At 39.2% G+C, this 72,089-nt stretch overlaps 5 protein-coding genes and 1 pseudogene across 5 annotated transcripts; 5 read left to right on the plus strand and 1 right to left on the minus strand.

Moving 5' to 3' along the window:
• The first annotated feature begins 507 nt into the window (after positions 1 to 507).
• On the plus strand, positions 508 to 2,408 carry LOC125170741 (olfactory receptor 8S1-like). Its single transcript, XM_047867453.1, has 2 exons — positions 508 to 551; positions 1,457 to 2,408. The coding sequence occupies exon 2, from the start codon at positions 1,473 to 1,475 to the stop codon at positions 2,406 to 2,408; it is 936 nt and encodes a 311-aa protein (XP_047723409.1). The 5' UTR covers positions 508 to 551; positions 1,457 to 1,472.
• A 4,057-nt stretch (positions 2,409 to 6,465) lies between these two features.
• Positions 6,466 to 7,404, plus strand: LOC125170707 (olfactory receptor 8S1-like). Its single transcript, XM_047867392.1, has one exon. It carries the CDS (start codon positions 6,466 to 6,468, stop codon positions 7,402 to 7,404), a length of 939 nt encoding a protein of 312 aa, XP_047723348.1.
• A 14,944-nt stretch (positions 7,405 to 22,348) lies between these two features.
• On the minus strand, positions 22,349 to 32,144 carry LOC125170604 (olfactory receptor 8S1-like; annotated as a pseudogene).
• Positions 32,145 to 41,550: 9,406 nt separating this feature from the next.
• On the plus strand, positions 41,551 to 42,486 carry LOC125170740 (olfactory receptor 8S1-like). Its single transcript, XM_047867452.1, has one exon. The coding sequence runs from the start codon at positions 41,551 to 41,553 to the stop codon at positions 42,484 to 42,486; it is 936 nt and encodes a 311-aa protein (XP_047723408.1).
• Positions 42,487 to 54,364: 11,878 nt separating this feature from the next.
• LOC125170701 (olfactory receptor 8S1-like) lies at positions 54,365 to 55,291 on the plus strand. The gene has a single exon (XM_047867382.1). It carries the CDS (start codon positions 54,365 to 54,367, stop codon positions 55,289 to 55,291), a length of 927 nt encoding a protein of 308 aa, XP_047723338.1.
• Positions 55,292 to 67,751: 12,460 nt separating this feature from the next.
• LOC125170718 (olfactory receptor 8S1-like) lies at positions 67,752 to 68,672 on the plus strand. Its single transcript, XM_047867418.1, has one exon. It carries the CDS (start codon positions 67,752 to 67,754, stop codon positions 68,670 to 68,672), a length of 921 nt encoding a protein of 306 aa, XP_047723374.1.
• The last annotated feature ends 3,417 nt before the right edge of the window (positions 68,673 to 72,089 follow it).

Consider the following 72,089-nt stretch of genomic DNA (forward strand, 5'->3'; position numbering starts at 1 on the left):
TGCTGGTTGCTACTCCTTTTTTTTTTTTAACGAACACAAACATTTTTATTTACCTTTTCCAAACACAGTTCTCCTAACTGCAAGAGTCAGAAAGTTTTACTAACTTCAGACTTCTTTAATTTGGCGCTGTATGAAAATGTCTTAACATACATATGCTTTAGAATTCTTATGGAATTCTTTACTATCTACCTATGCATCTATCTCTCTATATACCTACCTAACAGCATCTGTCTCTGTATCTACTTAACAAAAGCAAATGTAATTGTAACAGACCAAAATGGCTTACATTAGGAGTCTAGTATTAAGGTTGAAGTCTTTCATTATTTTGTTTGTTTGTTTTTTATTGTTCCACCAACAACTGTTAAGGACTCTCAGTCAGGTGTTACCACATGTGGTCTTTCTTCTGGCCTGAGTTTCTCTTCCTCTTAGGGTACTGAGTTCTGCTGAAACTTTGCATCTCGCTTCTTAAAGCAGAGGTTGGCCTGGTGTTGCCTGTTTCTTCTTGAGCTACTTACTCCTTTTGAAAACAGTCACATACCCTCCCTTTCTGAGTGAAATTGCCCTCACGATCGTAAAATGGTTTAATGTTGGAAGGGAATCATTCCAAAGTGATTTCAAAATGTCACTGTTAAGCCACCTTAGTGATCTCTACATTATTTTCTACGCCTCCTTTAGGAAACAACAAGTGCGGTGGATGTTGCAGCAAAAACTTAATTCCTGATAAGTATCACCTTTAAGGGTGATTTACTATCTGACTTCTGCCTACCGTTGTAAACCATGGCAATAATAGTGATAGAATAATACCTGGGCTTTTTGTGTAGACATTTTTCTAAATACTTCATATACATTTATCATTGCAAAAACCTTATAAGGTTGGAACTGGTATTGCCTCATTTTACAGACAAGAAAACTGAGGTACAGAACAGTGAAGTCACGTGTACAAGGCCTCACAGTTAGCGGTGGAGCTGGGATGAACCCAGGCTGATGCTTACCCGTGAGTGACTAAAGATGCTGCTCATTCACACTCCAGGGGACAGCTCTTAAGAACTATTCACTTTCCTAATTCTTTACCTTTGGGCACACTTTTCTCTCAATTTACATGTCTCTTTAGAGGAAGCTTACATTTCCTTAAAATCTTGGCTCAAATACCTCAACATTAACTCATTACTGAATCTTCCACAACTCATTTCTACAGCTGCCATCGCACCATCACCATGGTTTCTAATTGCCTGTCTTTGCAAATGTATCTCCCTGAAGCACGATCTTTAAAATGAGAGAAACTATGCCTTGCTCCCCATTACATTGAAAGTGACCGACATAAAACTAGTGGCCTAGTGTAGAAGCTGAACATTTATTTGCCAATTAATAGTGATAATAAGAGAGAATCAATGCAATGCAAAATCTGATTGAAGGATAGAGGAAACTTCACTGCCATGATTTTTCATATAATTTTTAGGGAACGGGCTTTGTAAATGGCCTTGGGGAACCGCAGCACCATCACTGAATTCTTCCTCCTCGGGCTGTCTGTCGACCCCCACATCCAGGCTCTGTTTTTTGTGCTGTTCCTGAATATTTACCTTCTGACCATCATGGGGAACCTGCTGCTGCTGCTGGTGATCAGGGCTGACTCTCACCTCCACACACCCATGTACTTTTTCCTCAGTCATCTCTCTTTCCTGGACTTTTGTTTATCTTCAGCTACTGTGCCCAGGATGTTGAAAGACCTCCTATCGGAGATAAAAACTATCTCAGTAAGGGGCTGCCTGGCTCAAGGCTTCTTTGTGTTTATCACCGCAGGGACTGAAGCTTTTCTGCTCTCAGTGATGGCCTATGACCGCTATGCTGCCATCTGCCACCCTCTGCTCTATGGACAGATGATGAGAAAACAGCTGTGTGTGCAACTTGTATTGGGCTCATGGGGCTTGAGTTTTTTGAATGCACTTATTAACATCCTCCTTGCTGCCAACTTGGACTTCTGTGAGAGCCATACCATCAACCACTACAGCTGTGAGGTGCCCTCTCTCTTTCCTCTGTCCTGCTCTGATGTTTCTACCAACCTCCTAGTGCTGCTCTGCTCCACCCTGCTTCATGGACTTGGGACCTTCTTCCCAATCATCTCATCCTATGGCTGCATTGTCTCCACCATCCTGCACATCAGCTCCACCTCAGGCAGAAGCAAGGCCTTCTCCACCTGCTCCTCCCACCTCATGGCAGTGATCTTCTTTTATGCATCAGGTTTTCTCCGCTATCTCGTGCCAACCTCAGGATCCCCCCTTGAGTTGATCTTCTCTGTGCAATATGGTATGATCACCCCCATGCTGAATCCTCTCATCTATAGCCTGAAGAACAAGGAGGTGAAGGCAGCTGTGAGAAGGACACTGGGAACATATTTGCCATGTTCCAGGTGAAAAAGAAAAGCTAGTAGATAATACAAAAATCAGAATAATATACCAGCCATACGTTGTGTGAGTTGACTTTAATAAAAACTTTCTAGGTCTATACTATGTCAGACGTCATGAGATAAGTAAGCAGTGCATAAGAAATGAAAACAAAAATATTAGAAAGGTATTAACTTTAGTCTAAATAGAAAGAAACAATGGATTAAATAACTATCTCAATTCAGAAAATGAGGTCATGAAAGTGTTGATTCATTCTTCTCAGTACTCCTCAAATATTTACTTTGATCTTATTAGTAAAATATGTGTGTCTTTAATAATAATTAGTAACTGGGTTTAAGAAAAGTCAATGAAAGGCATACTTTACTCTTAAGTGAAGGTTCTGGATGGTTGAGTAAAACCAGAAGTAGACTTCAACTATGTGGCAGGAGAATAATGAAGTTCAACTGAGTGGCCCTTGGAGAGGAACTAAAGATGCTGAAGAAAGTAAGTTCATATACTGGGGCAGAGGACAGACTCAAATAAACCCTCAAAATCCCTGTTGTTTCTTGCTATAATCTTTCCATAGAAGCCTTTTTTTTTTTAATTTTTTTTTTAACGTTTATTTATTTTTGAGACAGAGAGAGACAGAGCATGAACAGGGGAGGGGCAGAGAGAGAGGGAGACACAGAATCTGAAACGGGCTCCAGGCTCTGAGCTGTCAGCACAGAGCCTGACGCGGGGCTCGAACTCACGGGGCTGTGAGATCATGACCTGAGCCGAAGTCAGCCGCTTAACCGACTGAGACACCCAGGCGCCCCATAGAAGCCTTAAATATGCATATTCTTATATGTATAATTTCTGAGATACATGTGTGAATAAATGTTCTGATCATAACAATAATTAAAAACAAAATACTTAAAAACAAATATAGATTAACAAAAAAAGGAAACATTCTTTTAAAAAAGGTGTTCTTGATTATTCCATATATCCTTGAATTGTGTTTCCTTTGCTCATTTATTTGATAAGTAACAGTGGGGGGAGGAGGGAATATTATGCTAGAACAGTCTAGTTTGACTGAAAACCTAATAGTTTATTGTAAATAAATAAATGGAAATTTTGATTTGGGTAACAGACTATTCATACTAAAGGCTATAATTAAGTTTTACACAAATGCTTCCCTAAATACTCCCAAATGGGAGTATTCAAACTGTAGCAGGGCCCTGTATAGGATTCTAAATGCATTCTAAAGCAAATGGATTTGGATGGAGTTTAGGCAAACAACTGTGCATGTGAACTTTTTTAGTCTTTTTACCTTTTTGATCAACAAATCACTTTTACACACCAAATTTGACTGGGCTTGATTTTGCCTAAGAAGTCCCAAAGAGAAGAAGACCTGAGAGTGTCATTTGAAAACTACTCTTTTCCTGCTTGGGGAGCCAGGCAAATACCCCTCTGGCCACTCTTTCTACTTTCGACTCCCACTAGACTCAGAAGAATTTAGAATTAATGATTAAAGGTCATTGCATCACCTAGATGTTCCAAAGGCCACACCTAAGAGATCCCCACTCATCCTTATAAAATCAGTGTTGACAAAAGCCTTTTACTACTAAATGTGACTTCAGGTTATGACCATAGAGTTATAAACGCTGTCGCCCCGGTGAGGAATCAAAACCAACCAGTTGTCTACACATGGCTGCTCTGTGAACTCATTAAACCCAAACAATGCTTTGTGTAACTGAGACATGATGTTAGAAACAAGAAAAACTAAGAGTATGTGAGATTCTTTGAAAGAAGGAACTTCCCTTGGCTATATAAATTTATTGTTAGAATTCAGTAAAGCATTTCATCATCCATAGGATTTTATAAATTTTATCATGACACCAGACAGAAGCCACTTTCTCCAGGCCATCTTCCTTCTCACTAAATGAATCTAAATAAAAGTCCTGCAGCCAAGTTGAAGAGCAAATTACCTTATCGAACAGGATATACAGGTAATATGTGTTTGGGGTACGGGAAGGATTTTGAGGCTGGGTTTTTGGCTAAGGAGTTAACAAGTAAGGAATCACAATTTTCCCTTGGCTGAGCTCTGCACTTACTGGGAATGGTCAGGACAAGGAACTGGCTGGGCCACCCCCTACTAAATCCTATGGGTAACCCAAGGTCAGACTTCAGGGTAGAAGGTCAAAGCCAGAAGTCATTGGTAAATACTGATATTTATGCAAATAGAGAATTGTTGTAATTCAGACATAAAGCCTTCGAGAAACACAGCAAGGGACATGAGCACATCTGGCCATGAAGGGGAAATTCGGAGTATGAAGAGTGAGGACAATGTCTCAGGATGAAAGTCACAACAGACGAATATAAAGGATTTGATGTTCTACTCCTGTTTTAAAACAGGCCCCTGAGTACGAACCGAGAAAAGTTAGTGGGTGGAGCCTTCCTTCTGCAGGCAGAGAGTAGCAACAGTGGGTGTTTCCAACAGAAGCTAGTCCTACAGAACGCATCCCCCATTTTTTTTTCCTGTACTTCCTGGGAGAGAGGTCCAGAATGCATAGCACTGGGCAGAGTCCTCTCTCCCAGCTGCTGCTCTGGCCAGGATACCCATTCAAGTATTCCCTGGCATGAAACCCTTTCAAGCTTTCCTCTCTTTTTTTTTTTTTTCAACGTTTTTTATTTATTTTGGGGACAGAGAGAGACAGAGCATGAATGGGGGAGGGGCAGAGAGAGAGGGAGACACAGAATCGGAAACAGGCTCCAGGCTCTGAGCCATCAGCCCAGAGCCCGACGCGGGGCTTGAACTCACGGACTGCGAGATCGTGACCTGGCTGAAGTCGGACGCTTAACCGACTGCGCCACCCAGGCGCCCCTCAAGCTTTCCTCTCTTAATTTTCTCGAGATCCAGCCTGTTTTGGGATACACACCCATCCTAGTAATGCTGGTAAGGTGGGCCCTGAGGTCTACACAGAATCCCAAACACTTTATCTCCCCCTTGTCATCATCTCTGCAGTCCTGCAGCTATGCCTATTGGCAATTACATGCCCTCCTTTCTGAGTGAAGGCACCGCAGAAATTGCCAAGTGGAGACAGGCTCAACACCAAAATAATTCTAAACTTCTAACTTGCCTTCCAGTGGAGGTGATGAGCAGAGGAGGGAAGCTGCTGGTAATGGTTTCAATGTGATTTCTTGTACTTCTCTTGATAAAGGCATGTAAAGTAGTAACGATGACTGTAGCATCCGCAGCAACAACTTTGGTCTTTGGTAGTGCTTTACCAATGTAAGTATATAGGTGACTTTTGCCTAGACTTAAAATCCCAAATAATGGGAAGAAGAAGGAGGAGGAGGAGAAGTAGAAGCAGCAGCAGCAGCACAGAATAGATGCTTTTGAAGAGCTTTGTATATAATTTCATATTTAATGGAATTAAATTATTATTTTCATATAATTTCATATCCTGAAAACCCTCTGTGGTACTGTTATTATCTTCTCTTAATATGCAAGGATATTGAAGTAAGAGCGTTATATATCTTGTACATAAAATCATAGCTAATTAGTGGTGGACCTGGGATTCGATCTTAGTTTAATGCAGGAGCCCACATGTTTAGCCACTGCTCTGTGATGCTCACTTATTCCCTGGGCATCAACTTTTCAGCACTACCCATGTTTTAACTACCCGTGAACTCAGCTGATTTTTCAGTCTTGAGCCTTTGACTGTATTTTTTAGGCAAACTAAATATATGTGAGAAACACACTCATCATACACTTTCTTAAAAGTGTTGTCAAATTCGCTCAGAGAACTATCATTATTGACCCTCACTAAATCAGTTTGAGCTCCCATTTCATTAATTGTAGCATTCATTGTTTTCATGTCCATGTTCTTCCATGGAGAATACTAAGAACAAGGACCATACCTTAATCATCTTTTTGTTCTAAGTGGCTGCACGAAACCCAGGTTATAACAGAAAACAAAACTGTTCACTGGGCAATAGTGATACGAAAAGAGAAGCAATGCAATTAGAAAATTCCTTGGGGGATAATAGACCTTTGGCTCCTGTGGTGTTTTGTATTATTTCTAGGGAAAGGCCTTTGTAAATGGACTTGGGGAACTACAGCACCATCACGGAGTTTATCCTCCTCGGGCTCTCCGCCAATCCCCACGTCCAGGCTGCACTCTTTGTGCTCTTCCTGGGGATTTACCTGCTGACCATCATGGGGAACCTGATGCTGCTGCTGGTGATCAGGATTGATTTTCACCTGCACACACCCATGTACTTCTTCCTGAGTCACCTCTCTTTTGTTGATATCTGCTTCTCTTCGGTCACTGTGCCCAAGATGCTGGAGAACCTTCTGTCTCAAAAGAAAACAATATCAGTAGAGGGCTGCCTTGCTCAAGTCTTCTTTGTGTTTGTTGCTGCAGGAACTGAAGCCTGTCTGCTTTCTGCAATGGCCTATGACCGCTATGCTGCCATCTGCCACCCTCTGCTATATGGACAGATCATGAGTAAACAGCTGTATATGCAGCTTGTGTGGGGCTCGTGGGGACTGGGCTTTCTGGATGCACTCATCAACATCTTCCTAGCTGTGAAGATGGTCTTCTGCAAGGCCCAAATCATCCCCCACTACAGCTGTGAAATGCCCTCTCTCCTCTCACTGTCCTGTTCCGATATGTCCAGCAACCTCATTGCCTTGCTCTGCTCCACTCTTCTACATGGACTCGGAACCTTCCTTTTGGTCTTCTTATCCTACACCCGTATAATCGCCACCATCCTGAGCATCAGCTCCACCTTAGGCAGAAGTAAGGCCTTTTCCACCTGCTCCTCCCACCTCATCGCAGTGACCCTTTACTATGGCTCAGGTTTGCTCCGCCACCTAATGCCAAATTCAGGTGCGCCCCTTGAGCTGATCTTTTCTGTGCAGTATACTGTAGTCACTCCCATGCTGAATCCTCTCATCTATAGCCTGAAGAACAAGGAGGTGAAGGCAGCTCTGGCAAGAACTTTGGAAAAGTATTTGCAACATATCAGGTGCTGAAATGAAAACAGAGCATGGTGGAGAACTGGAACATACCTGCATACAAAAGGATATTAAGTGAGTTTACAATAGTAAGCTGCACTCCTAAGTGCTTACAATGTCAGATGCCGCAACCTAAATTAGAAGTGCATGTGACAATGACACAAAGTAATTATAGGAAGGATGGTTCAATTTCTTTTCAAGGCAAACAAATTATTAAATAATAAGAAAGTTTTGTGATGAACATATTGGTTCACTGTCTCATTCTAAAACATTTCACCTTAGGCTTTCATTTGGAAAAGTCATTAGTTTCATTGATCTGTCATTATTTTTTTTAATGTTTATTTATTTTTTGAGACAGAGAGAGACAGAGCATGAATGGGGGAGGGGCAGAGAGAGAGGGAGACACAGAATCGGAAACAGGCTCCAGGCTCCAAGCCATCAGCCCAGAGCCTGACGCGGGGCTCGAACTCCCGGACCGTGAGATCGTGACCTGAGCTGAAGTTGGACGCTCAACTGACTGAGCCACCCAGGCGCCCCACCTGTCATTATTTTTTATTGAGTTTTGGGCATACACATCTGAGAAGAGTGTAGGGCCCTGGATCTATAAAAGAGAAAAGTCATAGATAAGGGTAAACGGTGAGAAAGATAAAGACTTCCAACTGGGTGACCACAGGAGACACACATGAAAAGATGAAAGTTCTGCAGAAGAATAATAACCATATTGAGGCAGAGCTCAGACTCTTAAAATTTCCAAGAACTTTTATGTATGTGTGAAGTGATGGCCAGATCTCCAGTGAGAGAGGCTGCAAGGAGGCTCTATGTCTCTAGGAACCTCACTTCTCACCTAGCCTTCACTCAGACTTGTATTTTCTATAATAAGCTGACCTTATCTGTGTTCTTTTGCTTGTAGAGTACAGACTATGAGCTTTAGACAAATAATCTGGTTTTGATCTCATCACAAGTGAATTCTGAAATTGTCCTTGCCTGTCATCTTTCGGCTGTCAAACAATTGGTTACTGTTTAGGGACCAGTGGTTTGCTGGATTTAAGGTACTGCATCACCTCCAACTAATTCATTTTTATCTATAAAATATAAACCCAGGGGCGCCTGTGTGGCTCAGTCAGTTAAGCGTCCAACTCTTGATTTCAGCTCAGGTCATGATGTCACAATTGTGAGATTGAGCCCCACGTCAGGCTCTCTTGTTGGACGTGGAGCCTGCCTAAGAATATCTCTCTCCCACTCTCTCTCTCTCTGCCCCTCCCTAACTTGCACATACACGTGTGTGTGTGTGTGCTCTCTAAATAAATAAATAAGTAAATGAATAAATAAACAAACAAACCCATTCTCACATTGCTTCTCATTTGTTTAAAATTTTTTTAGGGTTTACTTATTTTTGAGAGAGAGAGAGAGACAGAGTGCAAGTGGGGGAAGGGGCAGGGAGAGGGAGACACAGAATCTGAAGCAGGCTTCAGGCTCTGAGCTGTCAGCACAGAGTCCAACACGGGGCTCAAGCTCACGAACCACGAAATCATGACCTGAGCTAAAGTCAAGAGTCTGACTCTGAACCGACTGAGCTACCCCGGCACCCCTGCTTCTGATTTGTTTAATCTGTATTTTACTAGTCTCTAATTCATTGTAGTTGAGAAAAAAGGGGAAAAGTAAGTACAAACTATTGAATTCACTTAATATTAGCTTACATTTTTCTCAAGCTACTTTCATAAACTCACTTTGTCCCAGTTGTCAGTTATACAGGCTTTTCATCCTCATCTAGCCATTGATAACTCACAGTAAGGGCCTCTTCTCATCTGATACTCCAGAAAACTCCAAATACATTATCTCGCTCCACAAACAACAGAATATTCGAGGCCTTCTTTGGATTCTCTGACCTAAGGTGAAGCATCAGTGAACCCTCCAAGGTCAAGCTTTCTATGGTGAAGGGAAGTTTACGGCACTGCACCTGAGAAGAAGGCTGGTTATAGTCAGTGCGCAAACGTCACAGAATGATAGTAATTGTCACAGAAAGATACCAAGAGACTCAGCCAAATTCCCTTTAGAATAAATAAAAGACATGAAATCATAACTGCGTGAAGACATCCCTTCAAATCTAAAGGCTCAGCAGTTGCTCCTTTGGAGGGGCAATGACCTTGAACTTTGATGCCCAGAGTGCTACACCATTGCTTACTATACTGCCTGATCAGCCACAGGATCCTCTTTAGGCCTCAGAGAAGCTCTTCTTACCATTCCCTCAAGGGTTTTTGTATTTCCGGCCTGCAGAAATTCGGGAGATTCTGCCTGCGTTTTGGCCTTCCCAAGAGGCATAAATAACTAGTAATGATCCTATTATACACCTGAGTGCTTAGTGTTAAAAGGTTGAATTTATGGGAAAATTTTCAATATTAATTTCCCAGGAACACCATTTCCTAAGCATGCCTGAAGTTTCTTCCTCTAAGACAGGTGACAAAAAAGGCAGCAAATATGCCAGAGAGGGAGCCTTGCAGTGTGACAGTTCATGAGAAGTTTGTCAATTTTACCATGATTGCATCATGTTCTTTGCTTTTACTTAACACCTTTGCAATCTATTCTATTACTTTTATCACTTTATCTTTATAAAAAATATCACACTTACTAAAAAATGTATAAACATATAGGTACCAGTTAAAGAATGATTATGAAATGAAAACATACATACCCACTACTCAGCTTAAGAAATTATTCATTCTAGGGGCTCCTGGGTGGCTCAGTCGATTGAGTGTCCAACTCTTGATTTAGGCTCAGGTCGAGATCTCATGGTTGTTAGATGGAACCCTGCATCAGGCTCCATGCTGGAAGTGGAGCCTGCTTAAGATTCCCTCTCTCTTCCTCCATCCCTCCCCAGCACGTGTGTGTGTGTGTGTGTGTGTGTGTGTGTGTGCTCTCTCTCTCTCAAAAACTACAATTTTTTTAAAGAAATTATTCATTTTACTACCTCTCCTTCACTCCCCAAAACTGACTACTCCTCTGAATTTTTTAATCATTTCCTTTGGTTTTCTTTATATAATTTACTTTTGCCTGTTTCTGAACTTTATGTAAATAGAATTAGGATATATGTATTGTTGTGACTTGCTTCTTTTCATCCATAGGAAGTTATCACCAGAGCCCTGGTTTGGGGACTCTGCTGTGATGTGTCTAAAATTGCTAACATATGCTGCTGCTTACCTCAGTAAGGGATTCTATACCCTTTGGCCTAAGATGGGAGTTTTCAGATTTGGTCCCTAACTAATACTTTTCTCAGGTTATAGGTTTAGAGACCAAATGCACCTTCTGACAAGGCATACACTGGAATGTAGAACTGAAATGATGACATAGGTAATTCAGCAATAAATTTCAATAAACTAGAAAAATTCACTGCCTATTTTATTCTGATATTGCAGCAGAATCAGTAACTCTAGAGACAGAAAGCAGATTGGTAGGTGCCTGAGAATGTAAAGGAGGGAAGAATGGAGAGTTACTTCTTAATGTGTACGGGGTTTTCTTTTGAGCTGATGAAAGTGTTTTGGCTCCAGATAGCGGTGGTGGGTACACAGCATTGTGAATGTACTAAATGGCACTGAATTGTGTACTTTATGTATTTTTTAAGTTGTTATTTAAATTCCAGGGAGTTAACATATAGTGTAATACTAGTTTCAGGTGTACAAATAGTGATTCAACACTTCCATACATCACCCTCCACCCGTGCCCCCTTCCACCTCCCTTCTGGTAACCATCAGTTTGTTCTCTATAGTTAAGATCTGTTTCTTGGTTTGCCTCTCTCTCTTTCTCTTTTTTTTTTTTTGTCTCTTTGCTCATTTATCTCTTAAATTCCATATATGAGTAAAATCATATGGTATATGTCTTCCTCTGGCTGACTTATTTCTCTTAACATTATACTCTCTAGCTCCATCCATATCATTGCAAATGGCAAGATTTCATTCTTTCGTATGGGTAATATCCATTGTATATGTTTATCACATCTTCTTTATCCATTCATCATGTGATGGACATTTGGGCTCTTTCCATAATTTGGCTATTGTAGATAATGCTGCTGTAAACATCTGGGGAGTATGTACCCCTTTGAATTAGTATTTTTATTATCTTTTTTAAAAAAAATATCTATTGCACCTAGGTGGCTCAGTCCGTTGAGCTTCCGACTTCGGCTCAGGTCATGATATCATAGTTCGTGGGTTCAAGCCCCACGTCAGGCTCTGTGCTGACAGCTCAGAGCCTGGAGCCTGCTTCAGATTCTGTGTCTCCCTCTCTCTCTCTCTGCCCCTCCCCTGCTCATGCTCTGTTTCTCTCTCTCTCTCTCTCTCTCCTCTCTTTCAAAAATAAATAAACATTAAAAAAATTAATAAATAAAATAAAAATATTTATTTACTTTTGAGAAAGAGCATGAGCAGGAGAGGAGCGGAGAGAGAAAAGGACAGAGGATCCAACGTGGGCTCCACACTGACAGCAGCAGCCTGATGTGGGACTCAAACTCACGAACCACGAGATCATGACCTAAGCCAAGCTGAATACTCAACATACTGAGACACTCAGGCACCTCAGTAGTTTTATATTCTTTGGGCAAATACCTAGTAGTTTAATTGCTGGGTCATAGAGTATTTCTATTTTTAAAGTTTTGAGGAAACTGCATACTGTTTCCAGAGTGGCTACACCAGTTTGCATTCCAACCAACAGCATAGGAGGGTCCCCCTTTCTCCACATCCTTGCTAACACCTGATACTTCTTGTGTTGTTGATTTGGGCCATTCTGACAGGTATGAGGTAATATTGTGATTTTGACTCATATTTCCCTGATGATCAGTGATGTTGCGTATCTTTTCATGTGCCTGTTGGCCATCCATATGTCTTTGAAAAATGTCTATTTGTGTATTCTGCCCATTTTTAACTGGATTATTCATTTTTGAGGTGCTGAGTTTGATAAATTCTTTATAGATTTTGGATACGTATCCTTTATCAGGTATGCTGTTTGCAATTATCTTCTCCCATTCCAAAGGTTGCCTTTTAGTTTCATTGATTGCTTCCTTCACTGTGCAATAGCTTTTTATCTCCAAACCAATCAGTGATACACCACATTAATAAAAGAAAAGAACCATATGATTTTTCAATAGATACAGAAAAAGCATTTGACAAAGTACAATATACATTCATGATTTTAAAAACCCTCAACAAAATAGGGTTAGAGGGAACATACCTCAACATAATAAAAGCCATATATGAAAAACTCACAGCAAATACCATCCTCAACAGGGAAAAACCAAGAGCTTTTCCTCTATAGTCAGGAACAAGATAGGGATGTCTACTCTCACCACTGTTACTTAACATAACACTGGAAGTCCTAACCACAGCAATCAGACAACAAAAAGAAATAAATACACCCAAATTGGCAAAGAAGAAGGGAAAATTTCACTATTTGCAGATGACATGATACTCTATATAGAAAACCTGAAAGGGGCGCCTGGGTGGCGCAGTCGGTTAAGCATCCAACTTCAGCCAGGTCACGATCTCGCAGTCCGGGAGTTCGAGCTCCGCGTCAGGCTCTGGGCTGATGGCTCAGAGCCTGGAGCCTGTTTCCAATTCTGTGTCTCCCTCTCTCTCTGCCCCTCCCCTGTTCATGCTCTGTCTCTCTCTGACCCAAAAATAAATAAACGTTGGGAAAAAAAATTTTTTTTTAAAAAGAAAACCTGAAAGACTCCACCAAAAAAATACTAGAACTGATACACAAATACAGTAAAGTCGCAGATACAAAATCAATGTACAGAAATGTGTTGCATTTCTATACACCAATAATGAAGCAGCAGAAAGAGAAATTAAGAAATCTATCCCATTTACAATTGCACCAACAACAATACGATACCTAGGAATAAACCTAAACAAAGTGGTGAAAGACCTATACTCTGAAAACTGTAAAACAGTGATGACAGAAATTGAAGATGACACAAAGAAATGGAAAGACATTCCATGCTTATGGATCAGAAGAACAAATATTGTTAAAATATCCAAAGCAATCTACACATTTAATGCAATCCCTATCAAAATACTAACAGCATTTTTCACAGAGTTAGAATCCTAAAATTTGTATGGAACCACAAAAGACCCCAAATAGCCAAAGCAACCTTGAAAAAGGGAAGCATAGCTACATGCATCAAAGCTCAGGACTTCAAGCTATACTACAAAGCTGTAGTGATCAAAACAGTATGGGGCTGGCATAAAAATAGACACAGAGATCAATGGAATAGAACATAAAACCCAGAAATGAACCCACAGCTATATGGTCATTTAAGGTTTGACAAAGAAGGAAAGAATATCCCCTGGGAAAAAAGACAGTCTACTCAACAAATGATGTTGGGAAAACTGGACAGCAACATCCAGAAGAATGAAACCGGACCACTTTCTTACACCATACACACAAAAAAATTCAAAATGGATTAAAGACCTAAATATGAGACAGAAAACCATTAAAATCCTAAAGGAGAACATAGGCAGTAACCTCTTTGACATGGACCATAGCAACTTCTTACTAGATATGTCTCCTGAAGCAGGGGAAACAAAAGCAAAAATTAACTATTGAGACTTAGTCAGAATTGTGTGCTTTAAAATGGTTAATTTTATGGTACATGGATTTTATCTCAAAGAAAAATATTAGTATCTTTATTCTCACAGCTGTTATAGATATCCTGAGACATAAGATTGTAATGAACAATCCTCAATTCTTATTCAGAAAATTTATTTGGAATAAGCACTTTATTTCAAATATTTCTTTTAGGAAAGGATGTAGCAATTTCAGAATAAACTTAAGTAATAATAGTCTTCATACACATTATTCTAAACCACTGTTTTCATTTTTGACAATTTAAATTCCATTTGCCCACAGTGTCCATAATCCTGTATTCCATTATTTTCACTTTTCAATGTAATATAAACACACTATTATAGTCTTTATAATTTTAATAACCACCTAAAATTTACATACAATCCTATAAATTATTAAACACTTTTCTAAAGTTATATGTAACATATCTAACATATATAATTATATGTACATAGCTTTAGAAGAATGTATATATGTATATATCTGTAATCTATACATATGGCAAAAATTGATAGCTCTAAAATGAGAAATTATAGTTGAAGACCAGTAATGAATATGACAAGTAGATAGATAATGAGTAGGAATAGAGTTGAAAAAAATAAGCAAATAAATTGTAGATAGCACAAGCCCAACTTTCTCACTATCAGAGAAAGTACAAATAATCAAGGAGAAAAGGGTGTACATAACCCTGTGGGTGGCACTGATTTGAGTCTGAGATCATCAGTATGAGATCATATTTATGTTAATATATGTATAGATGGATCCAGAAAAGATATATAGATACATGCGCATACCTGAGTTAGAATGCATATATTCATTTCCTAGCTATATCCATGGAAGGGCCTAGAAGCAGTGACCCCTCAATAGCAATGAGAACACACAGCACACAGATCTTGGTGGGGTTTTTTTTCTTTCCTAGTTTTTATTTAAATTCTAGTCAGTTAACATACATTGTAATATTAGTTTCAGGTGTAGAATTTAGAGCACCAAGTACTATATGTAAGTGTTGAATCAGATCCTGGTGTTTAAATACCATTTTCTAACAAAAGGAACCAAGGCTCCTTGATTCTAGAGCTGGGACAAGAAAACACAAGATGAACCTAGCACATTTTGTTGTTCCAGAAGTGAAGTCATGTTTAAAAAAAAAAAAAATGGCCTGCTTCATATTCTGTGTCCCCCTCTCTCTCTGCCCCTCTCCTGCTTGTGCTCTGTCTCTCAAAAATAACAAATAAACATTTTTTAAAAATTTTTTAAATGATCACAATCTGTCAAATTACACAAGAGCCAATCTGAAAGAACTCCCAATACCCACATGTGAAACTATTTAAGCAAAAAATAAACAGCAATACTCTCGGACTATACCCCAAAGAATAAAATACATATCCATGAATCTATTCCTCTGTAAATAAATGATTGAGTAAATAAATAACTTACAGATAAGGGACAAATATTTACAGAATTCCAAATAATGTATGGAAATAGTGTTACGTCCAGGAGGTGATGATGTAATTCTCCTTCTCTTTAGTGTGGTCTGGACTTAGTGACTCACTTCCAAATAACAAAGTACAGAAAGGGAAAAATAATAACTTTACAATGGACAAGAGTCGCAGATACCATTTTAATCAAGTAAACAAGCATAACATCATCAGTGATAAATCATACACTCCCTGATATGACGTGATGTAAAGGGTATTTCACCTCTGTGATTTTCTTCCCAAAGCCATTACCTCAGTCTAATCACAAGAAAACTATGGACAAATCAAAATTGAGGGATGTTCTATAAAATACCTGAGCAGTACTCTTGAAAATTATCAAAGCCGTGGTAAACAAGGAAAGACTAAGAAACTCTCATAATTGAAGAAGACTAAAGAGATGATGGCTAAGTGCACATGGTATCTTGGATTGTATTCTGGAACAGTAAAAGAACATTTGTGGCGAAAACTGGTGAAATCTAAACAAAATTGGTAATTTAGGTCACAGTATTGTTCTCATATTAATTTTTTGAGAAATGTACCATGGTTATGTAAGATGTCAACATTAGAGAAAGCTGGGTAGAAGCTGGGAAAGAAGGGCATACAAAAACACTCTGTGCTATCATTTTAACCTTTTCTTAACTTAAAATTATTCCCAAAAAAGTTGGAAAAATGAATCAGTATTTTACCACTTAACAAACTAAATAAGATAATTATGTTATAGATGCTGAAAACCCCTTGATAAAATTCAACATTGATTCCTGATTTAGAAAACAAAACAAAACTCTCAGGAAACAAGCCATAGAATTATTTGTAACAAACCTACCACAAATATAATACTTTACTGTGAAACATTGAAATCTTTTCCCCTAAGAACAAGACTAGAATTATACTATTGCTAGTTCCATTCAACATTGCACTGTCATTTATATTTAGTTCAATAGGGCAGGGAAAAAATCAGAGCATAAAAATGGAAAAAAAAGAGTCACGTTTTTAACCTACAAGTGACATTATTGAGTATGTAGAAAATCCAAAGAAACCTACAAACAGTTAGAACTACTTAGCAATTTACCAAGGTCCAGGAATTCAAAGGTAATATGCAAAATGCATTTGAGGAGGGAAGTCTGAAAAAATGGTGGAGTAAGTTCCTCCTAAAATTCTTTCCTCCATAAAGGTAAAGAGGACAGGCAAAAATGGCCAGAATCAACTTTTTCTAAACTCTGGAAATTAACGAAAGGTTTGCAACAATTCTTGAAACATTTAATGAAGAAAAGTGGCTGAATCTTGGTAACAGCAGAGACCTTTGTGGTGCTTTGATTTGTTTGCCCAACTCCCATCCCACCCTCCCCAGCTCTGCAATAGATGTGAAAAACAACATCCCTCAATCATGGTAAAAACCAACAGACTAGAGGAGCAGGGGAGGGGCAGGAATGGAGCCCCTTCAAAAACCCCCACACATACACCCATTCCCAGAGAACAGTCATTACACTTTACCTGTCTGGTGATTCCCTGGAAGATGTCACTCGCAAGTCTGTCACTATATGCATATCACCTCACGCCTGTTAATATGGCTGCTATCAAAAAGACAAAAAATAGGGGTGCCTGGGTAGCTCGGTCGTTAAGCGTCCGACTTTGGCTCAGGTCATGATCTCATGGTCCGTGAGTTCGAGCCCCGCATCCGGCTCTGTGCTGACAGCTCAGAGCCTGGAGCCTGTTTCAGGTTCTGTGTCTCCCTCTCTCTGCCCCTCCCCTGTTCATGCTCTGTCTCTCTCTGTCTCAAAAATAAATAAACGTTAAAAAAAAAAAAGACAAAAAATAACCAGTGTTGGTGAGGATGTGGAGAAAAGGGAACCCTTGTACACTGTTAGTGAGAATGTAAATGGGCTTAGCCATTCTGAAAACAATATGCAGTTTCTTCAAAATATTAAAAATGAACTAGCATGTGGGAATGCAAGCTGGTGCAGCCACTCTGGAAAAACAGCATGGAGGTTCCTCAAAAAACTAAAAATAGAACTACCCTACGACCCAGCAATTGCACTACTAGGCATTTATACACGGGATATAGGTGTGCTGTTTTGAAGGGACACATGCACCCCCATGTTTATAGCAGCACTATCAACAATAGCCAAATTATGGAAAGAGCCCAAATGTCCACTGATGGATGAATGATAAAGAAAATGTGGTATACACACACACATACACACACACACACACACACACACACACAATGGAGTTTTACTCGGCAATCAAAAAGAATGAAATCTTGCCATTTGCAACTACGTGGATGGAACTGGACGGTATTATGCTAAGTTAAATTAGTCAGAGAAAGACAAATATCATATGACTTCACTCATATGAGGACTTTAAGAGACAAAACAGATGAACATAAGGGAAGGGAAACAAAAATAATATAAAAACAGGGAGGGGGACAATGCATAAGAGGCTCATAAATATGGAGAACAGAGGGTTAGTGGAGGGGTTGTGGGAGGGGGGATGGGCTAAATGGGTAAGGGGCATTAAGGAATCTACTCCTGAAATCATTGTTGCACTATATGCTAACTTATTTGGATGTAAATTTTTAAAAATAAAATTAGGGGCGCCTGGGTGGCGCAGTTGGTTAAGCGTCTGACTTCAGCCAGGTCACGATCTCGCGGTCCGTGAGTTCGAGCCCCACGTCGGGCTCTGGGCTGATGGCTCAGAGCCTGGAGCCTGTTTCCGATTCTGTGTCTCCCTCTCTCTCTGCCCCTCCCCCGTTCATGCTCTGTCTCTCTCTGTCCCAAAAATAAATAAACGTTGAAAAAAAAAATTTAAAAAAAAAAATTTAAAAATAAAATTTAAAAAAAAGAAAAAAAATGAACTAGCATGGGGTACCTGGGTAGCTCAGTCAGTTAAGCATCTGACTCAATTTTGGCTCAGGTCATGATCTCACAGTCATGAGATCAAGTCCCCCCGACCAGCTGTGTGCTGACAGCACAGAGCCTGCTTGGGATTCTCCCTCTCTCTCTCTCTCTCTCTCTCTCTCTCTCTCTGTCTCTCTCTGCTTCTCCCCTGCTCACGCACATGCACACACATACTCTCTCTCAAAATAAATAATAATAAACATTTTAAAAAATGACTACCATACAATGCTGGAACCCCACTTCTGGTTATGTATCCAAAGTAAATGAACTCAGGATATCAAAGAGATAATCTGCACTTCCATGCCCATTGCAGCATTATTCACAATAGCCTAGATATGGAAATAAACTAAGTGTTCATCTACCAATTAATGGATAGAGAAGATATGATATATATGAAAAATGGAATATCATTCAACCATGAGAAAGAAGGAAATCCTTCTATTTTCAACAACCTGGATGGAGCTGGAGGGCGTTGTGCTAGATGAACAATGTCTGAGAGAAAAAGAAAAATATGGTATGGTATCATTTGTTTGTGGAATATAATCAACAAAAGCAAAAACCTCTTTCATAGAAATGGAGAATTAGAATGGTGGTTGGTTGCCAGAAGGGAAATGGGAGTTGTAGATCAAAGCGTATGAAAACTTTAAGTTGTAGGACAAATAAGTTCTGAGGACCTAATGTACAGCATGGTGACTATAGTTAGTAATATGGAATTGTATGCATGAAAACACTTAAAGCTGATCTTAAGCATTCTGTACACACACACACACACACAAAGTGATAACTGCATGAGGTGATGAATATGTTAAGATAATTTTGATAGTCATTTCACAATGTACACATATATCAAATCATCACATTATATACTTTAAATATATCCAATTTTATTTGTTTCTTATACCTCAATAAAACGGGAAAAAACAAAAACCAACAAATCTATTTGATTTACTATTGGAGTGATTTAATATGTCTCATTTAAATTGAATAGTATCAAAAATCTTAATGGTGTTCATAAACTTTGGGCAGGGTTCAGGTTCTTGAAATAACCACTAATAGGGAAAACTTCATGCTAAAATTGTTTAATGTAGTATTGAACATTTCATTGGACCTATCCTAGATCTAATTTGGAATAATTATTAGCATAAAGAAATTGGTATCATAGTAAAAGGCTGAAGACATGTTAATGACAGTAGGATTATTATATCAAATTTGATTGTGTGCTTAATGGAACTGGATGATAATTAAATATGGAGATTTTTTTATTAGAAGTCATGGAGTACCTGGGTGGCTCAGTCAGTTAAGCGTCTGACTCTTGGTTTCGGCTCAGGTCCTGATCTCATGGTTCCTAGTTCTACCCCATTGGGCCGGCACTGATTCCCTCTCTCTCCCTCTCCCTCTCTCAAAAGTAAACTTTAAAAAAATAAAAATAAAATAAGAAGTCATGAGAAAATGTTCGTGATATAATTTTAGGTATAATTATGGTATGTTAATAAATGCATCTAAGAATCCATTATAAAAAGATTTTCTGTGGACAAATTTAGAGGGAAATAATTTGAACTATTTCTGTGTTGCTAGCTTTATTTAGATGGTCGTCTTTTTTTTTAATTTTTAACGTTTATTTATTATTGAAAGACAGACTGAGACAGAGCATGAACATGGGAGGGACAGAGAGTAGAAGACACAGAATTTGAAGCAGGCTCCAGGCTCTGAGCTGTCAGCACAGAGCCCAATACGACGCGGGACTGGAACCCACCAACTGTGAGATCACGACCTGAGCCAAGTTGGATGCTTAACCAACTGAGCCACCAAGGCACCCCAATGGTTGTTCTTTTTAAATAATGTATTATTTAAATGCATTTTACAAATTTAAAAGTTAGTGTTATTTATATAATATTTAACAATCTTTGATTATAAAAAAAATTATAATAATGAAGTGCAACAAAAATTTTAAATGCTCTGGCATCTCCATCACACATTTTTATTCTTAATTTAAATTAATGGGAAAAATGTTACTAACATATGGGAACAAGATTTGAGTAGGCACCATTTTGTTTCATAAAACCATATAAAGTATGGATGAAAATAGCAAAAGAAAGACAAGAATCCTCAAAAAGGAAATGAATCACAAATGAGTGTTGCATAGTTTATAAAACTTGTTAAAACATGCCAATAAAAGGAAGAGATAAATTGGCCAAAATGCCCCTAAAGAATCATAACTGGAAAATAGATTGAAAATGAAATAAAATGTTGCAAGAGGCCTAAACATGTTTATCTTATATGAAATTCTTGAGTTTTACAATTAAAGATCTTAAGAAAATATTTTAAAAGAAGAATTGATACTGGCAAAAATAATCAACCATGATTAAGATTGATTTTAAAAATAATAATAATAATTATGGCTTTTAGCCAAATATCCTGTAGAAGAAAAGTCAAAAGAGTTTTGCAGAAGGTAGTTTGAAGGTGCTGGGTAGGCACAGAGCCACCAAGAGTTAGGAGATGTGCAGAATAAAAGGAAGAAGAGGAAAGCAGTCCCATACTGAACCTGAACTACAGGTGTCCCAGAACTCATCCGGGATCTTCATAAATGACAGAAAATACCATGGACCATGTGCAGGACCGTATTTCTGTGTTTTGTGTCATGATTTTGTGCATAATAAAGCTGAAGGCAAACGTTCCAGTTGAATAGAGGATATGTCCTATATTCTGCATGTTGAGGTAATCCTGAAGAAAGTAATTGATTGACCACTGAGAAACACTGATATCAAGAATGATTCAACTCCAATAATCACACTACTGGGTATTTACCCAAGAATATGAAAACACTAATTCTAAAGGATATATGCACCCTGTGTTTACTGCAGCATTATTTACAATGGCCAAATTATGGAAGCAACCCAAGTGCCTAGATGTGGTATATATATATACAATGGAATATTATTCAGCCATAAAAAAGAATTAAATCTTGCCATTTGCAACAACATGCGTGGAGCTAGAGAATATAATGCTCAGTGAAATAAGTCAAAGACAGACAAATACCATATAATTCACTCATATGTGGAATTTAAGAAACAAAACAAACGAACAAAGGAAAAAGAGACAAACCAAAAAGCAGACTCTTAACTATAGAGAACAAACAGATGTACCAGAGGGGAGGTGGGCGGAGCGATGGGTGAAACAAGTGAAAGGGGTTAAGAGTACACTTATCATGATGACCACTGAGTAATATATGGAACTGTTGAATCACTATGTTGTACACATGAACCTAATATAACACTGCATATTAACTACACTAGAATTAAAATAAAATTTAAGAAAACATATACTATTTTGCTTCTGTGTAGCACAGTGCAGTAGGGTAATATGTTCATTAGGCAAATTTGCTAATCATGTTTCAATTTTCTATATCATTACTGTTTTTTTCTATTCTGTCAATTAAGTTATTTAACATTTTATTTCTTCCTTTCTGTGGATGATTTGTTATCATTCCATTCTTTTCCAATCATTTGTTTAGAAGTTTTACAGTCTTTTTCTCTAATTTTGGTGGCCACCCTAGAAATTACAGTTCATTGGATTATCAAAACCTAATATTAATTGATAATTTTACTTTCATTTTGTCACTTAAACTATCTTAGACCACTTTTAATTCAATACCTCCCAATGTAAATGTTATTTTTTCTACTAATTTTAATGACATTCCTGTACAAACATATAAGGCCCTATAAGATATTGTTGTTGTTTTAGTGTCAATATTCTTTTAGATTTACCCACGTGTACAATGTCTTATCTTCATTCCTTTCTGCATTTTGAAAATTACATCTGCGATTTTAACCTTACTGCCTGTAGAACACTTTTAAAGATCTCCTTTAATGAAGTTCTGGTGGCAGATGTTCTTATTTTTTGTTTGAAATGACTTTAAATCTGCCTTGCATAGCACAGCTATTTTATTGAGTGTAAAATATTAGGATGATAATCATTTTCTTAGAGCACATTGAAGATATTGTTCCACCGCCCTTTGGCTTCCATTTTTGCAGTTGGAGAAATTAACTGTTGCTCTTTTGAAGACAATAACGCCACTGAAGGGAAAAAGGATATTGGCTAAAAATGCATGAGATTCCCAAAGTAGACAAAATAGGAAAACGGATAGGCAATAAGGCAAACTGTGGAAAGACCTGAAACAAGTCTTATATGTAATTCTAAAATTAGATGAGTGTCTATTTTCAATTAATGTCTCACTTGATTATTATATAAAATTATTTTAAGTCAATCTCCTTTAGAAAAAAGAATCTAGATGAATTTGGAGCATATCCTAGTTCTGGAAGAGATCAGTGCACAAGTGGGAACAGAGACACCATGAGATGGGATGGGTATAAAAAGGGAAGAAAAGTCCACCAAATGAAGACTGTTCCTTGAAGTTCCTTCGAAATTTCTGAGGATTCCAGATATTGGGGAAGAAGCCACAGCCCCCACATCATATCTTGTATCAGCACAGAGTAAGAGGATCCTACCTTCCCTTAAACTCCTGTGTTCACTGGTGTAGTAAATCCCTCAGACCACCTGAGGGAGCCAGTACATCTATAGACCTGAGTTTTCTATTTACTGTTTTCCCAAGGGTAGTTCCCCCTTCCCCTTTCTTCTGACCCATATTGAAGCCTTCTTTAAATTCTCCTTCTTATTCCCATTTTCCCTTCCATCCTCTCTTCTCACTCCTGATTTTATCCATACTAGTTTCTGTTTCTTGCTTGAGGAGAGTCACGTTTACAAGTTTATCTATTTCACCAATTTATTTTCAGATGACGCCCAACCCCATTTTTGTCCTATGTACTCGGTTTTCCATTACTTTGACTAGATGCTTGCAGAGTCATTTCCCAGATTTCCAGGCTGGTGGCTTCTTATTAGGCTCAGCCAACTGGAAGTGTAAATGTAAACTAAAAGAAGCAGCTAATCTGATTCTGGGGGAGGCAAGGCAGTATCCCAGCATTTTGGTGATGACCTGCCACCTGGCCTCAGCACCTCCTCAGCATCCCAACAATGGTGCCCCAGGGACACAGCGGGGCTGATGGCCACCCCAGAAAGAGTGGATTCTCTCCCAGTTGCCACCAGGTAAAGGTGTTGGGAGATGTACAGAGTATGGAAAATGTCTGCATCTGACTTCACCCTAATTGGATGCTCCCTCTCCCAGTCATTCTAGGAGCCTCTCCAGTCCATACTCATCCCCAAACAGACTCCCAACTCCTGAGTTTCAATTTTATGTCACTACCAGAAGTACTGGGTCTTTTATTTCTAGCAAAGCTTGCCCCTACATCTCAAACCACTGTGGATTTAAATAAGAATTCAGGTCACAGACATTTTTATCAGTAGTAAATCTACTGAGAATGTTCCACAGATGAAGAAAGAACAAGTATGTACCAATTTTCTTGATTGAAATAATTATCTGATCCATTGTACTGTCCATGAACAAATTAAATATGAGCTAAAGTAAGCAAATAGCTCTTGGCCTTTTCTTAAGCCTCCTAAAGCAAAGAGGCTTGTTCAAGATATTTTGTTATGGCTGACATTAGGAAAGAAAAATTTTCTTAATGCTTGTTATCCAGCCATCTAGATGCAATTCTGCCCTATTTCCCAGTCATCTTCTGACTCTGTTCTCTGAGCTGTTACAAACCTTTTTGAAACATTCTTTTCAGAGCTGCTTTTACTTCCCTGTTCTTTAGGCTGTAAAGAAAGGAATTCACTAGGGGAGTGACCACACTGTACTGCATAGAGAAAACCACCTCCAGTGGGCAACCAGAGGTTAGCACAAGACAGTAAGGAAAACCTAAACCATAAGAGAAGATCGTTGAGGTAAGGTGGGAGGAGCAGGTGGAGAAGGCCTTGCTTCTGCCTGAGGTGGAGCTGATGCTCTGGATGGTGTCAATAATGCAGGAGTAAGAGAAGAGGATCAGGAGGATGGTCAAAAGGGTATGAATGATGGCAGAACATACCAGGACTGCAAAGTTGGCAGAGATATGAGAGCAGGACAGAGGGAATAAAGAAGGCAGCTCGCAGCTCAAGTAAGGCATAACATGAGCATCCCAAATCTCAGTCTCCATGAGACCCATACCAGACCCCCACACAATTTTTACTTATCAGCTGACCAGAGAACAGTGGGTGGCAGATGGCAGGCAGCATAGTGGTCATAGGTCATCACAAAGAGCAGAAAGGCTTTGATCCCTGAGTGCAACACACACACACACACACACACACACACACACACACACACCCTGAGTCAGCTCTACTGAGATTGGTTTCCTCTGAAACAGGAGATTCTCCAGCATTTTGGGCATGGTGACAAAGGAGTTACAAAGATCTAGGGAAGAGAGGTGACTGAGAAAGAAGTACTTTCTTTCTTGGGGGCAGGGAGGGGAGGGTCACAAGGAGCATCACCAGGGTCCCCATGTAAGTCAGAAGGTAAATCACCAAGAATTCACAAACAGCAGCACCTGGATATGGGGTTCAGCAGACAGTCCCAAGAGGATGGGCTCAGTAGTGGGGTGTGGTTTCCTACTGCCGTGATAGAAGATACTCCCATGGAATAAACACAGAAACATGACATATTCACCTACCCTTTGTGCCGTCTCTTCTTCAGAGTTTGTATCTCATCCTCTGTATATATCTCTCTCTCTCCTCAGCCTGCTTGTCTTTTTCAGAGATTTCTTATCTACTCACCCTCCCCTCCCTAGAACCTTTCCATCATCCAGTGCCTCATGAACAACTTCTGAACCCTGAATCAGCACATCTATGTTCTTTCCATATGTGACTCTTCTGACCCAATGGCTCTGAAGAAATTCACATAATTTTTCTTACTAGCCCATATAAATTTTCTTACTCCTTTAATTGCCATTTGTTCTGAAGCCTGGATCATGTGAGAAATTGGTTCTTTCTCAAAAGAGCCAAGATGGTGGAACAGCATGGAAGTTTTTTGTGTGTCTTGCATCCATGACATACAGCCAGACCAACACTAAACCGTCCTACACACCTAGAAAACTGACTGGAGGATTAACACAACAATCTTCACAACCTGAACCACAGAATTCAGCAGGTACGTGGCACAGAGAGGTGAAGTTGGGGTGAGAGAAGTCGGTGGTGGGCAGGGAGCCACTTTTGCAGGCAGAGAGAGGATGGAGATGGGGGGTGGGGGGGATAGGGGGGAGGATACTGGAAAAGCACCCCTCCCCAAAAGCAGCTGGAGAGAAAGTGGAAAATTGGAAACAGCCACAGGGACTAAACTAAAAAGGGAGAAAGGAGAAAGGAGAGGGTTTAAATTTCATTAAGACTGTAAACAAGGGAAGCACAAAGTCTGCAACTCTGCAGCTCAATACCTGGAGGTGCTCTGGTGGGAAGGGCGAATCCCCAGGAACAGAGTGAGGTCCAGGAGGTTCTCAGGCCACACGGAGAAAAGAGGTTCCATTGCTGGAAGGACATTTGGTAGATACTGTTGAAGCCACCTGGTCCCAGCAGATCCCAGAAAATGGCCACATTTGCTGGTGCTGGAACAAGGTCATTAAGGCTGAAGTCTGGTGCCAGATGTGTGTTGTGATTTTCCATAATCCCTGAAAAGCTGCTGCTACACTCTCTTGCGAACTTTTTCTGGGGCAGGCTGGCACCTGGCTGCAGTCTCAGGGCTCCAGCAGCAGCAGGTTCCAGCAAGCGTTCCTGGGTGCAGCCAACATTTGGCCATTGTTCAGCCATTGCTGGGTGAGACCCTCCCGCAGAGGGGCAGACCAGGTCAAACCTGCAGTCCTTCAGAAATAAGGGGCCAGGGAAAATAGCCGCATCTGAGACAAAACTCAGGAGAGAGGTACTGCCTGGGGCTTCACAGTGAAGAAGCAGGGAGTGGATGAAAGCTGAAGACAGAGGACCGGTGCACGATTGCTGATAGGGAGAACAGAGTTCCGATACTAGAGACTGGATAGCTGGGTGACACCATTTTCACCACTCCCACACATGCGAACATGCACCTACGAGCACCACAACAATCCACCCCAATAAGCTAGCAGCGCCATCTAGTGGAGAACGGAGTCGTTACACTGAGCCCCGCCTAACTGGGCCAACCTTCCTCTTCAAGACCACAAGTCTCACTGCCTACTTAGTTTATGGACTATAAAGTGCTACATAGTCTGACTTCTAGGGGAAAACGAAGTAATTTCAGTCCTATTTCCATCTGTTAGCAGGTGCATCCATTCAATTTTCTTTCCTTTTTTCTTTTTTCTCTTTTTCATTTCTTTTCTTTTTCTTTAATGCAGAAAGAGAAAAACTTCATTTTTACTTTCAATTTTTATTAAAAATATTTTTCTTTAATTTTCCTACTATGTTCTTTACTTTTGTGTAAATTCTTTCAAATTCTATCTTACTTCCATCATTTTATTTTAGTCTACTTCAGTGTATTCACTTTTTCAAATTTTCAAATGATTTCTTTTTTTATTTTTTCTCTTTTTCATTTCTTTTCTTTTTCTTAAATACAGGAAGAGAAAAATTCATTTTTATTTTTAATTTTTATTAAAAATATCTTTCTTTAATTTTTTCTACTATATTCTTTACTTTTGTGTAAATTCTTTCAAATTCTATTTTCCTCCCATCGTCTCATTTTAGTCTACTTCAATGTGTTCATTTTTTCAAATTCTCAAACAATTTCCTTTTTTTCCCCTGCCCTTTTTTTCCCTCTAATCTGTCAGACCACTTTCAACACCCAGACCAAAACACACCTAGGATCTAGCATCATTTATTAGATTTGTGTGTGTGTGTGTGTGTGTGTGTGTGTGTTTAATTTTTTAATTTTAATTTTTTTAATTTTAATTTTTCTACCTCATTAATTCCTTTTCTCCCTTCAAAATGACAAAATGAAGGAATTCACCCCAACAGAAAGAGCACAACGAAATGACAGCCAGGGATTTAACCAACACAGATACAAGCAAGATATCTGAACCAGAATTTAGAATCACAATAATAAGAATACTAGCTGGAGTCGAAAATAGATTAGAATCCCTTTCTGCAGAGATAAAAGAAGTAAAAAATAGAATGAAATTTAAAATGCTATAACTGATGAAAAATCTATACGCTGAAAACTATAGAAAGCTTATGAAAGAAATTGAAGAAGACACAAAAAAATGGAAAAAGATTCCATGCTCCTGGATAGGAAGAACAAATATGGTTAAAATGTCGATTCTACCCAAAGCAATTCTACATATTCAATGCAATCCCTATCAAAATAACACTAGCATTCTTCACAGAGCTAGAACAAACAATCCTAAAATTTGTACAGAACCAGAAAAGACCCCAAATAGCCAAAACGATCTTGAAAAAGAAAACCAAAGCAGGAGGCATCACAATCCCAGACTTCAAGCTATACTACAAAGCTGTAACCATCAAGACAGTATGGTACTGGCACAAGAACAGACACTCAGATCAATGGAACAGAATAGAGAACCCAGAAATGGACCCACAAGTGTATGGCCAACTAATCTTTGACAAAGCAGGAAAGAATATCCAATGGAATAAACACAGTCTCTTCAGAAGTGTGCTGGGAAAACTGGACAGCAACATGCAGAAAAATGAACCTGAACCACTTTCTTACACCATACACAAAAATTAACTCAAAATGGATGAAAGACCTAAATGTAAGACAGAAAGCCATCAAAATCCTTGAGGAGAAAGCAGGCAACAACCTCTTTAATCTTGGCCTCAGCAACTTCTTACTCAACACGTCTCTGGAGGCAAGGGAAACAAAAGCAAAAATGAACTACTGGGACCTCATCAAAATAAAAAGCTTCTGCACAGCAAAGGAAACAATCAGCAAAACTAAAAGGCAACCGACAGAATGGGAGAAGATATTTGCAAATGACATATCAGATAAAGGGTTACTATCCAAAATCTATAAAGAACTTATCAAACTCAACACCCAAAAAACAAATAATCCAGTGAAGAAATGGGCAAAAGACATGAATAGACACTTCTCCAAAGAAGACATCTAGATGGCCAACTGACACATGAAAAAATGCTCCACATCACTCATCATCAGGGAAATACAAATCAAAACCACAATGAGATACCACCTGACACCTGTCAGAATGGCTAATATTAACAACTCAGGCAACAGGAGATGTTGGCAAGGATGTGGAGAAAGAGGATCTCTTTTGCATTGTTGATAGGAATGCAAGCTGGTGCAGCCACTCTGGAAAACACTATGGAGGTTCCTCAAAAAACTAAAAATAGAACTACCCTACAACCCAGAAATTGCACTACTAGGTATTTATCCAAGGGGTATGTTGTTTTGAAGGGGCACATGCATCCCAATGTTTATAGCAGCACTATCAATGATAGCCAAAGTATGGAAAGCGCCCAAATGTCCATCAATGGATGAATGGATAAAGAAGATGTGGCATATATATATATATATATATATATATATATATATACACATACATACAATGGAATATTACTCGGCAATCAAAAAGAATGAAATCTTGCCATTTGCAACTATGTGGATGGAACTGGATGGTATTATGCTAAGTGAAATTAGTCAGTCAGAGAAGGACAAAAATCATATGACTTCACTCATATGAGGACTTTAAGAGACAAAACAGATGAACATAAGGGAAGGGAAACAAAAATAATATAAAAACAGGGAAGGGGACAAAACAGAAGAGACTCATAAATATGGAGAACAAACTGAGGGTTAGTGGAGGGGTTGTGGGAGGGGGGATGGGCTAAATGGGTCAGGGGCACTAAGGAATCTACTCCTGAAATCATTGTTGCACTATATGCTAACTAATTTGGATGTAAATTTTAAAAAATAAAATGGAATAAATAAATAAATAAACAAACAAACAAACACATACTTAAATTTTAAATGAGAAAAAAAACCCAAAAAACTCCTATATTTATTTTATTCTGCATATCACATGTCCCTGATATATTTAATTATTTGATTCAAGAAACCAGTTGAAATGTGCAATGTAGGTAGCCAGGGGGTGGCGTTGTGCACAAGTGTGCAAGTGATTATGTATGTTGAGGAACAGGGATAAAAAAGGAGATTAAAATTCCTAAAACTATGCCAGAGGATGGTTGGATAAAATGGGTGAAGGGGAGAGGGAGATACAGGATTCAAGTCATGAAATAAACAAGTCACAGGAATAAAAGGCACAGCATAAGGAATATAGTAGATGATATTGCAATAGAAATGTATCAGGACAAGGGGTGGCTACACTTGTGGTGAACATAGCATAATGTATAAACTTGTTGAATCATTATGTTGTACACCTGAAATTAATATAACACTGTGCATCAACTATACTCAAATTAAAAAAATTTTTAACACAGTAAATTCCAAATGCAGAGAAAAGTCTTTGCTACTGAAGAACGCAATAAACTGTTTATTTCAACAAAACTTTACAAACAAACTTACATATAAGAAAAAAAAAAGACCTCATCTGCTTATCTATCACTGCAGAATATAAATTAATTGGAGCCACCACCCTAGGTTGAGGATTACACCAGACAAAACTAAGAGATCATTTGAATTTAGGTTCTGAGAAGAATTTGGAGTATGGAAACCTGTCTAAATACTTAAAAGGGAAAGAGGGGAAACCCTGGAAGAGCAGGAGCCAAGACATTCATGGGCCCCACAAGAGTAGAATCTGTTGTGGTGAATTCTGTTGGCAATACTATCATCAGACCATGACATCAGGTAAACTCTGGGGGAGATGGGGTAGATTAAGAGTTCGCTGGATAGGTCATGATTACTGTAAGCAGTTGCCAAGCAGGAAGGCTTATGGAGGAGTAGAGTCTGAGTGTTCAGTGATGGTCAGGTTTCAAGCTGGGTTTGAAAAAAACTAGCAAGGGAATTTAGTTCTGGATGTTGGGAAATATGCTTGGAAAACCAGGACATAGAAGTGTATTCACCCAGCAGAACAAATGGAGACATAGGCGAATTGATGAATGAGTTCACAGGTAGGACAGATGAATGAATGAGTAAATGAAAGAATGTATGACTAATTAAGTGGACAAACTGATAAATTATCTAACTGATATGAATATGTGTGTAGATGAATAGATTTAAGCAACCCTCCACATGAGGACAGAAATGTGCTACTGGCTCACACCTGCTAGGGAAGAGAGAGGAATATTTAGGTGCCAGTGAGTGTGGCAGAGGAGAAGCCTCCTGCCAGCCCTTCACAACCACTACAAAATGAACGCCTGTGGATCCTCTGACAATAGGTCAGAAGGAGAAGCATCTGCTTCTGCACCATGGTTGACCATAGGAACTGAAACCAAAGAAAGGAAAACTGTGGAAAAGCAAGAACCATGATATCATTTATTTCCATAACCCAAGCAGGCATAGAAGGAAATAATCAAGATGGATATAATGGAAAGGTTGAAAAGTAAGTAGCATTTGGGTCAGAATTTGAAGGCTAAAAATTTTAGCCAAGTATCAGCTGAAGTCAAGGCAGGGAGAAGAAGAGTAATGAGGGCTTCTGGAGAAGTCAGGTCGGACAAATGTGTTCCCTGAATTCTGCAGCCTGGAGGCATGCTAGAACCATCCAGGGAACTTTTAAACTACCCAGCACCATGGACCCAAACAAGACCAAGTGAAACACGGTATCTGCACGTGTAGGTGTTACTACAAAGATTGGTTAATCCTTAAATGTTGGGCACAGAAGTTTTACTTTTTTCAGGATGAACTTGGAAACAGCACTGTACAATAATAGAATAAGCTCTGGACACAGAGTCAGGTAGAGTTGATATAAATTCTAGCTGTTCAAATTGGAGACCCAAACAAGATTTATCAATCTAAGCCTCAGGGCTTTTTTAATGTTAAACATAAAGCTTCAGCTATTTTTTTCCTACTGTCATTGACAATGTTACATTCATTTTAAGTGTACAAGATAGTGATCCAACATGTTTATACATTATGCAATGTTCACCATAAGTGTAGTTATTACCATCTGTCCCGACACATCACTATTGCAGTCTCATTGACTATATTCCTTATGCTGTGCCTTTTATTCCCATGATTCATTCATTCCATAACTGGAATGCTGTATCTCCCATGCCCCTTCACCCATATTGCCCATTCCCCTACCCCCCTACCCTCTGACAAGCATCAGTGTGTTCTCTGTGTTTACAGGTCTGATACTGTCTAGTTTGGGCTAGATATTTGCCCCAGTTTTTCCATATTTAACTTTCAGTATAAACCTGAATGGTATTCCATTTTTGTTCCAGAACACTCAGCTTCAGTAAACCCCGGCATATCCAAAGAATGTTCAAGAAGCTGTGAGTTAGAGATTCAATATTTTAAAACCTCTTTCCCATGCTAATCCTGCACAATGTGAGCTTTCATGATCTGCAAGCCCTGCCCCCTGCACAGGGATGTCTCTGACTAGAGACAAGGAAGAGAGAGGCATCATTTAAACCTTGCAATTAAAGACAATCACTGATTTCAAATTCTGCTCTCTTAACTTGCAAGAGGACATACTGCTGCTTCAATATACATTGAAGTCAAATGCCTATTTCTAAACCCAGTAAAAAGAGAAGGGAAGTTTGGGAACTTACACTGACAAAACAAATGAAAAATAAAGTGGAGCCCAAATGAGATCCTCTTACTAAGGTGTGCAAACTTACCAATTAACTCTGGCAGCTGTGTTTGAGCACTTGTCAAACAGATCACTTGTTGGTATCTTATATGTTTGTCAGATCTCATCTTAAAGAGAACTGGAACAAGAGATGGCATTTTCTGAATCATTTTAAGAATAATCCAAAATAATCATCAGTCTCCACCCTATGATTTATATCTAAATCTATACTACTGTGAATTCATTCCACTTAAATTAATACGTGCCCAAATTCAATCAATTCTGATGGCAACGTGCATTTAATGATATTATAAATTATTACCTTCTTTAGATCCAATAATCTTATATAATTTCCATGGAAATAGGTGACTGAAGACATTCCAAGGAGAAATGTCACACAATTTACCTATTCTACATGCAAGCAGACAGAGAATGTTAGTTAATTGCATAAATGAATGGATGGGTAGATTGATAAAAAATAGGGCTAGTGCTAGAAGACAGAAATATCCCGGGCAACTAGTATGAAGAAATTAAGTCAGTCAGCAGATAAAGACCCTGGGTATCCCAGGAACAAACACATGAGTGGAGAGAAGGGCCACATGCTTGCAATCTGTGTGCAAAACAAACTCCATATAACTCAATATTGTCCCCAGAAACCTCCCTGATGTGTGGTCTTCCCCTTCTTTCTTCCATCAATAATTCTGTTGACCAGAGACGATGGTATGAGCAATAATAGTAGAAACATAAACTATTTTTAGCTCATGCATTTAGGGTCTAGAAGAGGAGGAGGACCCTCCCAGGTCACTAAATCTCACTATCTTCTCCGACTAGGAACCTCTTAGCTCTTGGTCTTAGCTTCCCAGATCAATGCACATTTTATAGTCAGTGTATACTCAACACTTCTAAGAGAGCATAAAGACTTATTTAGTGGATTCTAAGAACAACTAGAAATAAAAGCCTCACAGTAGATTAAAAAAATCATTATGCCCTAAGGGTCCAGAACTCAGACCCTTGCACAAGGAAAAGATGATTTGAGAACTTAAGGCAAAAGGAGTTCCCTAGAAGATCCAGGCATTTAAAAAAAAAAAAAAAAAAGCCTAGCTAAGAAAAAGGAATCCAGACCTAGAAGTCTCTAGGTGGGAACAAGGGGAAACTTTAGAGAAATGATGGAGGTCTAACTTTTTCTGGAATAAAGTACTCTTTTGGTTTTGGTCTTGCCATGGTATAAGAAGTTGTCTTTGGTCTGGGGATCTCTATGCACAAGAAAACCATTTTTTCTATAGCTTAACTAGAGAAAGCACAGACATAAATTTGACCTATTGGCAAGTCACAGTGGGTGAAGGCAGATAGAGAAGCTTAAGCACACTTAATCAACTGAAATCTGTCACTCACAAAATACAGTGGGAGACATCCAGATCCTGAAAGGAACACAAGAGAGACTTCTCTCATGTCATCCCAGACTCAATCACAGAGGCTTCTCTTCATTTAGCTGCCTTTGTGATTCTATGTACTGGACAAAGAATATCAGTTCAGGTTCAGATATAATCTAGCAGAAGAAAAGCCAGGAGGGGCACCTGGGTGGCTCGGTTGAGCATCCAACTTCAGCTCAGGTCATGATCTTACAGTTTGTGGGTTCGAGCCCCACATCAGGCTCTGTGCTGGCAGCTCAGAGCCTGGAGCCTGCTTTGGATTCTGTGTCTCCTCCTCTTTCTCTGCCCCTCCCATGCTCATGCTCTGTTTCTCTCTGTCTCTCAATAATAAATAAACATTTTTTTTAAAAAAGAAGAAAAGCCAGTAATTCAGCTTATGGAGCTCAGAAGAGAGTGGTATTCCCTGAGGTCATATCCTCAAACCAAACTTGAAACTCATTAACTGGAAGAATTGAGGTTTATGAGAGTCTGAGGGCATTCTCACAAATACAGACTTTGCCATTTTAGGGTTAACGGTCTATCTGTAAACCCAAGGGCCTGAAGGACTTTAAAGTAAGCAGGATGGGTAGTATTTCCCTCTTGTCCATGTAGGTGGGATTCTCCATTTGGAAATTACCTAGGGAGATGTATAGTGACATAGAGTTCACCAATTTATTTCCCACATTGACATGGATTATGTCTTTAAGGATGTTTGGTCTGAACATTCTGTTGATAAAAAATCAACAGAGCTTTAAAAGTTTAAAAAAATCAGAGTTTAAAAAATCAGAGTTTAAAAGTTTTTTTTTTTTTAATTTTTTTTTCAATGTTTATTTATTTTTGGGACAGAGAGAGACAGAGCATGAACGGGGGAGGGGCAGAGAGAGAGGGAGACACAGAATCGGAAACAGGCTCCAGGCTCTGAGCCATCAGCCCAGAGCCTGACGCAGGGCTCGAACTCCCGGACCGCGAGATCGTGACCTGGCTGAAGTCGGACGCCCAACCGACTGCGCCACCCAGGCGCCCCTGGAGTTTAAAAGTTTAAAAAATCAGAGACGGTTATTTTTCACTCTATCCAACTTGCATCTGCCTCATTTGTGAACACTCAAAACGACGGCATTGCAAAAAGCAGCGCAGAGACCAGTGCAATCAGCAATGGCAGGTTCTAGCCTCAGGTTAATGGACCTGGAAAGGCAGCTGCATCTTTGGAAATAAATTGCTTAATCAAAATGAGCATCAACTCAGGCAGTGTGAAAATTTTGTTTTAAAGATTATTCCAAAAACAGAGACAGCATCGTTTACCTCTATTTTGACAGGGAGAATTGTTATATTTTATCTGATGACACATGTTTATTGAGACACACAAAAGACTGGAGTCAGTGATTTTGGTCGCTTAATAGAACACTTATTCAAAAGTCAAAAATACTTATTCACTTCCAGTACTAATTGCATAGAAAGCGGTGAAAGTGAAATATGTCCTTGTATTTTTCTTGATTTTAGAGGAAAAGTTTCAGTCTTGCAGTAAGTCTGATGTTAGCTGTGGGCTTTTCATATAGGAACTTTGCTATGTTGTGGTTGTTTCCATCTATTCCGAGGTTGTTGACTTTTTAGAGTTGTTTGTTTTTTTAATCATGAAAGAGGGTTGAATCTTGTTAAATGCTTTTATTGCATCACTTGAAACAATCATGCCTCCCACTCCCATCATTCTAGGATGTGTTGAATTACATTGATTGATTTTTGTATTTGAACAAACCTTGTCTTCCTGAGATAAATCTCTCTTGGTCATTTTGTATAGTTCTTTTGATAAGCTGCTGGATTTGACATATTTTCTAGTATTTTGTTAAGTATTTTTTCACATATTTGTAAGGGATATTGCTCTGTTAAGTTTCCTTTCTTGTGATGTCTTTGTCTAGCTTTGATAGCAGGGTGATGCTGGCCTCATAGAATGAGTAGGAAGTGTTCCATCCTCTTATCTTTTTGAAGAGATTGAGAATGGTTGGTGTTAATTCTTTAAACATTTGGTAGAATTTACTGGCGAATCCATCTGGTCCTGGGATTTTTCTTTTTTTTAGTTGATACTTTTGAAAACTCATATTATCTCTTTGTCATAAGTATGTTCAGGTTTTCTATTTCTTTTTGAGTAAGTTTTGGTAGTTTGTGTGCTAGCCAGAAAACTCTTCATTTCATATAATCTAATTTGTTGGCATTCAGTTGTTCATAGTATTCTCTTACAGTTCTTTGAATTTCTGTAACATAATAGAAATGTCCCCACTTTCATATTTGATTTTGTTGAATCTTTTTTTCTTGCTCATTGTAGCTCAGGTTTTATCAATTTTGTTCATCTTTTCAAAAATCCAAATTTTGTTCTCTTATTCACTCTGTTTTTCTATTTTCTTCTCTCTCTCTTTTTTTTTTTTTTACATTTATTTATTTGTGAGAGAGACAGAGCACAAGTTGGGGAGGGGCAGAGAGAGAGAGAGACACAGAATCCGAAGCAGGCTCCAGGCTCTGAGCTGTCAGCACAGAGCCCGATGTGGGGCTCGAACCCACGAGAACTGTGAGATCGTGACCTGAGCCAAAGTCCAACACTTAACCGACTGAGCCACCCAGGCGCCCCTATTTTTCTATTTTCTATTTCATTTAGCTCCACTCTAATATTTATTTCCTTTCTTCTTGGGTTTGGTTTGCTCTTCTGTATTTTGTTCCTTAAGGTGAAAAGTTATTTTCTTCATTTGAGATGTGTCTTTTCCTTCCATGTAGGTATTTACAGTTACACATTTCCCTCCAGGACCGTTTTTACTGCATGCCATAAAGTTGGTATGTTGTGTCCCCTTTTCATTCTTCTCAAAGTATTCTTTAACCCTGCTTGTGTGTCTTCTTTGACCCATAGATTAAGAGTGTGTAGTTTAATTTCCATGTATTTGCTAATTTTTCTGTTCCCCTCTGTGCTGGTTTATAGCTTCATGCGTCTGTGGTAAGAGAAGATACTTTGCATGATTCAATCTCTAAATCTATTGAGACTCATTTTGTGGCCTAACATGGTTTAGCCACAAATGGCCAATAAGTGCTCAATATGAATAATCATCAGAGAAATGCACATCAAAACCACAAGGTGATATCACCTCACACCTGTCAGAGTGGCTACTATAAGAAAACATGACATGTGTTGGTGACAATGTAGAGAAATTTGAGCCCCTGCACTCTGTTGATGGGAAAGCAAAATGGTACGACCACTATAGCTAACAGTATGGAGAGTCCTCAAAAAATTAAAAATCGAGCTATGATACTGTCCAGCAATCACACATTTGGGTACTTATCCAAGAGTGTTGATATCAGTATCTCAAAGAATATTAGCTCTCCCATGCAGCACTCTTTCCAATAGCCAACATCTGGAGGTAACTTAAATGTTTATCAGAGGACAAACAGATAAAGAAATGCAATATTGACACATAATGGAATACTTTCAGCATTTAAAAAGAAGGCAATTATTTAAAGAAAAGAAAAAGGAAACGCTTCAATATGCAACAACGTGGATGACTCTGGAAGGCATTATGCCAAGTGAAATAAGCCAGTCACAGAAAGAAAAATACCGCATGAGTCCATTTACATGAGTTATCTAAAATAGCAACATTCATAGGGTCGAAGAGTGGAATAGTGATTTCTAGGGAATGGGGAGAGGTGGAAATAAGTAGTTACTAATCAATAGGCATAAAGTTTCAGTTCAGCAAGATGAATACGCTCTAGAGATCTGCGGAACAGCATTGTACCCACTATAAATAATGTGTTGCACACTTGAAATTTGTTAAGAGGGCAGATCTCATGTTAAGTGTTCTTACCATGATAAAATAAAATGTTAAAAACTATAAAAGCATGCTCAACCTTTAGTAATCAGGGAAGTGAGAATTATAGTTAAAAACCTTATATGTATTCACATATTGGCAAAAATTTTAAAGATTAAAACTATCAAGTGTTATTGAGACTATGAAATTATGAAAATCCTATGCCAATGATGGTGGGGATGTTGTAATTTTTGTTGGCCTGAGTCTGCCATACCATAAGTGGGCTGAATCATAAAGCTTTATCAATCTAGGATGGGAAAAATTGATTAGACATATAAAAATACACTTTCTGTTGATTAACTCCTTTGATCATCACAATTTGTATACTTCCCCATTCATATGGATGGAGGAAAATAATTCCCTGTGATTTCCTAAATGAACCATCCAGCTCCTTACAGGTCCACTGGAAACTGCTACCCAGCCTTCCGACTTTCAAAACCCACGAGACATCCACCAAAGGATCAAGACGTTTGCTTTGACCCAAATGGCCTGAACACAGAGAGAGAGAGAATGCCCTATGATTCTTACAAGTTTCAACTCTTCTGGTTAATTAAAGTCTGGCATTTGGCTGTGACTTCAGGGAATTTAGAAATTCATCTGTCTCCTGAGTCCCCAAACTCAGCTGGCCAATTTACTGATTGCCTTTCTAACGGATTATGTCCGGAAATTGCTTCTTCACTGATACTTTAGCCCAGTATTTAGAATCACAAAGGCAGCTAAAGGAACAGATGCCCATGTGATTTCATCTGGATCACATGAGACAGGTTTCTCAGATACCTCTTACAGGAATCTGAGTATTTTTCTACCGTGGTTAGTAAGAAAGACCGAAACATGTTATTTAAAACACGTTTATCAGAGACAGTCTATTTTCCTGCCATCACTGAGACTTCTAACTAAGAAAAAAATTATCTACTAGTTCAATAATTGGAGTCTAGAAGTACTGATTCTTGCAAAAAGAGCACCTGATTGCAGATGACTCCTTACCCTATGGAAAAACCAGAGCAAACAGATATCTTCTGTGCCAGGAAGTGTCATGAGCTGGGTAATGTCCTCCATGGTATCTGTAATGGTCTTCACCCCATCCCCACCCCCACTAGAGACTTCCAGGTTGTATTTGTCTCTCCTCATCTGACCTTCTACTCCTGTCTCTTTGAGGCCACCCTTCTCATCCGTACCCAAACATCACTATTTCCCTGTGCTGGAGCCTAGCTCAGAACTCTAACCACCAGTTAGTTACATCAAACAGGGCTTTAAAGATTTGTCCTCCACCAAGGGTTTTGTCATCAGTCATTCTTACTATCTTCTCAATAATGCTTGTCTGTGCTTCCAGAGTATTGTTGAAAATGGATTTTGTTGATTTCTTGCATTCTCTCTACAAATTTTTCACTAATCTAGAAATTTCAGGTTTAAGGGAGACTGAAACAAGCAGGTGAGAGGTTCCTATTCTGAAGACATATAGAGGAAACACAACAGAGTAGACAGGGAGTTCCTGGATGGCCAGAATTTATAGAATATGTTATATATTATAAATGTTATATATTATAAAAGTTTAATCGCATATGCTAGAAAAGAGAGTTCAGTTTTTTCCTATCAGTTCTAGTCTCCAGTAATGTAGATGGTAAAAGGAAAAGGAAAAAAAGATTTCAGGGGGAAATACTAAGGTCAGTGAAATGTAACTTCTATGCACACTGCTTCTCCCCATTCCAGCTGCCTCCCAACCAGGGGCAGACAAGTTCTCTCTTCCAGCAGTAACTGTTTTTCCTCCTATCCTCATTACTACACCTTCCCGGACATTTTTTCCAATTCTCAACATTTTCCATGTGATTACACTGGGCAGATGAAGGGTTAGATGTAGAGTAATCCTCAGCTACCTATATCTTTGGAACTAATAGGATAAAATTATTAGACCTAAATATTTTAATAATTTATAAATAAAATAATGTGCTATGTCTCCCACAGCTGGTTGAATTTTAAATGTAGACACAGATTATTTTAAGAAATATTGGGAAAATACTGGGAAATGTGAATTCCCAATAGTGAAATTCCAGCCATATAAACCACCTGGGTTTCTTTTCATAAAATGAATGTTTTTCTTAAAATGATTTAATCCAAGTAACCTCCTGCCGCACCTCTCTTTAAGATAGATTGTGAAAAAATGTAGACAAGATACCAATGAGTGGCCATCTGAGAAGTACTCAAGCTATCCCTGGCAAGTTGGCAAAACAGGTATCATATTCAGAGGAAAGCCCTGGGCTCCAGCTGGAGCTACCACTCTTCTCCCTGTAAGCAAAGAAACCAGTCTTCTTCCCCTTTGCTGAAATTCAAAACTAGTCATTCAGACTTCAATGTGAATTGAATCCACTGTGTTCGCTCTTCAAAGGTAAGTGAGCAGAATTTGTAATCTGTGTTTATCTTCACTATACAGTTAAAATAAGCTTTGGCCTCACTCTGTCACCAAAGGATCTTGGGGACAGGGGTGAGAAAATCTGGAATCTCACAATATAGGGTTCTACCTACCTTGCTGACAGGTCGTGTGGCCCTGATCTATGCTGAATGTAAATGTGGTAGAATGAAGCAACTATCAGCTCAAAGGGAGGCAGCAAATTGAAAGTACTTAAATTTTTTTCAATTAAATTGAATATATTTAATTAACTAATGTAGAAGTCAGAGAGGATGTTTATTCAAGAGAATTTTGCAAGCACAGAGATGAGAAAGACACATTAAAATTGACTTTTCCATTTGATTTTTCTTTTTCACTGCCGAGTCTGAATCAACTTGGTGCGCCACCCTAAACTACACATTACCCACTGGACACAACTGATAGGTAACCTGTATCTGATCTTTCAGGAGGGCTTGGAATATAGAGAGATGCCTAAATACTATCTAGCATGAGTGAGGAAAGCCAGGAAGACCATATTAACTGACCATATTGTTGTGGGTTCATTTCTGGGTTTTCTATTCTGTCCTATTGATCTATGTGTCTATTTTTGTGCCAGTACCCTACTGGTTTGATTACTACAGCTTTGTAATGTAACTTGAAGTCCAGAATTGTAATGCCTCCAGCTTTGCTTTTCTCTTTCAAGATTGCTTTGGCTAGTCAGAGTCTTTTGTGGTTTCAAACAAATTTTAAGATTGTTTGTCCTAGTTCTGTGAGAAATGCTGTTGGTATTTTGATAGGGATTGCACTATATCTGTGGATTGTTTTCGACAGTTAGATATTTTAACAATATTTGTTCTTCCAATCCATGAGCATGGAATGTCTATCCATTTCTTTGTGTCATCTTCAATTTCTTTCATCAGTGTTTTATAGTTTTCAGAGTATAATTCTTTTACCTCTTTAGCTAGATTTATTAAGGTATCATTATTTTAGGTGCAATTGAAATTGGAATTGTTTTCTTAATTTCTCTTTCTGCTGTGTCATTATTGGTGTATAGAAATGCAACAAGTTGCTGTACATTGATTTTGTATCCTGCAAGCTTACTAAATTTATTTATCAGTTCTAGCTGTTTTTTTGGTGGAGTCTTTAGGGTTTTCTATATAGAATATCATGTCATCTGCAAATAGTGAAAGTTTTACTTCTTCCTCACCAATTGGCAATTTGATTACTGCAGTGAATTGTTGTCTGATTGATATGGCTAGGACTTCTCTTTTTAGTGGTTTCTTTTGATGAACAACTCAGTTCTGTTTTACCTTTATTATTTCTTGGCTATATTTTGTAACTTTATAAAATGTTTGGTAGTTTCCTCCCTTATCTCAACTCCTTAACACACACACACACACACACACACACACACACACACACAGCTTTCAAAATTATCTCTAAGATCAAATGTTCCAAATATATGCAAAATAATAAAGAGAAAAAAGATAACACAAATGTACATAATTAATTAGTAACAAACTATTACAAAGTCTTGAATGTAAGGTGAAAGACTGACTGAGGAAAACAGGATTACAGCATCTTCTGCAGAAAATGAGTTCTTGAGCAGAACATTATAGAACAAGATCGATGGCCCAGTTTAAAGAGATAAAAATTATTCAAGGGTCAGATCTGAAAAATTATGTGAATTTCTCTAGAGCTATTTAAGAAAAGAGCAACAAATGGAAAAAGCACAGAATATTCAGGGCTGATACACCAGGAAATCAGAAAAGGGAAGGCCATGCGTGCTTCAAGGGACTGCATGAGAGATATTAAACAAGTATGGCAAGAATGAGCAGATGAAGAAAAAAAGTGTATGTACATAGAATAAGTAGAAGCTTTGGGTTGCCAGAGGAGATGGTTGATATATTATTTCTCTTTGTGTTTTCTTCCAAAGTATTATCATCTTTAAATGGCCTTGGTAAATCACAGCACCATCATTGAGTTTCTCCTTCTTGGAGTCCCTGAAGATCATCATACCCAGGCTCTAGTCTTTGTGCTTTTCCTGGTAGTTTACCTCCTGACTCTGTCAGGGAACCTGTTGATAATCCTGGTTATCAGGACCAATTCTCACCTTCACACACCCATGTACTTCTTCTTGAATCACCTCTCCTTCCTGGATCTCTGTTACTCTTCGGTCACTGTGCCCAAGATGCTAGAGAACCTCCTGTCTGAGAAGAAAGCCATCTCAGTGGAAGACTGTTTGACCCAGGCCTTCTTTGTGCTTGCCTTTGGGGGAACAGAGCTCTGCCTCCTTGCAGTCATGGCCTATGACCGCTATGCTGCCATTTGCTACCCTCTACTCTATGGTCAGATGATGAGCAATGAGCTGTGTGTGGGACTGGCGTGGGGATCTTGGGGTCTGGCCTTTTTGGATGCTTTCATCAATACCCTCCTAGCCTGGAATTTGGACTTCTGTGAGACGCAAGTCATCTCCAACTTCATTTGTGAGATTCCTTCTCTGTTCCCTCTATCCTGTTCCAATAGCTCTGATAACTTTGCAGTTCTGCTCGGCTCTGCCCTCCTGCATGCCTTTGGGACCTTCATTCTGGTCTTCTTCTCTTACGCCCGTATTGTCTCCACCGTCCTGAGCATCACCTCCACCTCGGGCAGAAGCAAGGCCTTCTCCACCTGCTCCTCCCACCTCACCGCAGTGAGCTTATTTTACGGCTCAGGTTTTCTTCGCTATCTCATGCCAACCTCAGGTTCCCCGTGGGAGTTGGTTTTTTCCATGCAGTACAGTGTGGTCACTCCCCTAGCGAATCCCCTTGTTTATAGCCTAAAGAACAAGGAAGTAAAAGCATCTCTGAAAAACATGTTGCAGAAAAGTTTACAACATCTCAGGTAGCAGATGACAAGCAGCGGATGATTGGGAAACAGGACAGAATTACAGCAAAATACCTGAATAAGCATGAAGGAAAATTTTTGTTTGCTCGTAAAGTCAGATATGACAAAATATCTTTTAAAGCTGCCTCTGTTTGGAATTGCACCAAAAAAATAGCAGCGAGGTATTTTCTTGCTTTGGTTAATATTTTTCTTTCTTAGAGGCAGAAAACATGCGTCAGGTAATTATTTCAATTAAAGTAATTTGGTTACAGACATAGATATATGTTATTCCTTTTGTTTGCAAGACATTAACAAAATGCTTAGCACTAGGGAAATTGCTTGTGTTGAAGTCTTGCATGGATTCCTGTGGGTATCAACCTGGGGGTAAAGTTTTGCTACAAAGTCTTTAAAGGAAGAAAGATACAGGCTTGAGATTGTGGAAGTGTGAGTGGTAGGTGGGTTTAGGATAAGCTCTGACTGAAGAGGGTCTTAAAGGCAAGACAGATGCAGCTGAAGGTGTCTGAGAAAGGAAGCCAGTTTGCGGGGCTAAACTCCAGGCCGACAGACACCTTCCACAAGTCCTATGACACATTATAGCAAATGCCAGAGAATTTCGTTCATTGTAGGGTCCTATAGCAGCCCTGCAAGTTTCCCCTTCTAGGTTTTACAGGTGGCTCAGAAGGCTTAAGTATGGTAGATCTCGTTCTGGAGAAAATGATGAGGTTTAGACAAGAAGTGCATAGAGAGAAACCTGGGTAGGAATTTTCTGAGGGGGTGAAGGAAAAGGATGGTCATGGAGAAGACTAATCGGAAAAACTGCATAAAACCAAAGCATCCTAGACATCTACACAAAACCATTTGCCAAAGCATCCTAGAAATCTTAGAAATCCAAATATTAAGCCACACAGACACTGTAATTTACTCTAAAATACCTTAAATGAAAGTGGATTTAATTCTAAGTTGTTGGGATGACAGGATGGCCAAAAGGGAAAGGATGGAGGGGGTCGTAGAGAAGCAAAAAAGAATGAAGAAGTCATTCCAACCTTACACTGAAGCTGATAGTTCTACATTGGCTGCTGTGTTCTTGGGGGGGGAGGGGGGGCACCAGGGCCAGGACCACTGAGGAGAGGGATCACAGTGATGCCAGGACCGCTGAAAATCGCCGCACTGCTCCTGCCAGAATCAGAACGTGGCTGTGGTGCCCCCACCACTGCCTCCTCTGCTTCCTCTTTTTCTCCTTCTCCTTTTTATGCTTATTCATACTCTTCAGGTACCTAGGTCTGTGCCTGCCCTGCAGAGCAACTCGTTGCTTAGCTTAAAGGATGGATCTCAGGCATTCACTGCCCACGCCCCACCCCCCCCCCACCCCCCCGCCCCGTGAATGCATAGAAATGTAGGCAAAGAACAAATGTGATTTCTGTAACGCTACTCCAAGGCAAATATTATAACTTGCGGTTCCAAGAAGCCTGTGAGTTTTTCTCCAAAGTCTGGTAATGAGAGGCTAAGAGAAAAGTTGCCAGGTGTACTCACAACTGCAAAGAAAAATCTTTCCCTTCCCCCGCCGTTCCCGAAACCAGCCAGGGCTTGCCCAGTTGGTAGTCTGACATAAAGGCGGGAACCAATCAAGTTCTGCTGAATGGTTTGAAATAAAGGCGGGAACCAATCAACTTCTGCTGAGCGTTCAAATTTAAATGTCAGTCTATAACAATTCTGTAACCTCAAAAAAATCCCTAACTTGTTTGTGCCTGTCTATAAAAGAAGCTGTAAGATCCTTGCTCGGGGGCCTCCTGCGTCACCGGCGACGAGTGCGCGGAGGACCGGGTTCGAACCTGCAATAAACGACCCTTGGCGCTTGGCTTTGGCTCTGGACTCTGGTGGTTTGTTTTCGGGGGGGTCTCTCGAATCGGGGCATATCAGTAACTGGAAAATACTAGGCAGCCTTCAAAAAGAGGCTGTTTAAGGCTCCCTCTTACTTTTTGTACCCTTCATGCTCACTTTACAGTGCCTCTTTTCCCACGCAGTAGTGCCCTCTGCAGGCCTCCCCTGGGTCTTGCACTGATCCAGCAAATCCACCTAAGATTTTGTTCTTTACTTTTTGTTTGTTTCCTAAAGGAAATTGGGCTAAAGCAATTTTGCCTAATAATCACCTCCACTAACCAAACATCTACTGAATGTCTCTTGTTCTCTAATTTCAGAATGTCATGTAAGATAGACCTGTTGCAGCTTTTCCAACATTTTGTCCTATTTTAGATCTGTTTTCTACTTTGGAAATTTCAAAAGTTTTCAGTCAACTTGCCTTTCTCATTGAATGGCATTTTAAAAGCTGCGTTTATCAAATATTAAATTCTTAGTATTTGATTAATTCAATTTACAATTTATGAGGACTCCATTTTTTTAGATGTTTGTCTCATATTTGCATATATTTTTGCAATACGTGGATTTATGAAGCAAGTCCATATCTCTTTATTTTTCTCCATGTTATAGACAACAAGACTGAAAATATTCCATGAACACTGCTGTGCAGTTTAGATTATTTTTCACTTTATTTTTTACTGTGTTGAAAGCATAAAGTATTATTACTTCATGTAAAATACTAACATTTTTCTTCAAATATTTTTAAATTAGGAATTATTCAAATGCAGTGAAATGGTTCTACTATACGGTGAAAACCACTATTAACATTTAGGTATATCCCAGCCCAATTTTTCTATGAGAACTGTCTTTAGGGTACATTCTTTTGTATTTTAGGTTTTTCCATATTTATGTATTTTGAGAGAAAGAGAGAGCAGGGGAGCGGCAGAGAGAAAGGGAGAGACAGAATCCTAGGCAGGCTCCCCACTGTCCACACAGAGCCAAATGCAGGGCTCAAACTCACAAACCATGAGATCATGACCTGAGCCGAAATCGGGAGTCAGATGCTCAACTAACTGAGTCACCCAGGTACTTCTAGGGTACATTGTTATATATAGCCATGATTATAATTTATAAGCAATTTTATTTCTGTAATTTTACTTCTCATAAAGTAAGCATCTTCTATTTCCAAAAATATTTTAGTCTCTATAATATTATATAAAGAACAAAATAGGACATAGTTTAACAATTCCCCTACCACTGAACATTTCGTTTATCTAGAAATTGTTCCAAGGAGTTGTCCCCTCTTCCTCTCTCCCTTTTGCCATCTGTTTCTCCTTCCTTCTTTCCTTCCTTCCTTCTTTCCTTTCCTTCCTTCTTCCTTCCTTTCTTACTTTCTTGCCTTTTTAATTTTTCCTGGCTTAGGAAATCAGAAGCATATGACTGGATTATTCCTAATTCCTATTCATAATGTACTATCATGTATACTACTTTATTTCATCTTTTTTTATTAAGTTGTTCATTGTGTTTTTTTTGTTTGTGTATGTGTGTGTTTTCTTTTTTCTTTTTATTTTTTTTTTATATATTACTTAACATACAGTACAATATTGGTTTCAGAAGAAGAATTCAGGGATTAATCACCTGCATACAATACCCAGTGCTCATCACAAATGCCCTCCTTAGTACCCATCACCCATCTAGCCCATCTCCCACCCACCTCCCTCCATCAACCCTCAATTAGTTTTCTATCATTAAGAGTTTCTTGTGCTGTTTCCCTTTCTTCTCTTCCCCTCTCCCCCTTCCCATATGTTCATCCGTTTCATTTCTTAAATTCCACATATGAGTGAAATCATATGATATTTGAATATTACTCAGCCATCAAAAAAAAAAGAAAGAAATCTTGCCATTTGCAATGACATGGATGGAGCTAGAACGTATTATGCAAAGTGAAATAAGTCAAGCAGAGAAAAACAAATATCAAACGGTTGTTCATTTGCTTATAAAGGTATTATGAAGCATGACCCCACCTCCTAACCTAAAACTAAAATTATTCATAAGTAAATTTACCTTTGATTTCTTCCCTTCTCCGATTGATGACGGAGCACAAGGCAAGCTGACAGGCCAAAAACACCACCACCCCCCACCCCCAGGTGGGATATGTGTGATACTCCTCTGGAACTCCTGGCTGCCCAAGAACAAAGGAAAGGAGAAAAACAAATGGTTAACTGATAGAGATCATAGTCCTGCAGGACCTAAGTCCCCATCACCCCTCCATAGTGATGTGGGAAACAAAGACAGAAGGAAATGGCAGATAGAACTAAATTTCCTTATAACCTGCAGCCCATTGACAAATACTTGAGGCTGGCAGAGTAAAAGGTTTGCTCAGGAACTCCCTGCTGTCTTAATGTTAATGCTTTGCTAGAGGGAAAACAACCTTAGCTTGACATATAGCTAGGCCTCCACTATCCTGGGAGTCTTCTTTAGTGTATGAAAATCTCACTGGAAACTTCCCCTGGACTTTATCTCCCCCAACTCCATAGTATATAACCAGCCTCTCCTCATGGTCCCAGGGTAGCTCTTCCTGCCCACGGGTCCTGTCCCCGTGCTCCAATAAAACCACCTTTTGGCACCAAAGACATCTTTAAGAATTCTTTCTCGGCTGTCAGCTCCAGACCCCACAAGTCCCACTATCACCCCAAAAACCTCATCACTATCACTTGAGAAGTTATATATCACCTTAAATTTTGTGGGGGTTTTTTTTCAATGAAAATTTTTTGATGTTTATTTATTTTTGGGAGCGAGAGAGACAGAGCATGAGCAGGGAAAGGGCAGAAAGAGAGGGAGAAACAGAATCCAAAGCAGCCTCCAGGATCTGAGCTGTCAGCATAGAGCTGGATGCAGGACTCAAACCCGTGAACCATGAGATCATTACCTGAGCCAAAGTCAGATGCTCAACCAACTGAGCCACCTAGGCACCTCTAGATTTTGTGCTTGTGAACTTCCCTTATAAGTTTATAAACTGTGGGACCCAAGGAATTTAACAAAAATCCCCTACCCCTGGACAAGCAGAGCAAGACTAACTCCATTTTGTGTTATACCCACCATCTCATATATAACCCCCACATGACCTACTTATTGCTTAAGACACTCCCCCACCCTAGTCAAGCCGCTGAGCACACCCTTACTGGAAACCGGCTCATATAGGAATGCGGAACCCCTAACCTCCAAAGAATGTCAACCCCACCTTTTGCCCGCCAAACTTGCGCGCCAATTCTGACCAGAGTGATAGGCTAGTTCAAACAGTTACTATAGGGTAAATTGTAATTCAATTGGCCACCTGCGTGTGGACTGACATGACTATGCAACTTTCTGTGTGTGTAACAATCTCATTGGCCACTGCTACACCTCTTACACCACTGCTACCTACAGGTGTCTTAACCTAGGGGTCCAAGTCCCTGCTCCGCTGTGCCGGGTATACTTGGGCCCAAGCTCGAGCTTGCAAATAAACCCTCGTGCGTTTGCATCGGTATCGGCTCCTTGGTGGTCTCTCGGATTCAAAATTGGGGGTATTACATAAACGTCCTTTCATTTTTTGTTATTGTCTGATTTTGTTATCAAAAATAAGCTATGCTGGGGCGCCTGGGTGGCACAGTCGGTTAAGCGTCCGACTTCAGCCAGGTCACAATCTCGCGGTCCGTGAGTTCGAGCCCCGCGTCAAGCTCTGGGCTGATGGCTCAGAGCCTGGAGCCTGTTTCCGATTCTGTGTCTCCCTCTCTCTCTGCCCCTCCCCCGTTCATGCTCTGTCTCTCTCTGTCCCAAAAATAAAAATAAACGTTGAAAAAAAAAAAAAAAAAGAAAAAAAAAAGAAGCTATGCTTGCAACTTTACATTAATGTTACTTTTAAATATCTTTGAAAATCATTCCATTGTTTTTAGTGATTACTTATATGAATCCCAGGTATGTCCAAATCCAGGTTATCTATATACCAAAAAAAGAAAAAAGAAACACCTATTTAGCTGTTTATTATCATTTGAATTCAGGAATGGGTTCTTGATGTGGAATGTGCCCTGCCTGCCAACCCGATGTCATTCTCCAGAGCAGGGCACTGTCCTCCAGCAGAGCACTAGACTTGGCTTTCTGAGCCTCCTCTCTTTTTGTTTTGTACCAACAGCTCTTTTTCTGTCTACAAGCATATATAGATCAAACCTTAAACTCAATTTCCCCATTTGAGGCTATTTAACATAGTTGCAAAAAGCAGTGTTTGAAGTCTTATGATAGAAATTTTAATCCTGACTCCACCACTTAATAGCTTTATAAACTTAGACCAGATATTCAACTGTGCCTCAGTTCCCTCATCTGGGGTAAATGAGGGTAATAAAAGGTTCCAGCTCCTAGAGTTGTGGAGAAATACTTATTATGCCTAAAGTGTGTGGGACAAAACCTGGAATTCGGTAAGTAATTAATAAACATTGATCATTATGTTTACTTTGGTCTCATTCTCTTCCAAAACTTTGAAAACACACCAGGTTTTAGCATTAATCCCACTGTTCCTTATAGACAACAATAGACCATATGTCTAAAATCCAATGGGTATTTTGTATTTCTAGTCATTCAGAATCAAACGGCTGCATTTGTCACTGTTGATTGCTCAGTCCTTCACCATCTTTGGCTTTCATGACCTGCATTCAACTATTTCCCTAAAAACCTCTCTGATTGTTGACACAACTAGCTGATCACTAAAATATTCATCTGAGAGATATTTATGAATTCAAATCACAAGGGCAAAGGAAAATAACCTGAGGTTAAAGATCAAAACACAGCTTCCCTTTGCTTTCCCAGTATGACATACTGAGACTAAGCACACAAAGGATATTGCCACCCACCTTGCCTTTTTTTCTTTTAATTTATTTAAATTCAAGTTAGTTTACATACAGTGTAGTATTGGTTTCTGGAGCAGAACCCAGCAGCTCATCACTTACATTTAACAGTCAGTGCTCATCCCAACAAATGCCCTTCTTAATGCCCATCACCCATTTAGCCCATCCCCCACCCACCTCCCCTCCAGCAAGCTTCAGTTTATTCTCAGTCTTTACCACCGTGCCTCCTTTCAAATTCACTAAACTCGAGTTTTTCATCAAAGTCAAAGCCTCAACACAGAAGTTTCAAAATAGAATCCCTTGAGTTTTTAAAAATTTCTGTTTGTTTTGTGAGTCTAAATTTGGGTTTTAAGCTGTGACTCCAGAGAATGAAGGACATTGGTTTCTTGGTCTCCTGGGGTGCCAGGCTGAGCTGGCCAATTACTGACTGCCTAATCCTAATCTACACCCGCCCCTCTGAAGGGTTATATCTGGGAATCACTCACTTCATGGATTCTCCTAGTACAACAGTACTTACAGTGAGAAAGAAAACTGAAAAAAGGGATGCCCAAGGGGTTGGACTTAAGACTATCAGAAAGAAGCTCTCCATACCTTTTGTGGAGGATTGGGGAGTCTTCAATAGCCAGTAGGAGAAAAAGGCAGGGTCAAACTTGAGCTCAGAAGATACATGTCTCAAAGCTTCAGAACTGGTGAGTATCTAGCACCCAGGTAACTGATCTTCATGGCCTAGAAAAAAATTAATAATATGAAGTTCTTGCAATTGGTCTTCATGAACATAGAGACCTCATGGCCTGAAGAAAAGATCAGAGTGTCAAGAAGTCTTCTGAGGCACAAAAAGCCCAGAGCTCAGTAATGTCCTCTCTGTGACTGCTCTGAAGTCTCTCTCTCTCTCTCTCTCTCTCTCTCCTCTCTCTCTCTCTCTTTTTTTCCCCTGATAAATTGTTTTCCTCTCTTCATATACCTTCTCTTTCTGGGTCTCTGAGATGTGGGGTTTTTTTTTACCCTGGGTCTTCTTATAGACTTTTTATTTGCTGGAGACTGAGCCCCCAAATCTAGGCAGACTCATATTCTCCATGCATTAAAGTCTATGTGTTCACCTACTCTGAGCAGCTACTTGGGAAAAACTCTCTGGCCTTCATGACTAACATTAAGCAATGAGAATGACGACTTCATGCATTCTGGGTACAAACTCTGCATTAGTCTAGGCCCTAAGAATATAATGAAAGCAGAGTATGCAACGGGGAGCATAGTCAGAGGAGGATTGGGCAGAGTACATCATCAGAGTAGATGGTATACATTTTTTCCTTTTCTAGGATCCACTCACATTTGCCACAAAAAGTTAACTTTTTTTTCTATTACTAACTCCTTCAATCTCCCAAATGGTTCAAACTGATGCAGGTGCTGAAGCACACAGGAGGAGAGGCAAAAGTCAAGGAATATTTTTAAAAAATCTTTTGCTGATGTTCTTTTTCCATACCCTCCTGCTTTCACCTCTTCTCCCAGTTCAGCGGCCTTCCAGATTCCCATGGAATTTATACTGCTTCTGAGTATATAAATTTTCCCACTTTTGGTCAGTAAATAGAGGAAATACTGAAACTCTCTCTCTCTTGCCTTTCTTATTAATCCATCTATCCCAACATTTGTGAAATTAACATTTTTAAACTAAATACATTTGAGATTGATAAAGTGTTAAGAAACTTGTGTTTGTTCTCTTTGTCAAGGGAGGTTTCCCAACAACTTGTCCCAACAACTTGGAAAGGATGTGATAAAGATACATTACCGAACTTCCTGAGCTCAAATTCCAGCTCCTCCACTTGGTGTCTATTTGACCTTGGGCATGGTTCTTAAATGCTGTCTGCCTCAGGCCCTCGACTGTTTAAAAAAAAAGAAAAGGGATAAGAAGATAAAACACCCACATCATGGGACTTTTGCATGAAAGAAGTAGGTTAATATATATAAAGTGCTTGGAATCAAGCATTATCTTTTCAATATCATCACCATCCTCACTACCCTGATTCATTACATCTACAGGGGTTAATAGTGTAACTGATTTGAAGTGTTTAAACACAGTCATTCCAGTGGAATAAATATGCAATGATAAAATAGGATGACTTTTTTAAGCCCCCAAAATCAACATCATTTTGATCTGTAAAGCAGATCAGACAGAATTGAAGGTTGCAGACATGTTTGACAAAGTGGTCATATGTGACTCATCAATGCAAATTAGAAAACCCAGCTAATTTCTAAACTGTCTTCTGCATTGACCTCTATTCTCTCTTTAAAGATCTGGGGCATCACTTCTCCACTCACTCTGAATCTAGGCTATATCTCACAAACTTCACTGTGAATTGGAGCACTGTGATCCTTCCAGACGAGTAAGTACACACAAGGCAGACAGAGTAAATGTGACAGAATTGAAGTTAATATATGCTTAATTCATACAGAAAATTCCAAACAAAGAAGTGTTCATATTCTTGAGGAGAGTGTCCTCAATTTACTTTTTAATTTTGTTTTACTTACTAGTGTAGAGAACAGAAAGATGTTTTCTTCTAACAGGACTTGACAAAAGCAGAGATAAGAGGGGTCCTTGAAATTTATTTTTTCAATAGTTTGTTCTCCTTACCTGCTAAATTTATTTCAGCCATCTATTCTGCATATAAGACAATAGTCAGAACTGAGATGTAAACTGGATTTAAGAAAGTCCTATAGTTTGAGAAAGTATGTAAATATTCAATATTAATAGTGGGGAAATAATCAGAGAGGACAAGCACTGGGAAGATGACCACTGTACAGGATTGAACTCATTGTGATCCCTTTGGGCAACATCAAGGTCAAACTCTGTGGTATCAGGACAAGGCTCAAGAATACAGAGCAGATTTTGAGCACAAGGGGACAGACTAGAGTTTGTGTGGCATTACAAAGCCAGGCAGATTTCAAGAGGCACAACCTAAGTATGTAGCCCCAGACAGTGTTTCAAACTAGGCACAAGAAGAAAAGCTAAGAGAATAAATCCCTGAATGCTAGACAAGAGTGAAACAAAGAGAAAAAACTGAGTACCTATAAAATAGTTAAACAGCTGTATGTACAAGGTTGTCTTCTTCTTAGTGCCTATCATAGCCTGGCTTATAGGAGTCCACCTGTGAATATGATAGAAGTATAAACAAATGGAGAAAAGGATTGTGAATGGAACAGGTAAAGTCTACTCCCAGACCCTCTCCAGCTACAGCAATCTGACTCCAATTCTGACTCCGATCCCTCCTACACACACACACACACACACACACACACACACACACACAGAATTACTTTCTCTTTCACTTATCTTTAATGTTGAATCTTTATCAAGCTTATGGGCCTGGAATCTTTCCCAAGAATGTTACTTATACAGTCTATACTCTTCATTTCATCATTTCTTTCTTTATTCCACAAATATTCATTGGGGTTCCATTCTGTGCACATCCCTTCACTAGGCCAAGGGTTCTGGATGCCAAACATTATAGAACACAATCACTGCCTCCATGAAGTTACAGTACCACGAAATGGAAAACATTAATACACTATACATGTGTACTAACATTAACTATGACAGAAAAACAGGGATTCATGTGGTAGTCTACAAGGAAGAGCATTACTTATTATGAGCTGATGAGCTAGATCATATTATGGAGAAACAAGAATTCTTAAGAAACTCTTCAGAAAAGAGGTAGAGACTCAGTATAGAAAAAATTCAGGCTTCATGATCAAAGAGTTGGAATCATGGTATTAATTATTTGGGATGATACTCAAATACTTTTGTTTCCTTATTTAAAAAATCTTTACATAATGATTTACTTCAACTTGCATCTGGAGTTTAGTAGAAGTACCTAGGACTTATGTGGCACTCAATAATAAGTAGTTCTCCTATTATTACATATTATGGTGAATTCAGAAAGATAATGATCAATGAAGATCTCGGGGGGAAAAGTTGAAATTAAGGTAAATGTCAAAAAACAAATAAGATTTGGATCTAAAGACAGGGCATTCCAGATAGAGCTGATGCTTGAGCAAAGGCAGAAAGAAAGAATGTCCATGAAGTACTCGGAGGAAAACAACACTCGTTTGCCCTCAGAATTGGGGCTTTCTAGAGGGAAGTATATGGACAATTCTATAGGTACATAGATACCAGGTGATGGAGGACATTCACTGCCAAGCTTTGGTTGGAAGACATGGTAGGATATATCTACGAGATACCTCTTGTCTTGGAGCGTAACCAAATGCTGTGCAACCAAATGCTGACTGTTGAAATTGGCAATTTAGACAAGTAATATAACCTCTGATACTCCATTTTCTCTTCTGTAAAATGGATCCAGCAAGCTCTGCCCTTATTCATGCTACTCCGTTCTCCAACATACAAAGGCAAAGAAAGACACATGCACACACACACAGGCACACATGCACTAAGATTCATGATTACATGAATTACACTCATGATTCATGATGCATTACATTCATGATTACATTTCAGTCTTGCTGCAAAGATGAAAGTGATTGTAAAAAAGCTAAAGAAAGACAAAATAATGTCATTGAGCAATTATGCAACCTAGCAAGGTTTTAAATGGGAGTAAGAAACTCAGTGACAGAAGAGAAATGACAAGGGTTGCAACATCCATTATAGACAGTTCACTAAAATATACAAATTACAGGCACTGCTAACAAGTTTCAATGAAAAGAATTGACTAAATTAGTCATGGTCCTGGTCTGGACAAATCTGTGAATTCCGAGGCACCTGGGTAGCTCAGTTGGTTGAGTAACTGATTCTTGATTTCGGCTTGGATTATGATCTCACTGTTTGTGGGTTTGAGCACTGAGCCTGCGTAGGATTCTCTCCCTCCCTCCCTCTGCCCCTTCCCCCCCCCCCCACACACACAATAAATAAACATTTTTTAAACAATTTGTGAATTTCTTCAGCAATCTCTGAGATAGAATATCAACTATAGGATAGTATCATACTGAGATTGACCCATTCAGATGAAGCAGAATATCTGTATGGGAAGAGAGGATCCGAAGATTCAGTGAGGGCAAATATTAAATATAAGTTAGTTGGGTTCAAACCCCCCTCCTCTGGTAATTGAATGTGGTCATCAGAGGTTTAAGTTTTTGCCTATGTTTACTTCTAGGGAATATTCCCTCTAAATGGCTTTGAGGAACCACAGCACCATCACAGAGTTCATCCTCCTTGGCCTGTCTGTTGACTCCCACGTCCAGGTTCTGCTCTTTGTGCTTTTCCTTGGGATTTACCTCTTTACTATAATGGGAAATCTATCGATGCTGTTGGTCATCAGGGAAGATCCCCATCTCCACACACCTATGTACTTCTTCCTGAGCCACCTCTCTTTCATGGACTTTTGTCTCTCTACTGCCATAGTGCCCAAGCTGCTGGAGAACCTCCTGTCTCAGAGCAAAACCATCTCAGTTGGGGGCTGCCTGGCTCAAGCCTTCTTTGTGTTTGACATTGGAGGAACAGAAGTCTGCTTACTCTCAGCAATGGCCTATGACCGTTATGCTGCTATCTGTCACCCACTCCTCTATGGCCGGGTAATGAATAATCAGCTGTATATGCAGCTTGTATGGGGCTCATGGAGCCTGGGGTTTCTAGATGCACTCATTAACACCCCCCTGACAATGAACTTGGATTTCTGTGAAGCGAAAATCATCCATCACTATAGCTGTGAGTTGCCCTCCCTCTTCCCTTTGTCCTGCTCTGATGTCTCTACCAGCCTCACTGTCCTGGTCTGTTCTACACTCCTGCATGGCGGTGGTACATTCTTCCTGATTTTCTTCTCCTATGTGCGCATAGTCTCCACCATCCTGAGCGTTAGCTCCACCTCAGGCAGAAGCAAGGCCTTCTCCACCTGCTCCTCTCACCTCACTGCATTGAGCTTCTTCTATGGCTCAGCTTTCCTCCGTTATCTCATGCCAACCTCAGGCTCACCTCTGGAGCTCATCTTCTCCTTACAGTATGGTGTGGTCACTCCCCTAGTGAATCCCCTCATCTACAGCCTGAAAAACAAGGAGGTTAAAAATGCACTGAGAAGAACCTTGGGAAAGTTTTTGCAATAGTACAGGTAGCAAACTGGATGGAGATGATTAGGTGTTAGGCTAGAACTGCATGCATGCAGATATCTGTTGAATTGATGTTAAGTAAAATTGGCTGAATGCCTATCTTGTTAAATGCTGACAGATGCCTTAGTATATAATTTAACACCCAGACTCAGTATATCTTATTCTAATTTTTTTCTATACATAGAGATCGGAATTGAACAAATTATTGAGCAGTCTCAATAATATATAGACATGAATCATTTTTGACCTATTTTTACCAAAATATGACATACATACAAAAAGTGCACAGAATATAAGTATACAACACAATCAATTTTCTCAGAGAGAATATGACCAAAAAGCTGGCAACCAAATCAAGTCCCCCTTTGCAACACGATCCCACCCTCACAAGTAATACAATACCATATATCCCTTTTGTCTTCTTTTGCTCTTCACAGAAGTGGAATCATACCATCTAGTTCTTTTTCTTTTGTGCCTGATTTAATTTACTCAATATTGCACTTAGAGAGCTAACTCTTCAGGTATAATGTATTTGTTCATTGTTTATTCTCAGTGTTGCATTATTTTCCACTGTGTGAACGTATAATTTAGTCACCCATTTTACTGTTGAAAGAGATTTGTGTAGTTTTGGTTTATGGCTGTTATGACTAGTGTAGCTGTCAGTATTCTTGTACACATCCCTTAATGAGCATAGATACTTTTGTTTTGCTTTGTTTTAGTATACACCTAGAGATGGCTTTGTTTGATAATACGGTATACATCATACTTCCAAGAACTTTCCCTTCGTGGTTGTAAAATTGTATATTCCCATAGTAGTTTATGAGAATTCCAGTTGCTCCGTAAAATACACATGGTATTTTTATGTTTTTCATTTCATATTTCTAGTGGGTGAGTTGTGATTCCATTTAAGGCTGTACTTTGCATTTCTCTGATGGCTAATAAAGCTAAGCACCCTTTCCTCTGCTGCCCTGTGGATTGACTTTCATTCTTTTAATGTTGTTCTGATGAAGAGAAATTCTTAATTGTAATAAACCCCAATTAATCATTTTTCCTTTATAATACACTTGCTATTTTTGTGCTGTGTTAAAATTTTTTTCCTTACTCTTAGTTTATGAAAATATTCTGGTTTTTTTTTAAGCTTTAGTGCTTTATTATAATCCACCTGGAATTGCTTTCGGTGCATAATGTGTGATAAAGGTCAAGATTCATTTTTTCCAAATGGAAATGTATTTACCCATCACCATTTATGTTCCCACTGCACTGTAATATTGCTTTTATCATAAATCATATATATGTGTGGGTCTGTTTCTGAATCTTCTTCCATTTTGTTCCATGATTAGTTTGCCTGCTTTTGTACCAATAACAAACTATGTTTACTATTATATCATTATAACAGGCTTCGAAGTTTGGAAGTAGAAGGGTTCCTTGTAACACAATTCTTCGGGATGGGCTTGGTTCTTTGTATTTTCAGACAATTTTTTAGAATCAGCTTATCAACAGCAAAAACGTCCAGGATTTTGATTGTGTCTGAATCTATAGATCAAGTTGAAAAGGGGTGGCATCTTCACAATACTGAGTCACCCAATTAACCAAGTTATAACTTTCCATTTAATTAGGTCTTTTTAATTTCTCCCAGAAATATATTATAGCTTTTATTATAGAGGTTTTTTGTACCTTTTGTGAAATGTATTATTGGGCATTTAATGTTTTTTAACTTATTTAAGCAGTATTATTTTTAAATGTTATTCTATGTGTGATTTTATTGGTATGGAAAAATATAACTTATTTTTATGTATCAGTGAACTTGTTAAATTCATTCCTTAATTTTAAGGGGTTTTTTTGTAGATCAACTTTTTCAGATTAAGAAAGTTTTCTTTCCTTTTCATAGTTTGCTAAGTGTTTTATGCATAAATTTTGTCAAGTTTTATCAAATGGTGTTCCTGTATCTATTGAGCTATCATCTAGATTTTCTAATTTTATTAGTTAGAAAGGTCAATTCTATTAGTTGATTTTTAAAGATAAAACTTCACGGGGCAGCTGGGTGGCTCAGTTGGTTAAGTGTCTGACTTCAGCTCAGGTTGTGGTCTCATGGTTTGTGAGTTCGAACCCCACATCAGGCTCTGTGTTGGCAGCTCAGAGCCTGGAGCCTGCTTTGGGTTCTGTGTCTCCCTTTCTGTTTGCTCCTCTCCCATTTGTGCTCTGTCTCTCTCAAAAATAAGTAAACATTAAAGGTAAAACTTCACATCGGTTTTATTATCAAGATTTAATAGACTCATAAAAAGAATTAAGATGCATCCTCTCTATTCTGTGGAAGAATTGTGTAATATTGGTTGTTACTTCTTCATATATTCATAAGAATTCACTATTAAACTAATATGATTGGGGTTTTCTTTCTAAGAGCTTTTTTTAAAATAATGAATTCAAGTTATTTAATACCTATTAAATGATTCAGACCTCTGCTTCTTCTGCCAGACTTGGAAAAAATGTGTTTTTAGAGAAATTGGCCCAGTCACATAAATTCTCAGATTTGTTAACAATTAAAGTGGCTCATAATATTCATTTTATTATCTTTTCCATGTCTATACTATATGTATTGATATCCTACTTTTCACTCTGATTTGTATATATCCAATAAAGTGTTAATATCCAAAATATATAAAGAACTTAGACAACTCCACACACACACAAAATAAGAATCTAATTGAAATGGACAGAAGGGGTGCCTGGGTAGCTTAGTTGGTTAAACATCTGACTTCCGCTCAGATCATGATCTTGGGGTTTGTGGGTTCAAGCCCTGTGTCAGGCTCTATGCTGACAGCTTGAAGCCTGGAGCCTGCCTAGGATTCTGTGTCTCCCTCTCTCTCTGACCCTCCCCTGCTCATGTTCTGTCTCTTTCTCTCTCAAAAATAAATAAATATTTTTTTTTAAATGGACAGAAGACATTAACAGACATTTTCCCAAAGAAAACATACAGAAAACATACATGTGCCAACAGACACATGAAAGGATGTTCAACATCACTCATCATCAGGGACATGCAAAGCAAAACCACAATGAGATGTCACCTCACACCTGTGAGAATGGCTAAACTCAGCACAAGAAACAAGTGTTGGCGAGGTTGTGGAGAAGAAGAAAGCCTCATGCACAATTAATGGGAATGCAAAGTGGTGCAGCCACTATGGAAAACAGTGTGGAGGTCCTTCAAAAAATTAAAAAGTTTTCTGATATGATCCAGTGATTTCACTGGTGTTGGGCATTTACCTAAATAAAAGCATTTTTCACAGAAATAGAATAAGGAATCCTAAAATTTGTATTGAACCACAAAAGACCCCAAAGAGCCAAAAAATCCTAAAACAGAATAACAAAGCCAGAGGCATCACATTTGCTGATTTCAACTTTACTACAAAGTTATAATAATTGAACAGTATGGTGTTGGCATAAAAATAAACATGTATACCAATAGAACAAAATAGAAAGCCCAAAATTAACCTTCTGCATATACTGTCAACTGATATTTGACAAGAGAACCAAGAACTCCAAATGGGGAAAAGATAGCCTCTTCAACAAATGGTGCTGGGAAACCAGATAACTATAAGCAGAAAAACAAGACTGGACCCCTATCTTACACCACTCACAAAAATTAACTCAAAATGGATCAAAGATTTAAACATAAGACCTGATACTGTAAAACTTCTAGAAGTAAACATAAGAAAGAAGCTCCTTGACATTAATCTGGGCAATGATTTTTTAGATGTGACACCAAAAGTGCAAAAATCAACAAGTAGGACTACATTAAAATCTAAAAGCCTTTGCCCAGCAAAGAAACCATCAATGAGGTGAAAAGGCAACCTACAGAATGAGAGAACATTTTTGCAAACCATATACTGGATAAGAGGCTAATAACCAAAATGTATAAAGAATTCCTACAACTCAATAACCAAAAAGAAAAACAAACCAACCTGATTTTAAAATGGTCAGATCGGGGCGCCTGGGTGGCGCAGTCGGTTAAGCGTCCGACTTCAGCCAGGTCACGATCTCGCGGTCCGTGAGTTCGAGCCCCACGTCAGGTTCTGGGCTGATGGCTCAGAGCCTGGAGCCTGTTTCCGATTCTGTGTCTCCCTCTCTCTCTGCCCCTCCCCCGTTCATGCTCTGTCTCTTTCTGTCCCAAAAATAAATAAACGTTGAAAAAAATAAAAATTAAAAAAATAAAATAAAATGGTCAGGTAACCTAAATAAACATTTGTCCAAAGAAGACATACAAATGGACAATATGTACATGAAAAGATGCTCAACATCACTAATCATTAGGTAAATGCAAATCAAAACACCTAACACCTACTAGAATGGCTATCACGAAGAAGAGGAGATAACAAGTGTTGGTCAGGCAACAACAGATGTTGGCGAGGATGTGGAGACAGAGGATCTCTTTTGCACTGCTGGTGGGAATGTAAGCTGGTGCAGCCACTCTGGAAAACAGTATGGGGGTTCCTCAAAAAAATTAAAAATAGAACTACCCTACGACCCAGCAATTGCACTACTAGGTATTTATCCAAGGGATATAGGTATACTGTTTCAAAGGGACACATGCACCCCAATGTTTATAGAAGCCTTATAAACAATAGCCAAAGTATGGAAAGATCCCAAATGTCCAACGATGGATAAATGGATAAAGAAGATGTAGTATATATATACAATGGAGTATTACTTGGCAATCAAAAAGAATGAAATCTTGCCATTTACAACGATGTGGATGGAACTGGAGTGTATTATGCTAAGTGAAATTAGTCAGAGAAAGACAAGCATCATATGACTTCACTCATATGAGGACTTTAAGAGACAAAACAGATGAACACAAGGGAAGGGAAGCGGAAATAATATAAAACCACGGGGGGGAGGAGACAAAACATAAGAGACTCTTAAACATGGAGAACAACAGAGGGTTACTGGAGAGGTTGTGGGAGGGGGGATGGGCTAAATGGGGAAGGGGCACTAAGGAATCTACACCTGAAATCATTGTTGCACTATATGCTAACTAACTTGGATGTAAATTAAAAACAAAACAAAACAAAACAACAAGTGAGGGTGAGGCTGTGGAGGAAAGGAAACCCTTGTACACTGTTGGTGGGAATGTAATTTAGTTCAGCCACTGTGGAAAACAGTACGGAGGTTCTTCAAAAAATTAAAATAGAACTGTCATATGATGCAGTAATTCCACTTCTGGGTATATACCCAGAGGAAATGAAATCAATATCTGGAAAAGATATCTGCACTCCCTTATTCATTGCAGCATTATTCACAATAGCCAAGACAGAAACAAACTAAATATACATCAGTGGAAGAACATATGAAGAAGATATATATATTATATGTATATGTGTGTGTATACACACACACATATACACAGATGATAATATATATACACATACATATAATATATACACTCATACACACACACACACATATATACATACACACAGAGAATATTATTCAGCCACAAGAAAGAAGAAAATCCTGCCATTTGCAACAATATGGATGGCCCTTGAAGGCATTATGCCAAATGAGATATGTTAGACAGAAAAGGAAAAATCCTGTATGATATCACTTACATATGAAATCTAAAAAAAGCCAAACTTGTAAAATGAGAGAATAGAATGGTGGTTACAAGGGGTGAGGGGATGGAGAAATTGGATAGATTTTGTTTAAGGATACAAATTTGCAACCAGTAGATAAATAAACCCTGAGGATCTAAAATTCCTTACAGTGATTATAGGCAACAGTACTGTATTGTTACAAACATCAAACTTGCTAAGAGATTAGCTCTTGATCCCACCACAAAAAAAAAAAGAAATTATAATTATGTGACATATATATTTTAATTTACTAAGTAATTATGATTATATATTATATATTATAATTATTCAGCATTAACTAATACTTCAATGGCACTCATATTGCAATATACGAATGTATCGATCAACACGTTTACACCTTAAACTTATACGATGTTACGTGTTGATTACATCTCAAGTTTAAATTTTTTTAATAAAAATAGAAACTTTTTTTGTCCCCTCCCCAGGCTCCAAAAATGGAAACATTTCAAAGAAAAAATTTCATATAAGCTGAGAAATTTCTCATTAATGCCCAACAACTCATCTTCAGAGATAAAGATGCCTCCCATGAGGATGTGAGACTGGACCTGGGATCATGTTAGCCTCTACACTGCTCTTTGCCATACTACTGCATAGAATGAGGTTTCACAGATGCATCCAATGAGTCAGATAGTTGAATAAGTAACCGTTTCTGATTTTTTAATAGATTTAATCAGAAAATGTTCGGCCCAGCTGTTTAAAGACACAGTTCCTTATGATGTGGGAAAGTCACCTGTTAGGTTAATTATATCTCACTATATACCTTCCTTAATAATTTCCTAGCAGGAAAAGACTTCCCGGCTTGCCTACTTTCAAAGGCCAGTTAAAACTTCATCCCTAAAGTTCTATAGCCTATATCTGTGAGAATCCCCTAGGACTTCTACAAACTTCACTCTTCCAGTTAATGAGCTTAAAGTTTGGCTTCAGACCATGACCTCAGGGATTACAGCTTCCTTGCACTGCTGAGATCCACCAGACTATCTGATTCCCTTCAGCTAGATTAGATCTGAAAATCACTCAATTCACTGATATTCTTTGTCCAGTGTATAAACACAGAAAGATGAGTAGTAGCCTCTGTGATTGGGTCTGACATGACATGAGAGAAGTCTCTCTTGTGCTCCTTTCAGAATTTGAATGTTTCCCACTGTATTTAGTGAGTGAGAATAGACATTTTTCTTCCCTCCTGGAAGCTTGTGAATAGAAAACATGTATGCATTCTAAAATTAGGCTAGAGAAATAGTGGTTCTCCTGTCATAGTGAACACCTGACCAAAGATGACTTTTTTTTTAAATTTTTTTTTTCAACGTTTATTTATTTTTGGGACAGAGAGAGACAGAGCATGAACGGGGGAGGGGCAGAGAGAGAGGGAGACACAGAATCGGAAACTGGCTCCAGGCTCTGAGCCATCAGCCCAGAGCCTGACGCGGGGCTCGAACTCACGGACCGTGAGATCGTGACCTGGCTGAAGTCGGACGCTTAACCGACTGCGCCACCCAGGCGCCCCAAGATGACTTCTTATACTATGGTAAGACTAGAGCCATTAGATGACTTTTGTGCCAGAAAAATTCAGACTTCTATGATTTCTCTAAAGGTTCCCCACATTCCCCTCTGGAGATTTCCAGTTTCTGTTTTTATCTAGTCTCCTGTACCTACTTGTCTTAGGCAACTCCTTTTGCTTTAAGTTCTCTCATCATCTTTTGCTTGTACTGCAGACTAAGTTACAACCACTAGGACCTTTGTGGATATTTCTCTCCTTTGAGGCTCTTATCCTCAACTGTTTTTAGCATCTACTAAATAAATCCTCTCTATGCTCTCTAGCATTGAGTCTACAGCGACTATGGAATCTGCATTGGTCTGGAAAACTGAAACCAGGAGCTAAGAGGTTGGGGAGGAATGGGTAAAAGCACATCATAGTAGATAGACTTCAGTAGTGTGAGATCCTCCTTCTTCTCTTAGACCCTAAATGCATGTGCTAAAAATAATTTACTTTTCTGATATTATTAACCACTCCATCAACTCTGGTCATCAATATTAGTGGTTAAAGGGGAAGCGAAATAGCAGAAATCAGAGAAGATTTTAAGGAAAATATTGACATATTTGAAGTTTGTCTTCCATGCACACAAACCACGAGAATTTGGCCCTTCTTCCCATTTCAGGTGGCCTCAGAACATCAAAGGTTCTATATTTCCAAGTATAGTTACCCAGACCATCTCTGCCTTGCAGCACTAGACCTGCCTTTCATCCTATATTCATTAATCTATCTATCCAGTCATGTATATAATTAACTAATATTTTCTGTGTGATTTCACCAAACAGATAACTTTTGAGACTTTTTTCTTGGAATGTCTTCTTGAAATGATATAAGATTATTATATCTAAACAAGTTAATAATTTATAATGGAATTGATGTTCTTTGCCTCTCAGAATTGATTGAATCTTAAATTTAGGCAAGTGCTAATTTAAGTAAAATGAATTCACAGGAGCATAAACTTCAGCCAAAAATCATAGGATGGATGGTGATAATTATTTGTGATTATTTTTTAAATGACCCAGAAAATGCAATTTCCTGCTTCACTTCTCTTTAAGGTGATATCTGACATAAACATATGAGATAGCAAGAAGCAGCCTATTTGAGAAGTTTCAAACACAGCTATACAGGCAAAGTGGTAAATAATACATTTTGTGGAAAATGATCCCCCTGGGTTCTACTTTCTTACTTTCCACCCTCCTTTATGTGAGCACTCAAACTTCTCTCTCTTCACCTTTTTCTGAATTTCAAAATAGGCATTCAACTTCAATGTGAATTGAAGCCACTGTTCCCTCTCACAAGGTAAGTGAAGAGACTTTGAAATTAGTGCTTAGCTTTTGCTACATGGTTGAAATGAAGCCCTGTCCTCAGTTGGCCACAGTCAGAGGATCTGTATTAGGTTCCAGGGGGAGCAAATCATGGAATCTCACAAGTTGGGCTTCCACCTGCCTTCCTGATGGGTTGGCTTTGTGGGTCCTCAGCATAGAACAGAGGTTTTCAAATATCGGGTCTCTAACTCACAGTTGCTCCAAAAGTCCTTCAGTTATGCTGGAGTTTGCTTGGGTTACATGCCAAAAATAAAAATGGGGTTGTGGCCAGGTCTCCAATGAGAACAAATATGGAAAAAACTAGAGAGTAAATATGGAGAAAATGGCCAAAATCAAAAAGTAAGTTATAAATCTTGAGAAATTTTCCAGTTAAAGTAAATGTACTGAATTGACTGTTTACTTTGCTACTGAAAAACAAAAGAAACCATTTATTCCAGTGAGATTTTATAAATTCAGAGACAGCAGGAACTGAACTTTCCTTCTGGTTGTTCATCTTCACTGCAGAATCTGAATTAATCTGAGCTATCATGCTGGGCTGCAAGTTACTCGCCAGATAGAACAGAGAGGTTATTTGAATATGGGTTCTGATAAGGGGTGGGAATATGAGAACTTGTTTAAATAAGAAATAAGAAAAGATGGGGCACCTGGGTGGCTCAGCTGGTTAAGCAACCAACTCTTGGTTTCAGCTCAGGTCATAATCTCACAGATCATAAGATTGAGCCCCACATTGGGCTTTGAAGTAACAGTGCAGAGCAGGCCTGGGATTCTTTCTCTCTCCCTCTGTCTCTGCCCCTCACCTGCTTGCGAGCTCACTCGCTCACTCTCTCTCTTTCTCCCCCTCTCTCAAAATAAATAAATAAATAAACAAAAAAAAGAGAAAGAAAGACGAAAAGAAAGGAAAAGCAGGACATTGGCTCACTCCGCAGGAATAGAACCTGTTCTTGTCAGTTCTGTGGGCCAGAATAACATGACACTGTGGTGAAATTCCCAAGATGAAAGCTGGGAAATTCAGAGTCAATTCAGAATTCTGGGTGACAGGTTATGATTATTGCAAAGAGTGACATACCAGAAAAGACTCACTAAAGGAAGAGTCTGAGGTTTCAAGCTGGGTATAAAAAAAGTTAACCAACACAAGAACTCAGCTACGAATGCTAGAAATGTATGACTGGAAAAGCAGGACAAATAAGTGTATTCACACAACAGTTCAACAAACATTAGATAAGGTTGTTTGGCCAATCTGTTATAAGTAGAAGGCCTTGCACAAAGTAGACCCATAATATTTTGAATAATTAGATAAATGAGAGAACTGATAAATTAATGGATAAATAATTGAACAGGAACACAGATGGATAGATTACTGAATTGACAGGGTGGACAATGGAGTGTATACATAAATGTCATGGTTTTAAGCTACCCTCCCAGCATGGACAGAAATTAGCTAGTAAGAATGAGCTGCTCCCTGGGGGAAGGAACCTTTAGGTACCAATTATTACAACAAAAGGTAAGTCTTCTGTCTTTGCAACCTTTCTCCACCACTTCCCAGGCATCCTCCAGTTTTATTTATTTTTTTACTTTTTTAATGTTTATTTATTTTTGAGACAGAGACAGAGCACGAGCGGGGGAGGAGGAGAAAGAGAAGGAGACACAGAATCTGAAGCAGGCTCCATGCTCCGAGCTGTCAGCACAGAGCTCATTGCCAGGCTCGAACTCGCCAACCGTGAGATCATGACCTGAGCTAAAGTCGATGCTTAACCAACTGAGCCACCCAGGTGCCCCAAGTTTTGTTTGTTTGTTCCTTTTTTTTTTTTTACATTTATTTATTTTTGAGAGACAGAGAGGGATAGAGCATGAGTGGGGGAGGGGCAGAGATAGAGGGAGATAGAGAATCCCAAGCAGGCTCCAGGGTCTGAGCTGTCAGCACAGAGCCCAATGCCAGGCTCAAACCCACGAACCGTGAGATCATGACCTGAGCCAAAGTTGTATGCTTAACTGACTGAGCCACCCAGATGCCCCAGTTTTGTTTATTTTTAAAGTTAGAATTAAAGCTAGGTATATTCCTCTAACAAAGCACATGTCATATTTACTTTATTCTTTCATTCTTTCTACATTTAACAAATCCTGAGCACCCATTATTGCCTTTCATTCTGCTGTATGTTCGGGATTTAAGATAATATGGGTGATTAAATACCAAATGTATTCTTCATAAACAAGCAACACATTTGGAGGAAAAAGAAACACTATTCATACATCCTACTAAAAGCCAGAGTAAGATAGATACCCAGGTGAAGGCCCAAAACAGTTCAGAGAGTAAGCGACAAAAGAGAACATAGAGTGAAGAGAAGTAGACATGCTTAAGCAAATGAATGTCAGCCAGTCAGAGTGTAAAAAGCACAGATATGGAAGCTTCACAGACCTGGGAGGGATGTTAAGCTTATCCACTAATCCTCTCAACACCAGAAGTTACCACAGCATTTTCAGATTCAATTTCCATATTCTAAAATTTGAAATAATGCAGCCCCTGAAGTTTTGTTGAGATCTCCCAGTAGAGAAAAAGCTAAACATTTGATAATACCTAGATATAATTGGGACCAGTGAAATAATAGGGATCATTATTTTCCATAATCCATCCAGGCAGGGAAGGAGGTAATCAAGACAGATATATAAGGGAAGAAATAGAAATTAAGGTGAGATGGAAAAATAGGTAGGATTTAGGTCAAGATTTGTAGGGAAAATTTTCAACAGAGTCTCAGCTGAAGTCAAGGCAGAGAATAGGAGAGTAATGAGGGCACCGGGGCAAGTCTGGTCTGACCAGTTCGTGCCTGATTCTGTAGCACAGAGGTAGCAGAACCACCTGGGCAATGCTTAAAATACCCATCACAGAAAAGACCAAGTAAAACAGGTTCTCTGCTGGTAGAGAAATTACTTCAAAAACTGAGTAATCTTTAAATGCCAACCAGATAAGTTTATGATTATTCAGGAGCACTGTAGAATTCAAAGTTCTGGTCATAGGCTTATATAGAGGAGATGCAAATCCTGACTGTTCAAACTGAGGAACTGAACAAGTCCTATGAATCTGAATTTTTGGGGTGGGGGAGGGTTAATCTTAAAAATATAGATTAGAAATCTCCTTTCTTTTTTTTTTTAATGTTTATTTATTTTTGAGAGAGAGAAAGGGAGCATGAGCAGGGGAGGGGCGAAGAGAGAGGGAGAGAGAGAATCCCAAGCAGGTTTGAGCTGTCAGCACAGAGCCCGGTGCCGGGCTAGAACTCACTAACAATGAGATCATGACCTGAGCCAAAATGAGGAGTCAGATGTTCAACCAACTGAGCCACTCAGGCACTCCCAGCAATCTCCTTTCTTAACCCCATTTCCCACCACATGCATATACTCACACACACATACATTTTGAAACTGTCCTTGGAATTAAATAACCAAATACACTAGAGAAAGACACATGAATGGCAGAAATATAATAAATATAGCATGATATTATAAAGTAATATCAAACTCTTACAAGCTTTTGAATGGAGAATGAAACACTGTGTGACTCAAGAAACCAGAGATGATTAGAATCACTTCTCCAAGAAGTGTATTGGATATAGTTTGACCAGTAGTATTGTAGGTTACCATCAAAGGACAGTTCAAGGAGATGAAACCATTCAGTCATAGACTAAACTGAAAAATTATATGAAGGTCTCCAGAGTTATTTGTGGGAGAGGAGCCACAAGAGTACTAATGGTCTGGTTCAGAGTTCGGGACCTGTGAGGTTGGCAATCAAGTGAGGGAAGAATCCTGGGAGGGAGGGAGAGTAGATGTTTTAAAAATCTGTGTAAAAGATGAGCACACTGAAGATGTGCATACATGGAATAAAGTAGAGATTCTGAGGTGGCACAAAAAGAAGGTGAATATTTCATGCTTCTTTATGCTTTCATTCCAGTGGAACATCTTCCGTCATGGTCTTGGGAAACCACAGCACCATCACAGAATTCATCCTCCTTGGGCTATCTGCTGACCCTCACACCCAAATTCTCCTCTTTGCATTTTTCCTGGAAATTTACCTCCTGACCATCATGGGGAACCTGATGATCATGATGGCGATTATGACTGATTCCCATCTCCACACCCCCATGTACTTCTTCTTGAGTCACCTCTCCTTCCTGGATCTTTGTTTAACTTCAGTCACTGTGCCCAAGATGCTGGAGAATCTCCTGTCTCAGAAGAAATCAGTATCCATAGAAAGCTGCCTTGCTCAGGCATTTTTTGTGTTTTCCATCGCAGGGACTGAAACTTTTGTGCTCTCTGCCATGGCCTATGACCGCTATACTGCCATCTGCAACCCCCTGCTCTATGACCAGGTGATGAGTAAACAGTTGTGTGGGGGTCTGGTATGGGTCTCATGGGGACTGGGCTTTCTGGATGCTCTCATTAACACCCTCATGGCTTGCAATTTGGACTTCTGTGAGGCTCATGTCATGCCTCACTTCAGCTGTGAACTGCCATCTCTATTCTCTCTGTCTTGCTCTGATATCTCCACCAACTTTGCAGTCCTGGTGTGCTCTGCCATCATTCATGCCTCTGGAACCTTACTCCTGGTCTTCTTCTCTTACACCCATATTATCTCCACCATCCTGAGCATCACCTCCACCTCAGGCAGAAGCAAGGCCTTCTCCACCTGCTCCTCCCACCTCACTGCAGTGAGTTTCTTCTATGGATCTGCTTTTCTTCGCTATTTCATGCCAACCTTAAGTTCCCCGCTGGAGTTAATTTTTTCCATACAGTACAGTGTGGTCACTCCTCTAGTGAATCCCCTTGTCTACAGCTTGAAGAACAAGGAAGTAAAAGCAGCTCTGAAAAGAATGTTGCAAAAAGGTTGACAACAGCTCAGAGAGCAGAGAACAGGTAGATTTGAAGGCTGAAACAGAAAAGGTACCAGATGAGCCTGAAGCATCTCGTAGCAACAGAAAGGAAGCACTCAACAACAACAACAACAACACCCACAATGATAAAGGTATGTTAAAGGGACACAGGAACCAAATGAAAGAGACCCGGGTGACTAAGGATGGGACAATTTGAGCAACAAAAGAAACAACATAACATTAGATTATAACCAAAAGCATAAAATCAATACCTATTGTACTAATATAAATAAATAATTGAATAATGAAATAAATGGAAGAGAACAGAAACTCTTCCTCTCAGAAGAATTCCAAATAACTTAGGTAGAAACTGCACTCTCAATGAAGTGTAGAGCGTACCTGCCTACTCCTTAAATGTGGGTTGAACATAGTGTATTGGACCCCTTCTAAAGAATACAGTGTGACAAGGGGGAAAAAAGTGGAGAAACCTGACAAATGCTACCTAAGACAAATGACCAAGGTTAATATCAGCAATGGTTAAGTCATGTTGATAGTATGTACTTTCGATATGATGTGATGACTGACAATGGTACTTCACTTCTGTGGTCCCCATCTCCCAAACCCATAACACTAATATAACCATGAGAAAAACATCAAATAAAACCAAATTGATGGGGTCTGTACAAAATATCTGACTAGTACTCCTTAGGACTGCCAGTGTCATCAAAAACAAAGTCTGAGAACTATCGTAATCAAGAGGTGCCTAAGGATACAAGAATTAAGTGTAATGTGCTCTCCTGGATAGAATCTTAGGATAGAAATTGGACTTTAGATAACAACTAGGGAAATATGAATACATTATGGACTTTAGTAATAATTTATCAATATGGTTCATTAATTATGATAAGTATACCATACTAATGTAAATAAAATGCTAATAATAATGAAGACTGGGTGGGGGTATATGGGAATGCTCTGTACTATCTTTGCAACTTTTATATAAATCTAAAACTATTCTAAAATTAAAATTTTATTAAAAAAAATTCTCCTTCTTGATCTTAGTCAGAAAGCTCTCAGGTTTTTCCCCATTGAGGATGGTATTAGCTGTGGGCCTTTCATATAGGGCTTTTATCATGTTTATGTTCCTTCTATCCCTGCTTTCTTGAGGGCTTTTATCAAGAAAGGATGCTGTATTTTGTCACATGCTTTTTCTGCTTCTATTGAAAAGATTATGTGGTTCTTATCCTTTCTTTTATTAATGTGATATATCACATTGATTGATTTATGAATATTGAACCAGACCTGCAGCCCAGGAATGAATCCCACTTGATCATGGTGAATAATTCTTTTATTTTTTTAAGTGTATTTGTTTGTGTTGAGAGAGAGAGAGAGAGAACACAAATGGGGGAGAGGCAGAGAGAGGGAGATAGAGAGTCTCAAGCAGGCTCTGCACTGTCAGTGCAGAACCTGACTCCAGGTTCAAACTCATGAACTGTGAGATCAAGACCTGAGCCTAAACCAACAGCTGGACACTTAACTGACTGAGCCACCCAGGCACCCTTGGTGAATAATTCTTTTAATGTACCGTTGAACTTCCCATCTCCAATCTCATCATCCATGGTAATCAATGTTGTGACCAGCACGGATCAGTTAATTCATGACAAGTACCACATGGTCCAAGGCATTCTGAATATTTCTCCAGACTATTCTGGTGGATGGTGAGATATTCTTACGCTAAAGCTTGGGAGGATGTTTTAAATCTTCTAAAATACTTAGAGTATCTATTAAAAAAAATAATTCTTTGGGGCGCCTGGGTGGCGCAGTCGGTTAAGCGTCCGACTTCTGCCAGGTCACGATCTCGCGGTCCGTGAGTTCGAGCCCCGCGTCAGGCTCTGGGCTGATGGCTCGGAGCCTGGAGCCTGTTTCCGATTCTGTGTCTCCCTCTCTCTCTGCCCCTCCCCCGTTCATGCTCTGTCTCTCTCTGTCCCAAAAATAAATTAAAAAAAATAATAATAATAATTCTTTTTTGAAATGGACTACCACCAAAAACATAAGTTTGATATGTCATTGTACTTGAAAGCATTTCTCACTTTTTACTCTATCCCTTCTCTGTTGGCTAATTTTATGTCTCAATTTGGCTGGGCCATGATGCCAAGATAGTTGGTCAAACATTATTCTGGATGTGTCTGTGAGGATGTTTTTGGATGAAATTAACATTTAATTTTCACAGATTTAGAGTAAAGTAGATTGCCCTCCATAATATGGGTGGGCCTTGTCCAATCAGTTGCAGGATCAAATAGAACAAAAGGCTGCCCTCCCCTGAGCAGGAGGGAATTCTTCCAGCAGACTGCCTTTAAGCTTCATTTACAACATCAGTTCTACCTGGTTTACCAGCTGATTGTTTCTGGACTTGAGCTGCAGCTCTTTCCCAAGTCTCCAGTCTGCCAACTTCCTCCATCAGATTTTGGAACCACCAAGCCTCCACAATCACATAGGCAAATTCCTTAAAATAAAACTTACTCTATACATGAATACAAAGCCTACTCTTTCTATTTCTCTGGAGAAGCATGACTAATACACCCTCCTAACCAGGTGCAAGAGGAAGAAGTTCCAGTAAACTGTTAGAGGAAAAATTATCCATGATTAGATGCACTGGAGAGGGTACAATGAACAGTTATTCTGTACCCATGTCACCCCTCCCCAAAGGGCACAGCTCAGTGCCAAGAGAGACCTTCTGAGCCCATAATTTCTCCCATGGAGGAAAATGGGAGCATGTGAGTAAGCACCTGGCTTCCCCAGCTGTATGGGATAAGAAGGAGGCCAACTTCTTTCTTGCCTCCTCCAGAATACTAAGGTGTGCTACATGACTATGAATGAAGGACCTTGGAGAACAGCAGCCAGTTGCTCTCAGAGGGCATCAAAGAGACATGGGTCCCACTAACCACTTCACAGATACCACCAAGAAGACAGCCTATGAGCTGCTGGTGATACCTCACCTGTGGATCCCCCCTACCTGGCCCATGGGCACCCCCAATATTCCAGATGCCTAACACACATACCCTACCACCCTGTAGCTGTCAACCTGTGTGGTTCCTAATGGCAACAAATATAAGCCTTTGCAGACAGCTAGTGAGAAAAATGGCACAACTCTGTAGGACTAAGAAAATGCATGGATACTGATGCATTCAGCATCAATGCATTCAACACTGCCCTAGGGAAAGCAAACAGGAGGCTGTTGGTACCCACCCTGGCTTTGCAGGATCAAAAAAAGGCAAACAATTTTAAGAATTCTGCCTAAGAGGAAGCAAGAAGCATAGAGTAGGTGTATCCATAGAAAAACTCAGAGAAAGCCTCAAAATACCTAGAAGGCCAACACAAGGTATTTCTCTCCTGAAGGCAGGGCAGTAGAAACTGGAGGAGGTGACTGAGTCTTCA

This window comes from Prionailurus viverrinus, chromosome B4 (genome assembly GCF_022837055.1).
Source record: "Prionailurus viverrinus isolate Anna chromosome B4, UM_Priviv_1.0, whole genome shotgun sequence".
Lineage (NCBI taxonomy): Eukaryota > Metazoa > Chordata > Mammalia > Carnivora > Felidae > Prionailurus > Prionailurus viverrinus.

What these genes read in the sequence shown, in the direction of transcription:
- LOC125170741 (XM_047867453.1), top strand. Translation starts at nt 1,473, where the DNA reads ATGGCCTTGGGGAACCGCAGCACCATCACTGAATTCTTCCTCCTCGGG.
- LOC125170707 (XM_047867392.1), top strand. Translation starts at nt 6,466, where the DNA reads ATGGACTTGGGGAACTACAGCACCATCACGGAGTTTATCCTCCTCGGG.
- LOC125170740 (XM_047867452.1), top strand. Translation starts at nt 41,551, where the DNA reads ATGGCCTTGGTAAATCACAGCACCATCATTGAGTTTCTCCTTCTTGGA.
- LOC125170701 (XM_047867382.1), top strand. Translation starts at nt 54,365, where the DNA reads ATGGCTTTGAGGAACCACAGCACCATCACAGAGTTCATCCTCCTTGGC.
- LOC125170718 (XM_047867418.1), top strand. Translation starts at nt 67,752, where the DNA reads ATGGTCTTGGGAAACCACAGCACCATCACAGAATTCATCCTCCTTGGG.